We start from the raw sequence: 72,089 nt of genomic DNA, 5'->3' as shown, positions 1-72,089 counted from the left end.
GTCTGAACATGTTGAACACAACTAAACACATTATGAACACACACACGGTTGCAACTTTTTCACAAAACGTGTTACCATTGTGTCATTTTTAAACAGATTAGAAGAATATTTAGATATCAACATATCATAGGTGATGCTTCTACACATGTGATTTAAGAAGTAGATACAGTGTTCACCACATGTGACCGATGTGACATCCTGAACTTGTTTGTCTGATAAATGTATCTCGTCACATGACATGTTTAAAAAGTCATAAATCGATTTAGGAAATATTGAATGATTTGGAGCATTTCCAAAACTGTCAAAAAAACACCCAACTCTCTCCAATATATAAACTGCCAGCCAATGCTCTCCAGGCTGGTCAGAGGGGTGTGTGTTAATTATCATAGTACTAGGTCTTATTTGTAGAGGTTGCTGGGGCAGTTTAACACAAGCCAAAACACCTGGCTGTCAGTTCCACAGTATTCATGATGCTTAATAGTAATCAACTAAAACCTGTCTGCGATGGGACACTTCAATCATACTATCATATACCGCATAAATTATTAGATTGATGGTATTAGGCAGCGGGTTCCTGAAACGTGTCTCCAGGCGTATGTTACCACTCTTGATCAATGATAGATGCTGACTATTATCCTCGTCAGGTGTCAGATTAAATGCATAAAGAGTGTACCGTCTCAGGAAATCGTTTCGATCAATGGCCATAGCACTGTTCTTTAAATGTCTCCCTGTTGATAACACCAGTTGATAGAATTCACGAGTCACGCAACCATTAGGGAAGTCCGGTTGTAATGGTTTGGTGGGGAACTGGACACCGTCAACATATATTGCCAGATATTCTAGATTATAATTCTTAAAATTGAATGGGTTCTTGCCATAGTCGCCCGTAAAAGTGTCATTATCAACCATCGCTACCACCACAGACTATGTTATTGTTTGACTAAAACCCCTTGCTTGACTAAATAAAAATGATTGTAATGATACATGAACTCTGATAATTTATTTGACCAACATTTTATTGACTTGCACAATCTTACACAATTGTCTGAACATGTTGAACACAACTAAACACATTATGAACACACACACGGTTGCAACTTTTTCACAAAACGTGTTACCATTGTGTCATTTTTAAACAGATTAGAAGAATATTTAGATATCAACATATCATAGGTGATGCTTCTACACATGTGATTTAAGAAGTAGATACAGTGTTCACCACATGTGACCGATGTGACATCCTGAACTTGTTTGTCTGATAAATGTATCTCGTCACATGACATGTTTAAAAAGTCATAAATCGATTTAGGAAATATTGAATGATTTGGAGCATTTCCAAAACTGTCAAAAAAACACCCAACTCTCTCCAATATATAAACTGCCAGCCAATGCTCTCCAGGCTGGTCAGAGGGGTGTGTGTTAATTATCATAGCACTAGGTCTTATTTGTAGAGGTTGCTGGGGCAGTTTATCACAAGCCAAAACACCTGGCTGTCAGTTCCACAGTATTCATGATGCTTAATAGTAATCAACTAAAACCTGTCTGCGATGGGACACTTCAATCATACTATCATATACCGCATAAATTATTAGATTGATGGTATTAGGCAGCGGGTTCCTGAAACGTGTCTCCAGGCGTATGTTACCACTCTTGATCAATGATAGATGCTGACTATTATCCTCGTCAGGTGTCAGATTAAATGCATAAAGAGTGTACCGTCTCAGGAAATCGTTTCGATCAATGGCCATAGCACTGTTCTTTAAATGTCTCCCTGTTGATAACACCAGTTGATAGAATTCACGAGTCACGCAACCATTAGGGAAGTCCGGTTGTAATGGTTTGGTGGGGAACTGGACACCGTCAACATATATTGCCAGATATTCTAGATTATAATTCTTAAAATTGAATGGGTTCTTGCCATAGTCGCCCGTAAAAGTGTCATTATCAACCATCGCTACCACCACAGACTATGTTATTGTTTGACTAAAACCCCTTGCTTGACTAAATAAAAATGATTGTAATGATACATGAACTCTGATAATTTATTTGACCAACATTTTATTGACTTGCACAATCTTACACAATTGTCTGAACATGTTGAACACAACTAAACACATTATGAACACACACACGGTTGCAACTTTTTCACAAAACGTGTTACCATTGTGTCATTTTTAAACAGATTAGAAGAATATTTAGATATCAACATATCATAGGTGATGCTTCTACACATGTGATTTAAGAAGTAGATACAGTGTTCACCACATGTGACCGATGTGACATCCTGAACTTGTTTGTCTGATAAATGTATCTCGTCACATGACATGTTTAAAAAGTCATAAATCGATTTAGGAAATATTGAATGATTTGGAGCATTTCCAAAACTGTCAAAAAAACACCCAACTCTCTCCAATATATAAACTGCCAGCCAATGCTCTCCAGGCTGGTCAGAGGGGTGTGTGTTAATTATCATAGCACTAGGTCTTATTTGTAGAGGTTGCTGGGGCAGTTTATCACAAGCCAAAACACCTGGCTGTCAGTTCCACAGTATTCATGATGCTTAATAGTAATCAACTAAAACCTGTCTGCGATGGGACACTTCAATCATACTATCATATACCGCATAAATTATTAGATTGATGGTATTAGGCAGCGGGTTCCTGAAACGTGTCTCCAGGCGTATGTTACCACTCTTGATCAATGATAGATGCTGACTATTATCCTCGTCAGGTGTCAGATTAAATGCATAAAGAGTGTACCGTCTCAGGAAATCGTTTCGATCAATGGCCATAGCACTGTTCTTTAAATGTCTCCCTGTTGATAACACCAGTTGATAGAATTCACGAGTCACGCAACCATTAGGGAAGTCCGGTTGTAATGGTTTGGTGGGGAACTGGACACCGTCAACATATATTGCCAGATATTCTAGATTATAATTCTTAAAATTGAATGGGTTCTTGCCATAGTCGCCCGTAAAAGTGTCATTATCAACCATCGCTACCACCACAGACTATGTTATTGTTTGACTAAAACCCCTTGCTTGACTAAATAAAAATGATTGTAATGATACATGAACTCTGATAATTTATTTGACCAACATTTTATTGACTTGCACAATCTTACACAATTGTCTGAACATGTTGAACACAACTAAACACATTATGAACACACACACGGTTGCAACTTTTTCACAAAACGTGTTACCATTGTGTCATTTTTAAACAGATTAGAAGAATATTTAGATATCAACATATCATAGGTGATGCTTCTACACATGTGATTTAAGAAGTAGATACAGTGTTCACCACATGTGACCGATGTGACATCCTGAACTTGTTTGTCTGATAAATGTATCTCGTCACATGACATGTTTAAAAAGTCATAAATCGATTTAGGAAATATTGAATGATTTGGAGCATTTCCAAAACTGTCAAAAAAACACCCAACTCTCTCCAATATATAAACTGCCAGCCAATGCTCTCCAGGCTGGTCAGAGGGGTGTGTGTTAATTATCATAGCACTAGGTCTTATTTGTAGAGGTTGCTGGGGCAGTTTATCACAAGCCAAAACACCTGGCTGTCAGTTCCACAGTATTCATGATGCTTAATAGTAATCAACTAAAACCTGTCTGCGATGGGACACTTCAATCATACTATCATATACCGCATAAATTATTAGATTGATGGTATTAGGCAGCGGGTTCCTGAAACGTGTCTCCAGGCGTATGTTACCACTCTTGATCAATGATAGATGCTGACTATTATCCTCGTCAGGTGTCAGATTAAATGCATAAAGAGTGTACCGTCTCAGGAAATCGTTTCGATCAATGGCCATAGCACTGTTCTTTAAATGTCTCCCTGTTGATAACACCAGTTGATAGAATTCACGAGTCACGCAACCATTAGGGAAGTCCGGTTGTAATGGTTTGGTGGGGAACTGGACACCGTCAACATATATTGCCAGATATTCTAGATTATAATTCTTAAAATTGAATGGGTTCTTGCCATAGTCGCCCGTAAAAGTGTCATTATCAACCATCGCTACCACCACAGACTATGTTATTGTTTGACTAAAACCCCTTGCTTGACTAAATAAAAATGATTGTAATGATACATGAACTCTGATAATTTATTTGACCAACATTTTATTGACTTGCACAATCTTACACAATTGTCTGAACATGTTGAACACAACTAAACACATTATGAACACACACACGGTTGCAACTTTTTCACAAAACGTGTTACCATTGTGTCATTTTTAAACAGATTAGAAGAATATTTAGATATCAACATATCATAGGTGATGCTTCTACACATGTGATTTAAGAAGTAGATACAGTGTTCACCACATGTGACCGATGTGACATCCTGAACTTGTTTGTCTGATAAATGTATCTCGTCACATGACATGTTTAAAAAGTCATAAATCGATTTAGGAAATATTGAATGATTTGGAGCATTTCCAAAACTGTCAAAAAAACACCCAACTCTCTCCAATATATAAACTGCCAGCCAATGCTCTCCAGGCTGGTCAGAGGGGTGTGTGTTAATTATCATAGCACTAGGTCTTATTTGTAGAGGTTGCTGGGGCAGTTTATCACAAGCCAAAACACCTGGCTGTCAGTTCCACAGTATTCATGATGCTTAATAGTAATCAACTAAAACCTGTCTGCGATGGGACACTTCAATCATACTATCATATACCGCATAAATTATTAGATTGATGGTATTAGGCAGCGGGTTCCTGAAACGTGTCTCCAGGCGTATGTTACCACTCTTGATCAATGATAGATGCTGACTATTATCCTCGTCAGGTGTCAGATTAAATGCATAAAGAGTGTACCGTCTCAGGAAATCGTTTCGATCAATGGCCATAGCACTGTTCTTTAAATGTCTCCCTGTTGATAACACCAGTTGATAGAATTCACGAGTCACGCAACCATTAGGGAAGTCCGGTTGTAATGGTTTGGTGGGGAACTGGACACCGTCAACATATATTGCCAGATATTCTAGATTATAATTCTTAAAATTGAATGGGTTCTTGCCATAGTCGCCCGTAAAAGTGTCATTATCAACCATCGCTACCACCACAGACTATGTTATTGTTTGACTAAAACCCCTTGCTTGACTAAATAAAAATGATTGTAATGATACATGAACTCTGATAATTTATTTGACCAACATTTTATTGACTTGCACAATCTTACACAATTGTCTGAACATGTTGAACACAACTAAACACATTATGAACACACACACGGTTGCAACTTTTTCACAAAACGTGTTACCATTGTGTCATTTTTAAACAGATTAGAAGAATATTTAGATATCAACATATCATAGGTGATGCTTCTACACATGTGATTTAAGAAGTAGATACAGTGTTCACCACATGTGACCGATGTGACATCCTGAACTTGTTTGTCTGATAAATGTATCTCGTCACATGACATGTTTAAAAAGTCATAAATCGATTTAGGAAATATTGAATGATTTGGAGCATTTCCAAAACTGTCAAAAAAACACCCAACTCTCTCCAATATATAAACTGCCAGCCAATGCTCTCCAGGCTGGTCAGAGGGGTGTGTGTTAATTATCATAGCACTAGGTCTTATTTGTAGAGGTTGCTGGGGCAGTTTATCACAAGCCAAAACACCTGGCTGTCAGTTCCACAGTATTCATGATGCTTAATAGTAATCAACTAAAACCTGTCTGCGATGGGACACTTCAATCATACTATCATATACCGCATAAATTATTAGATTGATGGTATTAGGCAGCGGGTTCCTGAAACGTGTCTCCAGGCGTATGTTACCACTCTTGATCAATGATAGATGCTGACTATTATCCTCGTCAGGTGTCAGATTAAATGCATAAAGAGTGTACCGTCTCAGGAAATCGTTTCGATCAATGGCCATAGCACTGTTCTTTAAATGTCTCCCTGTTGATAACACCAGTTGATAGAATTCACGAGTCACGCAACCATTAGGGAAGTCCGGTTGTAATGGTTTGGTGGGGAACTGGACACCGTCAACATATATTGCCAGATATTCTAGATTATAATTCTTAAAATTGAATGGGTTCTTGCCATAGTCGCCCGTAAAAGTGTCATTATCAACCATCGCTACCACCACAGACTATGTTATTGTTTGACTAAAACCCCTTGCTTGACTAAATAAAAATGATTGTAATGATACATGAACTCTGATAATTTATTTGACCAACATTTTATTGACTTGCACAATCTTACACAATTGTCTGAACATGTTGAACACAACTAAACACATTATGAACACACACACGGTTGCAACTTTTTCACAAAACGTGTTACCATTGTGTCATTTTTAAACAGATTAGAAGAATATTTAGATATCAACATATCATAGGTGATGCTTCTACACATGTGATTTAAGAAGTAGATACAGTGTTCACCACATGTGACCGATGTGACATCCTGAACTTGTTTGTCTGATAAATGTATCTCGTCACATGACATGTTTAAAAAGTCATAAATCGATTTAGGAAATATTGAATGATTTGGAGCATTTCCAAAACTGTCAAAAAAACACCCAACTCTCTCCAATATATAAACTGCCAGCCAATGCTCTCCAGGCTGGTCAGAGGGGTGTGTGTTAATTATCATAGCACTAGGTCTTATTTGTAGAGGTTGCTGGGGCAGTTTATCACAAGCCAAAACACCTGGCTGTCAGTTCCACAGTATTCATGATGCTTAATAGTAATCAACTAAAACCTGTCTGCGATGGGACACTTCAATCATACTATCATATACCGCATAAATTATTAGATTGATGGTATTAGGCAGCGGGTTCCTGAAACGTGTCTCCAGGCGTATGTTACCACTCTTGATCAATGATAGATGCTGACTATTATCCTCGTCAGGTGTCAGATTAAATGCATAAAGAGTGTACCGTCTCAGGAAATCGTTTCGATCAATGGCCATAGCACTGTTCTTTAAATGTCTCCCTGTTGATAACACCAGTTGATAGAATTCACGAGTCACGCAACCATTAGGGAAGTCCGGTTGTAATGGTTTGGTGGGGAACTGGACACCGTCAACATATATTGCCAGATATTCTAGATTATAATTCTTAAAATTGAATGGGTTCTTGCCATAGTCGCCCGTAAAAGTGTCATTATCAACCATCGCTACCACCACAGACTATGTTATTGTTTGACTAAAACCCCTTGCTTGACTAAATAAAAATGATTGTAATGATACATGAACTCTGATAATTTATTTGACCAACATTTTATTGACTTGCACAATCTTACACAATTGTCTGAACATGTTGAACACAACTAAACACATTATGAACACACACACGGTTGCAACTTTTTCACAAAACGTGTTACCATTGTGTCATTTTTAAACAGATTAGAAGAATATTTAGATATCAACATATCATAGGTGATGCTTCTACACATGTGATTTAAGAAGTAGATACAGTGTTCACCACATGTGACCGATGTGACATCCTGAACTTGTTTGTCTGATAAATGTATCTCGTCACATGACATGTTTAAAAAGTCATAAATCGATTTAGGAAATATTGAATGATTTGGAGCATTTCCAAAACTGTCAAAAAAACACCCAACTCTCTCCAATATATAAACTGCCAGCCAATGCTCTCCAGGCTGGTCAGAGGGGTGTGTGTTAATTATCATAGCACTAGGTCTTATTTGTAGAGGTTGCTGGGGCAGTTTATCACAAGCCAAAACACCTGGCTGTCAGTTCCACAGTATTCATGATGCTTAATAGTAATCAACTAAAACCTGTCTGCGATGGGACACTTCAATCATACTATCATATACCGCATAAATTATTAGATTGATGGTATTAGGCAGCGGGTTCCTGAAACGTGTCTCCAGGCGTATGTTACCACTCTTGATCAATGATAGATGCTGACTATTATCCTCGTCAGGTGTCAGATTAAATGCATAAAGAGTGTACCGTCTCAGGAAATCGTTTCGATCAATGGCCATAGCACTGTTCTTTAAATGTCTCCCTGTTGATAACACCAGTTGATAGAATTCACGAGTCACGCAACCATTAGGGAAGTCCGGTTGTAATGGTTTGGTGGGGAACTGGACACCGTCAACATATATTGCCAGATATTCTAGATTATAATTCTTAAAATTGAATGGGTTCTTGCCATAGTCGCCCGTAAAAGTGTCATTATCAACCATCGCTACCACCACAGACTATGTTATTGTTTGACTAAAACCCCTTGCTTGACTAAATAAAAATGATTGTAATGATACATGAACTCTGATAATTTATTTGACCAACATTTTATTGACTTGCACAATCTTACACAATTGTCTGAACATGTTGAACACAACTAAACACATTATGAACACACACACGGTTGCAACTTTTTCACAAAACGTGTTACCATTGTGTCATTTTTAAACAGATTAGAAGAATATTTAGATATCAACATATCATAGGTGATGCTTCTACACATGTGATTTAAGAAGTAGATACAGTGTTCACCACATGTGACCGATGTGACATCCTGAACTTGTTTGTCTGATAAATGTATCTCGTCACATGACATGTTTAAAAAGTCATAAATCGATTTAGGAAATATTGAATGATTTGGAGCATTTCCAAAACTGTCAAAAAAACACCCAACTCTCTCCAATATATAAACTGCCAGCCAATGCTCTCCAGGCTGGTCAGAGGGGTGTGTGTTAATTATCATAGCACTAGGTCTTATTTGTAGAGGTTGCTGGGGCAGTTTATCACAAGCCAAAACACCTGGCTGTCAGTTCCACAGTATTCATGATGCTTAATAGTAATCAACTAAAACCTGTCTGCGATGGGACACTTCAATCATACTATCATATACCGCATAAATTATTAGATTGATGGTATTAGGCAGCGGGTTCCTGAAACGTGTCTCCAGGCGTATGTTACCACTCTTGATCAATGATAGATGCTGACTATTATCCTCGTCAGGTGTCAGATTAAATGCATAAAGAGTGTACCGTCTCAGGAAATCGTTTCGATCAATGGCCATAGCACTGTTCTTTAAATGTCTCCCTGTTGATAACACCAGTTGATAGAATTCACGAGTCACGCAACCATTAGGGAAGTCCGGTTGTAATGGTTTGGTGGGGAACTGGACACCGTCAACATATATTGCCAGATATTCTAGATTATAATTCTTAAAATTGAATGGGTTCTTGCCATAGTCGCCCGTAAAAGTGTCATTATCAACCATCGCTACCACCACAGACTATGTTATTGTTTGACTAAAACCCCTTGCTTGACTAAATAAAAATGATTGTAATGATACATGAACTCTGATAATTTATTTGACCAACATTTTATTGACTTGCACAATCTTACACAATTGTCTGAACATGTTGAACACAACTAAACACATTATGAACACACACACGGTTGCAACTTTTTCACAAAACGTGTTACCATTGTGTCATTTTTAAACAGATTAGAAGAATATTTAGATATCAACATATCATAGGTGATGCTTCTACACATGTGATTTAAGAAGTAGATACAGTGTTCACCACATGTGACCGATGTGACATCCTGAACTTGTTTGTCTGATAAATGTATCTCGTCACATGACATGTTTAAAAAGTCATAAATCGATTTAGGAAATATTGAATGATTTGGAGCATTTCCAAAACTGTCAAAAAAACACCCAACTCTCTCCAATATATAAACTGCCAGCCAATGCTCTCCAGGCTGGTCAGAGGGGTGTGTGTTAATTATCATAGCACTAGGTCTTATTTGTAGAGGTTGCTGGGGCAGTTTATCACAAGCCAAAACACCTGGCTGTCAGTTCCACAGTATTCATGATGCTTAATAGTAATCAACTAAAACCTGTCTGCGATGGGACACTTCAATCATACTATCATATACCGCATAAATTATTAGATTGATGGTATTAGGCAGCGGGTTCCTGAAACGTGTCTCCAGGCGTATGTTACCACTCTTGATCAATGATAGATGCTGACTATTATCCTCGTCAGGTGTCAGATTAAATGCATAAAGAGTGTACCGTCTCAGGAAATCGTTTCGATCAATGGCCATAGCACTGTTCTTTAAATGTCTCCCTGTTGATAACACCAGTTGATAGAATTCACGAGTCACGCAACCATTAGGGAAGTCCGGTTGTAATGGTTTGGTGGGGAACTGGACACCGTCAACATATATTGCCAGATATTCTAGATTATAATTCTTAAAATTGAATGGGTTCTTGCCATAGTCGCCCGTAAAAGTGTCATTATCAACCATCGCTACCACCACAGACTATGTTATTGTTTGACTAAAACCCCTTGCTTGACTAAATAAAAATGATTGTAATGATACATGAACTCTGATAATTTATTTGACCAACATTTTATTGACTTGCACAATCTTACACAATTGTCTGAACATGTTGAACACAACTAAACACATTATGAACACACACACGGTTGCAACTTTTTCACAAAACGTGTTACCATTGTGTCATTTTTAAACAGATTAGAAGAATATTTAGATATCAACATATCATAGGTGATGCTTCTACACATGTGATTTAAGAAGTAGATACAGTGTTCACCACATGTGACCGATGTGACATCCTGAACTTGTTTGTCTGATAAATGTATCTCGTCACATGACATGTTTAAAAAGTCATAAATCGATTTAGGAAATATTGAATGATTTGGAGCATTTCCAAAACTGTCAAAAAAACACCCAACTCTCTCCAATATATAAACTGCCAGCCAATGCTCTCCAGGCTGGTCAGAGGGGTGTGTGTTAATTATCATAGCACTAGGTCTTATTTGTAGAGGTTGCTGGGGCAGTTTATCACAAGCCAAAACACCTGGCTGTCAGTTCCACAGTATTCATGATGCTTAATAGTAATCAACTAAAACCTGTCTGCGATGGGACACTTCAATCATACTATCATATACCGCATAAATTATTAGATTGATGGTATTAGGCAGCGGGTTCCTGAAACGTGTCTCCAGGCGTATGTTACCACTCTTGATCAATGATAGATGCTGACTATTATCCTCGTCAGGTGTCAGATTAAATGCATAAAGAGTGTACCGTCTCAGGAAATCGTTTCGATCAATGGCCATAGCACTGTTCTTTAAATGTCTCCCTGTTGATAACACCAGTTGATAGAATTCACGAGTCACGCAACCATTAGGGAAGTCCGGTTGTAATGGTTTGGTGGGGAACTGGACACCGTCAACATATATTGCCAGATATTCTAGATTATAATTCTTAAAATTGAATGGGTTCTTGCCATAGTCGCCCGTAAAAGTGTCATTATCAACCATCGCTACCACCACAGACTATGTTATTGTTTGACTAAAACCCCTTGCTTGACTAAATAAAAATGATTGTAATGATACATGAACTCTGATAATTTATTTGACCAACATTTTATTGACTTGCACAATCTTACACAATTGTCTGAACATGTTGAACACAACTAAACACATTATGAACACACACACGGTTGCAACTTTTTCACAAAACGTGTTACCATTGTGTCATTTTTAAACAGATTAGAAGAATATTTAGATATCAACATATCATAGGTGATGCTTCTACACATGTGATTTAAGAAGTAGATACAGTGTTCACCACATGTGACCGATGTGACATCCTGAACTTGTTTGTCTGATAAATGTATCTCGTCACATGACATGTTTAAAAAGTCATAAATCGATTTAGGAAATATTGAATGATTTGGAGCATTTCCAAAACTGTCAAAAAAACACCCAACTCTCTCCAATATATAAACTGCCAGCCAATGCTCTCCAGGCTGGTCAGAGGGGTGTGTGTTAATTATCATAGCACTAGGTCTTATTTGTAGAGGTTGCTGGGGCAGTTTATCACAAGCCAAAACACCTGGCTGTCAGTTCCACAGTATTCATGATGCTTAATAGTAATCAACTAAAACCTGTCTGCGATGGGACACTTCAATCATACTATCATATACCGCATAAATTATTAGATTGATGGTATTAGGCAGCGGGTTCCTGAAACGTGTCTCCAGGCGTATGTTACCACTCTTGATCAATGATAGATGCTGACTATTATCCTCGTCAGGTGTCAGATTAAATGCATAAAGAGTGTACCGTCTCAGGAAATCGTTTCGATCAATGGCCATAGCACTGTTCTTTAAATGTCTCCCTGTTGATAACACCAGTTGATAGAATTCACGAGTCACGCAACCATTAGGGAAGTCCGGTTGTAATGGTTTGGTGGGGAACTGGACACCGTCAACATATATTGCCAGATATTCTAGATTATAATTCTTAAAATTGAATGGGTTCTTGCCATAGTCGCCCGTAAAAGTGTCATTATCAACCATCGCTACCACCACAGACTATGTTATTGTTTGACTAAAACCCCTTGCTTGACTAAATAAAAATGATTGTAATGATACATGAACTCTGATAATTTATTTGACCAACATTTTATTGACTTGCACAATCTTACACAATTGTCTGAACATGTTGAACACAACTAAACACATTATGAACACACACACGGTTGCAACTTTTTCACAAAACGTGTTACCATTGTGTCATTTTTAAACAGATTAGAAGAATATTTAGATATCAACATATCATAGGTGATGCTTCTACACATGTGATTTAAGAAGTAGATACAGTGTTCACCACATGTGACCGATGTGACATCCTGAACTTGTTTGTCTGATAAATGTATCTCGTCACATGACATGTTTAAAAAGTCATAAATCGATTTAGGAAATATTGAATGATTTGGAGCATTTCCAAAACTGTCAAAAAAACACCCAACTCTCTCCAATATATAAACTGCCAGCCAATGCTCTCCAGGCTGGTCAGAGGGGTGTGTGTTAATTATCATAGCACTAGGTCTTATTTGTAGAGGTTGCTGGGGCAGTTTATCACAAGCCAAAACACCTGGCTGTCAGTTCCACAGTATTCATGATGCTTAATAGTAATCAACTAAAACCTGTCTGCGATGGGACACTTCAATCATACTATCATATACCGCATAAATTATTAGATTGATGGTATTAGGCAGCGGGTTCCTGAAACGTGTCTCCAGGCGTATGTTACCACTCTTGATCAATGATAGATGCTGACTATTATCCTCGTCAGGTGTCAGATTAAATGCATAAAGAGTGTACCGTCTCAGGAAATCGTTTCGATCAATGGCCATAGCACTGTTCTTTAAATGTCTCCCTGTTGATAACACCAGTTGATAGAATTCACGAGTCACGCAACCATTAGGGAAGTCCGGTTGTAATGGTTTGGTGGGGAACTGGACACCGTCAACATATATTGCCAGATATTCTAGATTATAATTCTTAAAATTGAATGGGTTCTTGCCATAGTCGCCCGTAAAAGTGTCATTATCAACCATCGCTACCACCACAGACTATGTTATTGTTTGACTAAAACCCCTTGCTTGACTAAATAAAAATTATTGTAATGATACATGAACTCTGATAATTTATTTGACCAACATTTTATTGACTTGCACAATCTTACACAATTGTCTGAACATGTTGAACACAACTAAACACATTATGAACACACACACGGTTGCAACTTTTTCACAAAACGTGTTACCATTGTGTCATTTTTAAACAGATTAGAAGAATATTTAGATATCAACATATCATAGGTGATGCTTCTACACATGTGATTTAAGAAGTAGATACAGTGTTCACCACATGTGACCGATGTGACATCCTGAACTTGTTTGTCTGATAAATGTATCTCGTCACATGACATGTTTAAAAAGTCATAAATCGATTTAGGAAATATTGAATGATTTGGAGCATTTCCAAAACTGTCAAAAAAACACCCAACTCTCTCCAATATATAAACTGCCAGCCAATGCTCTCCAGGCTGGTCAGAGGGGTGTGTGTTAATTATCATAGCACTAGGTCTTATTTGTAGAGGTTGCTGGGGCAGTTTATCACAAGCCAAAACACCTGGCTGTCAGTTCCACAGTATTCATGATGCTTAATAGTAATCAACTAAAACCTGTCTGCGATGGGACACTTCAATCATACTATCATATACCGCATAAATTATTAGATTGATGGTATTAGGCAGCGGGTTCCTGAAACGTGTCTCCAGGCGTATGTTACCACTCTTGATCAATGATAGATGCTGACTATTATCCTCGTCAGGTGTCAGATTAAATGCATAAAGAGTGTACCGTCTCAGGAAATCGTTTCGATCAATGGCCATAGCACTGTTCTTTAAATGTCTCCCTGTTGATAACACCAGTTGATAGAATTCACGAGTCACGCAACCATTAGGGAAGTCCGGTTGTAATGGTTTGGTGGGGAACTGGACACCGTCAACATATATTGCCAGATATTCTAGATTATAATTCTTAAAATTGAATGGGTTCTTGCCATAGTCGCCCGTAAAAGTGTCATTATCAACCATCGCTACCACCACAGACTATGTTATTGTTTGACTAAAACCCCTTGCTTGACTAAATAAAAATGATTGTAATGATACATGAACTCTGATAATTTATTTGACCAACATTTTATTGACTTGCACAATCTTACACAATTGTCTGAACATGTTGAACACAACTAAACACATTATGAACACACACACGGTTGCAACTTTTTCACAAAACGTGTTACCATTGTGTCATTTTTAAACAGATTAGAAGAATATTTAGATATCAACATATCATAGGTGATGCTTCTACACATGTGATTTAAGAAGTAGATACAGTGTTCACCACATGTGACCGATGTGACATCCTGAACTTGTTTGTCTGATAAATGTATCTCGTCACATGACATGTTTAAAAAGTCATAAATCGATTTAGGAAATATTGAATGATTTGGAGCATTTCCAAAACTGTCAAAAAAACACCCAACTCTCTCCAATATATAAACTGCCAGCCAATGCTCTCCAGGCTGGTCAGAGGGGTGTGTGTTAATTATCATAGCACTAGGTCTTATTTGTAGAGGTTGCTGGGGCAGTTTATCACAAGCCAAAACACCTGGCTGTCAGTTCCACAGTATTCATGATGCTTAATAGTAATCAACTAAAACCTGTCTGCGATGGGACACTTCAATCATACTATCATATACCGCATAAATTATTAGATTGATGGTATTAGGCAGCGGGTTCCTGAAACGTGTCTCCAGGCGTATGTTACCACTCTTGATCAATGATAGATGCTGACTATTATCCTCGTCAGGTGTCAGATTAAATGCATAAAGAGTGTACCGTCTCAGGAAATCGTTTCGATCAATGGCCATAGCACTGTTCTTTAAATGTCTCCCTGTTGATAACACCAGTTGATAGAATTCACGAGTCACGCAACCATTAGGGAAGTCCGGTTGTAATGGTTTGGTGGGGAACTGGACACCGTCAACATATATTGCCAGATATTCTAGATTATAATTCTTAAAATTGAATGGGTTCTTGCCATAGTCGCCCGTAAAAGTGTCATTATCAACCATCGCTACCACCACAGACTATGTTATTGTTTGACTAAAACCCCTTGCTTGACTAAATAAAAATGATTGTAATGATACATGAACTCTGATAATTTATTTGACCAACATTTCATTGACTTGCACAATCTTACACAATTGTCTGAACATGTTGAACACAACTAAACACATTATGAACACACACACGGTTGCAACTTTTTCACAAAACGTGTTACCATTGTGTCATTTTTAAACAGATTAGAAGAATATTTAGATATCAACATATCATAGGTGATGCTTCTACACATGTGATTTAAGAAGTAGATACAGTGTTCACCACATGTGACCGATGTGACATCCTGAACTTGTTTGTCTGATAAATGTATCTCGTCACATGACATGTTTAAAAAGTCATAAATCGATTTAGGAAATATTGAATGATTTGGAGCATTTCCAAAACTGTCAAAAAAACACCCAACTCTCTCCAATATATAAACTGCCAGCCAATGCTCTCCAGGCTGGTCAGAGGGGTGTGTGTTAATTATCATAGCACTAGGTCTTATTTGTAGAGGTTGCTGGGGCAGTTTATCACAAGCCAAAACACCTGGCTGTCAGTTCCACAGTATTCATGATGCTTAATAGTAATCAACTAAAACCTGTCTGCGATGGGACACTTCAATCATACTATCATATACCGCATAAATTATTAGATTGATGGTATTAGGCAGCGGGTTCCTGAAACGTGTCTCCAGGCGTATGTTACCACTCTTGATCAATGATAGATGCTGACTATTATCCTCGTCAGGTGTCAGATTAAATGCATAAAGAGTGTACCGTCTCAGGAAATCGTTTCGATCAATGGCCATAGCACTGTTCTTTAAATGTCTCCCTGTTGATAACACCAGTTGATAGAATTCACGAGTCACGCAACCATTAGGGAAGTCCGGTTGTAATGGTTTGGTGGGGAACTGGACACCGTCAACATATATTGCCAGATATTCTAGATTATAATTCTTAAAATTGAATGGGTTCTTGCCATAGTCGCCCGTAAAAGTGTCATTATCAACCATCGCTACCACCACAGACTATGTTATTGTTTGACTAAAACCCCTTGCTTGACTAAATAAAAATGATTGTAATGATACATGAACTCTGATAATTTATTTGACCAACATTTTATTGACTTGCACAATCTTACACAATTGTCTGAACATGTTGAACACAACTAAACACATTATGAACACACACACGGTTGCAACTTTTTCACAAAACGTGTTACCATTGTGTCATTTTTAAACAGATTAGAAGAATATTTAGATATCAACATATCATAGGTGATGCTTCTACACATGTGATTTAAGAAGTAGATACAGTGTTCACCACATGTGACCGATGTGACATCCTGAACTTGTTTGTCTGATAAATGTATCTCGTCACATGACATGTTTAAAAAGTCATAAATCGATTTAGGAAATATTGAATGATTTGGAGCATTTCCAAAACTGTCAAAAAAACACCCAACTCTCTCCAATATATAAACTGCCAGCCAATGCTCTCCAGGCTGGTCAGAGGGGTGTGTGTTAATTATCATAGCACTAGGTCTTATTTGTAGAGGTTGCTGGGGCAGTTTATCACAAGCCAAAACACCTGGCTGTCAGTTCCACAGTATTCATGATGCTTAATAGTAATCAACTAAAACCTGTCTGCGATGGGACACTTCAATCATACTATCATATACCGCATAAATTATTAGATTGATGGTATTAGGCAGCGGGTTCCTGAAACGTGTCTCCAGGCGTATGTTACCACTCTTGATCAATGATAGATGCTGACTATTATCCTCGTCAGGTGTCAGATTAAATGCATAAAGAGTGTACCGTCTCAGGAAATCGTTTCGATCAATGGCCATAGCACTGTTCTTTAAATGTCTCCCTGTTGATAACACCAGTTGATAGAATTCACGAGTCACGCAACCATTAGGGAAGTCCGGTTGTAATGGTTTGGTGGGGAACTGGACACCGTCAACATATATTGCCAGATATTCTAGATTATAATTCTTAAAATTGAATGGGTTCTTGCCATAGTCGCCCGTAAAAGTGTCATTATCAACCATCGCTACCACCACAGACTATGTTATTGTTTGACTAAAACCCCTTGCTTGACTAAATAAAAATGATTGTAATGATACATGAACTCTGATAATTTATTTGACCAACATTTCATTGACTTGCACAATCTTACACAATTGTCTGAACATGTTGAACACAACTAAACACATTATGAACACACACACGGTTGCAACTTTTTCACAAAACGTGTTACCATTGTGTCATTTTTAAACAGATTAGAAGAATATTTAGATATCAACATATCATAGGTGATGCTTCTACACATGTGATTTAAGAAGTAGATACAGTGTTCACCACATGTGACCGATGTGACATCCTGAACTTGTTTGTCTGATAAATGTATCTCGTCACATGACATGTTTAAAAAGTCATAAATCGATTTAGGAAATATTGAATGATTTGGAGCATTTCCAAAACTGTCAAAAAAACACCCAACTCTCTCCAATATATAAACTGCCAGCCAATGCTCTCCAGGCTGGTCAGAGGGGTGTGTGTTAATTATCATAGCACTAGGTCTTATTTGTAGAGGTTGCTGGGGCAGTTTATCACAAGCCAAAACACCTGGCTGTCAGTTCCACAGTATTCATGATGCTTAATAGTAATCAACTAAAACCTGTCTGCGATGGGACACTTCAATCATACTATCATATACCGCATAAATTATTAGATTGATGGTATTAGGCAGCGGGTTCCTGAAACGTGTCTCCAGGCGTATGTTACCACTCTTGATCAATGATAGATGCTGACTATTATCCTCGTCAGGTGTCAGATTAAATGCATAAAGAGTGTACCGTCTCAGGAAATCGTTTCGATCAATGGCCATAGCACTGTTCTTTAAATGTCTCCCTGTTGATAACACCAGTTGATAGAATTCACGAGTCACGCAACCATTAGGGAAGTCCGGTTGTAATGGTTTGGTGGGGAACTGGACACCGTCAACATATATTGCCAGATATTCTAGATTATAATTCTTAAAATTGAATGGGTTCTTGCCATAGTCGCCCGTAAAAGTGTCATTATCAACCATCGCTACCACCACAGACTATGTTATTGTTTGACTAAAACCCCTTGCTTGACTAAATAAAAATGATTGTAATGATACATGAACTCTGATAATTTATTTGACCAACATTTTATTGACTTGCACAATCTTACACAATTGTCTGAACATGTTGAACACAACTAAACACATTATGAACACACACACGGTTGCAACTTTTTCACAAAACGTGTTACCATTGTGTCATTTTTAAACAGATTAGAAGAATATTTAGATATCAACATATCATAGGTGATGCTTCTACACATGTGATTTAAGAAGTAGATACAGTGTTCACCACATGTGACCGATGTGACATCCTGAACTTGTTTGTCTGATAAATGTATCTCGTCACATGACATGTTTAAAAAGTCATAAATCGATTTAGGAAATATTGAATGATTTGGAGCATTTCCAAAACTGTCAAAAAAACACCCAACTCTCTCCAATATATAAACTGCCAGCCAATGCTCTCCAGGCTGGTCAGAGGGGTGTGTGTTAATTATCATAGCACTAGGTCTTATTTGTAGAGGTTGCTGGGGCAGTTTATCACAAGCCAAAACACCTGGCTGTCAGTTCCACAGTATTCATGATGCTTAATAGTAATCAACTAAAACCTGTCTGCGATGGGACACTTCAATCATACTATCATATACCGCATAAATTATTAGATTGATGGTATTAGGCAGCGGGTTCCTGAAACGTGTCTCCAGGCGTATGTTACCACTCTTGATCAATGATAGATGCTGACTATTATCCTCGTCAGGTGTCAGATTAAATGCATAAAGAGTGTACCGTCTCAGGAAATCGTTTCGATCAATGGCCATAGCACTGTTCTTTAAATGTCTCCCTGTTGATAACACCAGTTGATAGAATTCACGAGTCACGCAACCATTAGGGAAGTCCGGTTGTAATGGTTTGGTGGGGAACTGGACACCGTCAACATATATTGCCAGATATTCTAGATTATAATTCTTAAAATTGAATGGGTTCTTGCCATAGTCGCCCGTAAAAGTGTCATTATCAACCATCGCTACCACCACAGACTATGTTATTGTTTGACTAAAACCCCTTGCTTGACTAAATAAAAATGATTGTAATGATACATGAACTCTGATAATTTATTTGACCAACATTTTATTGACTTGCACAATCTTACACAATTGTCTGAACATGTTGAACACAACTAAACACATTATGAACACACACACGGTTGCAACTTTTTCACAAAACGTGTTACCATTGTGTCATTTTTAAACAGATTAGAAGAATATTTAGATATCAACATATCATAGGTGATGCTTCTACACATGTGATTTAAGAAGTAGATACAGTGTTCACCACATGTGACCGATGTGACATCCTGAACTTGTTTGTCTGATAAATGTATCTCGTCACATGACATGTTTAAAAAGTCATAAATCGATTTAGGAAATATTGAATGATTTGGAGCATTTCCAAAACTGTCAAAAAAACACCCAACTCTCTCCAATATATAAACTGCCAGCCAATGCTCTCCAGGCTGGTCAGAGGGGTGTGTGTTAATTATCATAGCACTAGGTCTTATTTGTAGAGGTTGCTGGGGCAGTTTAACACAAGCCAAAACACCTGGCTGTCAGTTCCACAGTATTCATGATGCTTAATAGTAATCAACTAAAACCTGTCTGCGATGGGACACTTCAATCATACTATCATATACCGCATAAATTATTAGATTGATGGTATTAGGCAGCGGGTTCCTGAAACGTGTCTCCAGGCGTATGTTACCACTCTTGATCAATGATAGATGCTGACTATTATCCTCGTCAGGTGTCAGATTAAATGCATAAAGAGTGTACCGTCTCAGGAAATCGTTTCGATCAATGGCCATAGCACTGTTCTTTAAATGTCTCCCTGTTGATAACACCAGTTGATAGAATTCACGAGTCACGCAACCATTAGGGAAGTCCGGTTGTAATGGTTTGGTGGGGAACTGGACACCGTCAACATATATTGCCAGATATTCTAGATTATAATTCTTAAAATTGAATGGGTTCTTGCCATAGTCGCCCGTAAAAGTGTCATTATCAACCATCGCTACCACCACAGACTATGTTATTGTTTGACTAAAACCCCTTGCTTGACTAAATAAAAATGATTGTAATGATACATGAACTCTGATAATTTATTTGACCAACATTTTATTGACTTGCACAATCTTACACAATTGTCTGAACATGTTGAACACAACTAAACACATTATGAACACACACACGGTTGCAACTTTTTCACAAAACGTGTTACCATTGTGTCATTTTTAAACAGATTAGAAGAATATTTAGATATCAACATATCATAGGTGATGCTTCTACACATGTGATTTAAGAAGTAGATACAGTGTTCACCACATGTGACCGATGTGACATCCTGAACTTGTTTGTCTGATAAATGTATCTCGTCACATGACATGTTTAAAAAGTCATAAATCGATTTAGGAAATATTGAATGATTTGGAGCATTTCCAAAACTGTCAAAAAAACACCCAACTCTCTCCAATATATAAACTGCCAGCCAATGCTCTCCAGGCTGGTCAGAGGGGTGTGTGTTAATTATCATAGCACTAGGTCTTATTTGTAGAGGTTGCTGGGGCAGTTTATCACAAGCCAAAACACCTGGCTGTCAGTTCCACAGTATTCATGATGCTTAATAGTAATCAACTAAAACCTGTCTGCGATGGGACACTTCAATCATACTATCATATACCGCATAAATTATTAGATTGATGGTATTAGGCAGCGGGTTCCTGAAACGTGTCTCCAGGCGTATGTTACCACTCTTGATCAATGATAGATGCTGACTATTATCCTCGTCAGGTGTCAGATTAAATGCATAAAGAGTGTACCGTCTCAGGAAATCGTTTCGATCAATGGCCATAGCACTGTTCTTTAAATGTCTCCCTGTTGATAACACCAGTTGATAGAATTCACGAGTCACGCAACCATTAGGGAAGTCCGGTTGTAATGGTTTGGTGGGGAACTGGACACCGTCAACATATATTGCCAGATATTCTAGATTATAATTCTTAAAATTGAATGGGTTCTTGCCATAGTCGCCCGTAAAAGTGTCATTATCAACCATCGCTACCACCACAGACTATGTTATTGTTTGACTAAAACCCCTTGCTTGACTAAATAAAAATGATTGTAATGATACATGAACTCTGATAATTTATTTGACCAACATTTCATTGACTTGCACAATCTTACACAATTGTCTGAACATGTTGAACACAACTAAACACATTATGAACACACACACGGTTGCAACTTTTTCACAAAACGTGTTACCATTGTGTCATTTTTAAACAGATTAGAAGAATATTTAGATATCAACATATCATAGGTGATGCTTCTACACATGTGATTTAAGAAGTAGATACAGTGTTCACCACATGTGACCGATGTGACATCCTGAACTTGTTTGTCTGATAAATGTATCTCGTCACATGACATGTTTAAAAAGTCATAAATCGATTTAGGAAATATTGAATGATTTGGAGCATTTCCAAAACTGTCAAAAAAACACCCAACTCTCTCCAATATATAAACTGCCAGCCAATGCTCTCCAGGCTGGTCAGAGGGGTGTGTGTTAATTATCATAGCACTAGGTCTTATTTGTAGAGGTTGCTGGGGCAGTTTATCACAAGCCAAAACACCTGGCTGTCAGTTCCACAGTATTCATGATGCTTAATAGTAATCAACTAAAACCTGTCTGCGATGGGACACTTCAATCATACTATCATATACCGCATAAATTATTAGATTGATGGTATTAGGCAGCGGGTTCCTGAAACGTGTCTCCAGGCGTATGTTACCACTCTTGATCAATGATAGATGCTGACTATTATCCTCGTCAGGTGTCAGATTAAATGCATAAAGAGTGTACCGTCTCAGGAAATCGTTTCGATCAATGGCCATAGCACTGTTCTTTAAATGTCTCCCTGTTGATAACACCAGTTGATAGAATTCACGAGTCACGCAACCATTAGGGAAGTCCGGTTGTAATGGTTTGGTGGGGAACTGGACACCGTCAACATATATTGCCAGATATTCTAGATTATAATTCTTAAAATTGAATGGGTTCTTGCCATAGTCGCCCGTAAAAGTGTCATTATCAACCATCGCTACCACCACAGACTATGTTATTGTTTGACTAAAACCCCTTGCTTGACTAAATAAAAATGATTGTAATGATACATGAACTCTGATAATTTATTTGACCAACATTTTATTGACTTGCACAATCTTACACAATTGTCTGAACATGTTGAACACAACTAAACACATTATGAACACACACACGGTTGCAACTTTTTCACAAAACGTGTTACCATTGTGTCATTTTTAAACAGATTAGAAGAATATTTAGATATCAACATATCATAGGTGATGCTTCTACACATGTGATTTAAGAAGTAGATACAGTGTTCACCACATGTGACCGATGTGACATCCTGAACTTGTTTGTCTGATAAATGTATCTCGTCACATGACATGTTTAAAAAGTCATAAATCGATTTAGGAAATATTGAATGATTTGGAGCATTTCCAAAACTGTCAAAAAAACACCCAACTCTCTCCAATATATAAACTGCCAGCCAATGCTCTCCAGGCTGGTCAGAGGGGTGTGTGTTAATTATCATAGCACTAGGTCTTATTTGTAGAGGTTGCTGGGGCAGTTTATCACAAGCCAAAACACCTGGCTGTCAGTTCCACAGTATTCATGATGCTTAATAGTAATCAACTAAAACCTGTCTGCGATGGGACACTTCAATCATACTATCATATACCGCATAAATTATTAGATTGATGGTATTAGGCAGCGGGTTCCTGAAACGTGTCTCCAGGCGTATGTTACCACTCTTGATCAATGATAGATGCTGACTATTATCCTCGTCAGGTGTCAGATTAAATGCATAAAGAGTGTACCGTCTCAGGAAATCGTTTCGATCAATGGCCATAGCACTGTTCTTTAAATGTCTCCCTGTTGATAACACCAGTTGATAGAATTCACGAGTCACGCAACCATTAGGGAAGTCCGGTTGTAATGGTTTGGTGGGGAACTGGACACCGTCAACATATATTGCCAGATATTCTAGATTATAATTCTTAAAATTGAATGGGTTCTTGCCATAGTCGCCCGTAAAAGTGTCATTATCAACCATCGCTACCACCACAGACTATGTTATTGTTTGACTAAAACCCCTTGCTTGACTAAATAAAAATGATTGTAATGATACATGAACTCTGATAATTTATTTGACCAACATTTTATTGACTTGCACAATCTTACACAATTGTCTGAACATGTTGAACACAACTAAACACATTATGAACACACACACGGTTGCAACTTTTTCACAAAACGTGTTACCATTGTGTCATTTTTAAACAGATTAGAAGAATATTTAGATATCAACATATCATAGGTGATGCTTCTACACATGTGATTTAAGAAGTAGATACAGTGTTCACCACATGTGACCGATGTGACATCCTGAACTTGTTTGTCTGATAAATGTATCTCGTCACATGACATGTTTAAAAAGTCATAAATCGATTTAGGAAATATTGAATGATTTGGAGCATTTCCAAAACTGTCAAAAAAACACCCAACTCTCTCCAATATATAAACTGCCAGCCAATGCTCTCCAGGCTGGTCAGAGGGGTGTGTGTTAATTATCATAGCACTAGGTCTTATTTGTAGAGGTTGCTGGGGCAGTTTATCACAAGCCAAAACACCTGGCTGTCAGTTCCACAGTATTCATGATGCTTAATAGTAATCAACTAAAACCTGTCTGCGATGGGACACTTCAATCATACTATCATATACCGCATAAATTATTAGATTGATGGTATTAGGCAGCGGGTTCCTGAAACGTGTCTCCAGGCGTATGTTACCACTCTTGATCAATGATAGATGCTGACTATTATCCTCGTCAGGTGTCAGATTAAATGCATAAAGAGTGTACCGTCTCAGGAAATCGTTTCGATCAATGGCCATAGCACTGTTCTTTAAATGTCTCCCTGTTGATAACACCAGTTGATAGAATTCACGAGTCACGCAACCATTAGGGAAGTCCGGTTGTAATGGTTTGGTGGGGAACTGGACACCGTCAACATATATTGCCAGATATTCTAGATTATAATTCTTAAAATTGAATGGGTTCTTGCCATAGTCGCCCGTAAAAGTGTCATTATCAACCATCGCTACCACCACAGACTATGTTATTGTTTGACTAAAACCCCTTGCTTGACTAAATAAAAATGATTGTAATGATACATGAACTCTGATAATTTATTTGACCAACATTTCATTGACTTGCACAATCTTACACAATTGTCTGAACATGTTGAACACAACTAAACACATTATGAACACACACACGGTTGCAACTTTTTCACAAAACGTGTTACCATTGTGTCATTTTTAAACAGATTAGAAGAATATTTAGATATCAACATATCATAGGTGATGCTTCTACACATGTGATTTAAGAAGTAGATACAGTGTTCACCACATGTGACCGATGTGACATCCTGAACTTGTTTGTCTGATAAATGTATCTCGTCACATGACATGTTTAAAAAGTCATAAATCGATTTAGGAAATATTGAATGATTTGGAGCATTTCCAAAACTGTCAAAAAAACACCCAACTCTCTCCAATATATAAACTGCCAGCCAATGCTCTCCAGGCTGGTCAGAGGGGTGTGTGTTAATTATCATAGCACTAGGTCTTATTTGTAGAGGTTGCTGGGGCAGTTTATCACAAGCCAAAACACCTGGCTGTCAGTTCCACAGTATTCATGATGCTTAATAGTAATCAACTAAAACCTGTCTGCGATGGGACACTTCAATCATACTATCATATACCGCATAAATTATTAGATTGATGGTATTAGGCAGCGGGTTCCTGAAACGTGTCTCCAGGCGTATGTTACCACTCTTGATCAATGATAGATGCTGACTATTATCCTCGTCAGGTGTCAGATTAAATGCATAAAGAGTGTACCGTCTCAGGAAATCGTTTCGATCAATGGCCATAGCACTGTTCTTTAAATGTCTCCCTGTTGATAACACCAGTTGATAGAATTCACGAGTCACGCAACCATTAGGGAAGTCCGGTTGTAATGGTTTGGTGGGGAACTGGACACCGTCAACATATATTGCCAGATATTCTAGATTATAATTCTTAAAATTGAATGGGTTCTTGCCATAGTCGCCCGTAAAAGTGTCATTATCAACCATCGCTACCACCACAGACTATGTTATTGTTTGACTAAAACCCCTTGCTTGACTAAATAAAAATGATTGTAATGATACATGAACTCTGATAATTTATTTGACCAACATTTTATTGACTTGCACAATCTTACACAATTGTCTGAACATGTTGAACACAACTAAACACATTATGAACACACACACGGTTGCAACTTTTTCACAAAACGTGTTACCATTGTGTCATTTTTAAACAGATTAGAAGAATATTTAGATATCAACATATCATAGGTGATGCTTCTACACATGTGATTTAAGAAGTAGATACAGTGTTCACCACATGTGACCGATGTGACATCCTGAACTTGTTTGTCTGATAAATGTATCTCGTCACATGACATGTTTAAAAAGTCATAAATCGATTTAGGAAATATTGAATGATTTGGAGCATTTCCAAAACTGTCAAAAAAACACCCAACTCTCTCCAATATATAAACTGCCAGCCAATGCTCTCCAGGCTGGTCAGAGGGGTGTGTGTTAATTATCATAGCACTAGGTCTTATTTGTAGAGGTTGCTGGGGCAGTTTATCACAAGCCAAAACACCTGGCTGTCAGTTCCACAGTATTCATGATGCTTAATAGTAATCAACTAAAACCTGTCTGCGATGGGACACTTCAATCATACTATCATATACCGCATAAATTATTAGATTGATGGTATTAGGCAGCGGGTTCCTGAAACGTGTCTCCAGGCGTATGTTACCACTCTTGATCAATGATAGATGCTGACTATTATCCTCGTCAGGTGTCAGATTAAATGCATAAAGAGTGTACCGTCTCAGGAAATCGTTTCGATCAATGGCCATAGCACTGTTCTTTAAATGTCTCCCTGTTGATAACACCAGTTGATAGAATTCACGAGTCACGCAACCATTAGGGAAGTCCGGTTGTAATGGTTTGGTGGGGAACTGGACACCGTCAACATATATTGCCAGATATTCTAGATTATAATTCTTAAAATTGAATGGGTTCTTGCCATAGTCGCCCGTAAAAGTGTCATTATCAACCATCGCTACCACCACAGACTATGTTATTGTTTGACTAAAACCCCTTGCTTGACTAAATAAAAATGATTGTAATGATACATGAACTCTGATAATTTATTTGACCAACATTTCATTGACTTGCACAATCTTACACAATTGTCTGAACATGTTGAACACAACTAAACACATTATGAACACACACACGGTTGCAACTTTTTCACAAAACGTGTTACCATTGTGTCATTTTTAAACAGATTAGAAGAATATTTAGATATCAACATATCATAGGTGATGCTTCTACACATGTGATTTAAGAAGTAGATACAGTGTTCACCACATGTGACCGATGTGACATCCTGAACTTGTTTGTCTGATAAATGTATCTCGTCACATGACATGTTTAAAAAGTCATAAATCGATTTAGGAAATATTGAATGATTTGGAGCATTTCCAAAACTGTCAAAAAAACACCCAACTCTCTCCAATATATAAACTGCCAGCCAATGCTCTCCAGGCTGGTCAGAGGGGTGTGTGTTAATTATCATAGCACTAGGTCTTATTTGTAGAGGTTGCTGGGGCAGTTTATCACAAGCCAAAACACCTGGCTGTCAGTTCCACAGTATTCATGATGCTTAATAGTAATCAACTAAAACCTGTCTGCGATGGGACACTTCAATCATACTATCATATACCGCATAAATTATTAGATTGATGGTATTAGGCAGCGGGTTCCTGAAACGTGTCTCCAGGCGTATGTTACCACTCTTGATCAATGATAGATGCTGACTATTATCCTCGTCAGGTGTCAGATTAAATGCATAAAGAGTGTACCGTCTCAGGAAATCGTTTCGATCAATGGCCATAGCACTGTTCTTTAAATGTCTCCCTGTTGATAACACCAGTTGATAGAATTCACGAGTCACGCAACCATTAGGGAAGTCCGGTTGTAATGGTTTGGTGGGGAACTGGACACCGTCAACATATATTGCCAGATATTCTAGATTATAATTCTTAAAATTGAATGGGTTCTTGCCATAGTCGCCCGTAAAAGTGTCATTATCAACCATCGCTACCACCACAGACTATGTTATTGTTTGACTAAAACCCCTTGCTTGACTAAATAAAAATGATTGTAATGATACATGAACTCTGATAATTTATTTGACCAACATTTTATTGACTTGCACAATCTTACACAATTGTCTGAACATGTTGAACACAACTAAACACATTATGAACACACACACGGTTGCAACTTTTTCACAAAACGTGTTACCATTGTGTCATTTTTAAACAGATTAGAAGAATATTTAGATATCAACATATCATAGGTGATGCTTCTACACATGTGATTTAAGAAGTAGATACAGTGTTCACCACATGTGACCGATGTGACATCCTGAACTTGTTTGTCTGATAAATGTATCTCGTCACATGACATGTTTAAAAAGTCATAAATCGATTTAGGAAATATTGAATGATTTGGAGCATTTCCAAAACTGTCAAAAAAACACCCAACTCTCTCCAATATATAAACTGCCAGCCAATGCTCTCCAGGCTGGTCAGAGGGGTGTGTGTTAATTATCATAGCACTAGGTCTTATTTGTAGAGGTTGCTGGGGCAGTTTATCACAAGCCAAAACACCTGGCTGTCAGTTCCACAGTATTCATGATGCTTAATAGTAATCAACTAAAACCTGTCTGCGATGGGACACTTCAATCATACTATCATATACCGCATAAATTATTAGATTGATGGTATTAGGCAGCGGGTTCCTGAAACGTGTCTCCAGGCGTATGTTACCACTCTTGATCAATGATAGATGCTGACTATTATCCTCGTCAGGTGTCAGATTAAATGCATAAAGAGTGTACCGTCTCAGGAAATCGTTTCGATCAATGGCCATAGCACTGTTCTTTAAATGTCTCCCTGTTGATAACACCAGTTGATAGAATTCACGAGTCACGCAACCATTAGGGAAGTCCGGTTGTAATGGTTTGGTGGGGAACTGGACACCGTCAACATATATTGCCAGATATTCTAGATTATAATTCTTAAAATTGAATGGGTTCTTGCCATAGTCGCCCGTAAAAGTGTCATTATCAACCATCGCTACCACCACAGACTATGTTATTGTTTGACTAAAACCCCTTGCTTGACTAAATAAAAATGATTGTAATGATACATGAACTCTGATAATTTATTTGACCAACATTTCATTGACTTGCACAATCTTACACAATTGTCTGAACATGTTGAACACAACTAAACACATTATGAACACACACACGGTTGCAACTTTTTCACAAAACGTGTTACCATTGTGTCATTTTTAAACAGATTAGAAGAATATTTAGATATCAACATATCATAGGTGATGCTTCTACACATGTGATTTAAGAAGTAGATACAGTGTTCACCACATGTGACCGATGTGACATCCTGAACTTGTTTGTCTGATAAATGTATCTCGTCACATGACATGTTTAAAAAGTCATAAATCGATTTAGGAAATATTGAATGATTTGGAGCATTTCCAAAACTGTCAAAAAAACACCCAACTCTCTCCAATATATAAACTGCCAGCCAATGCTCTCCAGGCTGGTCAGAGGGGTGTGTGTTAATTATCATAGCACTAGGTCTTATTTGTAGAGGTTGCTGGGGCAGTTTATCACAAGCCAAAACACCTGGCTGTCAGTTCCACAGTATTCATGATGCTTAATAGTAATCAACTAAAACCTGTCTGCGATGGGACACTTCAATCATACTATCATATACCGCATAAATTATTAGATTGATGGTATTAGGCAGCGGGTTCCTGAAACGTGTCTCCAGGCGTATGTTACCACTCTTGATCAATGATAGATGCTGACTATTATCCTCGTCAGGTGTCAGATTAAATGCATAAAGAGTGTACCGTCTCAGGAAATCGTTTCGATCAATGGCCATAGCACTGTTCTTTAAATGTCTCCCTGTTGATAACACCAGTTGATAGAATTCACGAGTCACGCAACCATTAGGGAAGTCCGGTTGTAATGGTTTGGTGGGGAACTGGACACCGTCAACATATATTGCCAGATATTCTAGATTATAATTCTTAAAATTGAATGGGTTCTTGCCATAGTCGCCCGTAAAAGTGTCATTATCAACCATCGCTACCACCACAGACTATGTTATTGTTTGACTAAAACCCCTTGCTTGACTAAATAAAAATGATTGTAATGATACATGAACTCTGATAATTTATTTGACCAACATTTTATTGACTTGCACAATCTTACACAATTGTCTGAACATGTTGAACACAACTAAACACATTATGAACACACACACGGTTGCAACTTTTTCACAAAACGTGTTACCATTGTGTCATTTTTAAACAGATTAGAAGAATATTTAGATATCAACATATCATAGGTGATGCTTCTACACATGTGATTTAAGAAGTAGATACAGTGTTCACCACATGTGACCGATGTGACATCCTGAACTTGTTTGTCTGATAAATGTATCTCGTCACATGACATGTTTAAAAAGTCATAAATCGATTTAGGAAATATTGAATGATTTGGAGCATTTCCAAAACTGTCAAAAAAACACCCAACTCTCTCCAATATATAAACTGCCAGCCAATGCTCTCCAGGCTGGTCAGAGGGGTGTGTGTTAATTATCATAGCACTAGGTCTTATTTGTAGAGGTTGCTGGGGCAGTTTATCACAAGCCAAAACACCTGGCTGTCAGTTCCACAGTATTCATGATGCTTAATAGTAATCAACTAAAACCTGTCTGCGATGGGACACTTCAATCATACTATCATATACCGCATAAATTATTAGATTGATGGTATTAGGCAGCGGGTTCCTGAAACGTGTCTCCAGGCGTATGTTACCACTCTTGATCAATGATAGATGCTGACTATTATCCTCGTCAGGTGTCAGATTAAATGCATAAAGAGTGTACCGTCTCAGGAAATCGTTTCGATCAATGGCCATAGCACTGTTCTTTAAATGTCTCCCTGTTGATAACACCAGTTGATAGAATTCACGAGTCACGCAACCATTAGGGAAGTCCGGTTGTAATGGTTTGGTGGGGAACTGGACACCGTCAACATATATTGCCAGATATTCTAGATTATAATTCTTAAAATTGAATGGGTTCTTGCCATAGTCGCCCGTAAAAGTGTCATTATCAACCATCGCTACCACCACAGACTATGTTATTGTTTGACTAAAACCCCTTGCTTGACTAAATAAAAATGATTGTAATGATACATGAACTCTGATAATTTATTTGACCAACATTTTATTGACTTGCACAATCTTACACAATTGTCTGAACATGTTGAACACAACTAAACACATTATGAACACACACACGGTTGCAACTTTTTCACAAAACGTGTTACCATTGTGTCATTTTTAAACAGATTAGAAGAATATTTAGATATCAACATATCATAGGTGATGCTTCTACACATGTGATTTAAGAAGTAGATACAGTGTTCACCACATGTGACCGATGTGACATCCTGAACTTGTTTGTCTGATAAATGTATCTCGTCACATGACATGTTTAAAAAGTCATAAATCGATTTAGGAAATATTGAATGATTTGGAGCATTTCCAAAACTGTCAAAAAAACACCCAACTCTCTCCAATATATAAACTGCCAGCCAATGCTCTCCAGGCTGGTCAGAGGGGTGTGTGTTAATTATCATAGCACTAGGTCTTATTTGTAGAGGTTGCTGGGGCAGTTTAACACAAGCCAAAACACCTGGCTGTCAGTTCCACAGTATTCATGATGCTTAATAGTAATCAACTAAAACCTGTCTGCGATGGGACACTTCAATCATACTATCATATACCGCATAAATTATTAGATTGATGGTATTAGGCAGCGGGTTCCTGAAACGTGTCTCCAGGCGTATGTTACCACTCTTGATCAATGATAGATGCTGACTATTATCCTCGTCAGGTGTCAGATTAAATGCATAAAGAGTGTACCGTCTCAGGAAATCGTTTCGATCAATGGCCATAGCACTGTTCTTTAAATGTCTCCGTGTTGATAACACCAGTTGATAGAATTCACGAGTCACGCAACCATTAGGGAAGTCCGGTTGTAATGGTTTGGTGGGGAACTGGACACCGTCAACATATATTGCCAGATATTCTAGATTATAATTCTTAAAATTGAATGGGTTCTTGCCATAGTCGCCCGTAAAAGTGTCATTATCAACCATCGCTACCACCACAGACTATGTTATTGTTTGACTAAAACCCCTTGCTTGACTAAATAAAAATGATTGTAATGATACATGAACTCTGATAATTTATTTGACCAACATTTTATTGACTTGCACAATCTTACACAATTGTCTGAACATGTTGAACACAACTAAACACATTATGAACACACACACGGTTGCAACTTTTTCACAAAACGTGTTACCATTGTGTCATTTTTAAACAGATTAGAAGAATATTTAGATATCAACATATCATAGGTGATGCTTCTACACATGTGCTTTAAGAAGTAGATACAGTGTTCACCACATGTGACCGATGTGACATCCTGAACTTGTTTGTCTGATAAATGTATCTCGTCACATGACATGTTTAAAAAGTCATAAATCGATTTAGGAAATATTGAATGATTTGGAGCATTTCCAAAACTGTCAAAAAAACACCCAACTCTCTCCAATATATAAACTGCCAGCCAATGCTCTCCAGGCTGGTCAGAGGGGTGTGTGTTAATTATCATAGCACTAGGTCTTATTTGTAGAGGTTGCTGGGGCAGTTTATCACAAGCCAAAACACCTGGCTGTCAGTTCCACAGTATTCATGATGCTTAATAGTAATCAACTAAAACCTGTCTGCGATGGGACACTTCAATCATACTATCATATACCGCATAAATTATTAGATTGATGGTATTAGGCAGCGGGTTCCTGAAACGTGTCTCCAGGCGTATGTTACCACTCTTGATCAATGATAGATGCTGACTATTATCCTCGTCAGGTGTCAGATTAAATGCATAAAGAGTGTACCGTCTCAGGAAATCGTTTCGATCAATGGCCATAGCACTGTTCTTTAAATGTCTCCCTGTTGATAACACCAGTTGATAGAATTCACGAGTCACGCAACCATTAGGGAAGTCCGGTTGTAATGGTTTGGTGGGGAACTGGACACCGTCAACATATATTGCCAGATATTCTAGATTATAATTCTTAAAATTGAATGGGTTCTTGCCATAGTCGCCCGTAAAAGTGTCATTATCAACCATCGCTACCACCACAGACTATGTTATTGTTTGACTAAAACCCCTTGCTTGACTAAATAAAAATGATTGTAATGATACATGAACTCTGATAATTTATTTGACCAACATTTTATTGACTTGCACAATCTTACACAATTGTCTGAACATGTTGAACACAACTAAACACATTATGAACACACACACGGTTGCAACTTTTTCACAAAACGTGTTACCATTGTGTCATTTTTAAACAGATTAGAAGAATATTTAGATATCAACATATCATAGGTGATGCTTCTACACATGTGATTTAAGAAGTAGATACAGTGTTCACCACATGTGACCGATGTGACATCCTGAACTTGTTTGTCTGATAAATGTATCTCGTCACATGACATGTTTAAAAAGTCATAAATCGATTTAGGAAATATTGAATGATTTGGAGCATTTCCAAAACTGTCAAAAAAACACCCAACTCTCTCCAATATATAAACTGCCAGCCAATGCTCTCCAGGCTGGTCAGAGGGGTGTGTGTTAATTATCATAGCACTAGGTCTTATTTGTAGAGGTTGCTGGGGCAGTTTATCACAAGCCAAAACACCTGGCTGTCAGTTCCACAGTATTCATGATGCTTAATAGTAATCAACTAAAACCTGTCTGCGATGGGACACTTCAATCATACTATCATATACCGCATAAATTATTAGATTGATGGTATTAGGCAGCGGGTTCCTGAAACGTGTCTCCAGGCGTATGTTACCACTCTTGATCAATGATAGATGCTGACTATTATCCTCGTCAGGTGTCAGATTAAATGCATAAAGAGTGTACCGTCTCAGGAAATCGTTTCGATCAATGGCCATAGCACTGTTCTTTAAATGTCTCCCTGTTGATAACACCAGTTGATAGAATTCACGAGTCACGCAACCATTAGGGAAGTCCGGTTGTAATGGTTTGGTGGGGAACTGGACACCGTCAACATATATTGCCAGATATTCTAGATTATAATTCTTAAAATTGAATGGGTTCTTGCCATAGTCGCCCGTAAAAGTGTCATTATCAACCATCGCTACCACCACAGACTATGTTATTGTTTGACTAAAACCCCTTGCTTGACTAAATAAAAATGATTGTAATGATACATGAACTCTGATAATTTATTTGACCAACATTTTATTGACTTGCACAATCTTACACAATTGTCTGAACATGTTGAACACAACTAAACACATTATGAACACACACACGGTTGCAACTTTTTCACAAAACGTGTTACCATTGTGTCATTTTTAAACAGATTAGAAGAATATTTAGATATCAACATATCATAGGTGATGCTTCTACACATGTGATTTAAGAAGTAGATACAGTGTTCACCACATGTGACCGATGTGACATCCTGAACTTGTTTGTCTGATAAATGTATCTCGTCACATGACATGTTTAAAAAGTCATAAATCGATTTAGGAAATATTGAATGATTTGGAGCATTTCCAAAACTGTCAAAAAAACACCCAACTCTCTCCAATATATAAACTGCCAGCCAATGCTCTCCAGGCTGGTCAGAGGGGTGTGTGTTAATTATCATAGCACTAGGTCTTATTTGTAGAGGTTGCTGGGGCAGTTTATCACAAGCCAAAACACCTGGCTGTCAGTTCCACAGTATTCATGATGCTTAATAGTAATCAACTAAAACCTGTCTGCGATGGGACACTTCAATCATACTATCATATACCGCATAAATTATTAGATTGATGGTATTAGGCAGCGGGTTCCTGAAACGTGTCTCCAGGCGTATGTTACCACTCTTGATCAATGATAGATGCTGACTATTATCCTCGTCAGGTGTCAGATTAAATGCATAAAGAGTGTACCGTCTCAGGAAATCGTTTCGATCAATGGCCATAGCACTGTTCTTTAAATGTCTCCCTGTTGATAACACCAGTTGATAGAATTCACGAGTCACGCAACCATTAGGGAAGTCCGGTTGTAATGGTTTGGTGGGGAACTGGACACCGTCAACATATATTGCCAGATATTCTAGATTATAATTCTTAAAATTGAATGGGTTCTTGCCATAGTCGCCCGTAAAAGTGTCATTATCAACCATCGCTACCACCACAGACTATGTTATTGTTTGACTAAAACCCCTTGCTTGACTAAATAAAAATGATTGTAATGATACATGAACTCTGATAATTTATTTGACCAACATTTTATTGACTTGCACAATCTTACACAATTGTCTGAACATGTTGAACACAACTAAACACATTATGAACACACACACGGTTGCAACTTTTTCACAAAACGTGTTACCATTGTGTCATTTTTAAACAGATTAGAAGAATATTTAGATATCAACATATCATAGGTGATGCTTCTACACATGTGATTTAAGAAGTAGATACAGTGTTCACCACATGTGACCGATGTGACATCCTGAACTTGTTTGTCTGATAAATGTATCTCGTCACATGACATGTTTAAAAAGTCATAAATCGATTTAGGAAATATTGAATGATTTGGAGCATTTCCAAAACTGTCAAAAAAACACCCAACTCTCTCCAATATATAAACTGCCAGCCAATGCTCTCCAGGCTGGTCAGAGGGGTGTGTGTTAATTATCATAGCACTAGGTCTTATTTGTAGAGGTTGCTGGGGCAGTTTATCACAAGCCAAAACACCTGGCTGTCAGTTCCACAGTATTCATGATGCTTAATAGTAATCAACTAAAACCTGTCTGCGATGGGACACTTCAATCATACTATCATATACCGCATAAATTATTAGATTGATGGTATTAGGCAGCGGGTTCCTGAAACGTGTCTCCAGGCGTATGTTACCACTCTTGATCAATGATAGATGCTGACTATTATCCTCGTCAGGTGTCAGATTAAATGCATAAAGAGTGTACCGTCTCAGGAAATCGTTTCGATCAATGGCCATAGCACTGTTCTTTAAATGTCTCCCTGTTGATAACACCAGTTGATAGAATTCACGAGTCACGCAACCATTAGGGAAGTCCGGTTGTAATGGTTTGGTGGGGAACTGGACACCGTCAACATATATTGCCAGATATTCTAGATTATAATTCTTAAAATTGAATGGGTTCTTGCCATAGTCGCCCGTAAAAGTGTCATTATCAACCATCGCTACCACCACAGACTATGTTATTGTTTGACTAAAACCCCTTGCTTGACTAAATAAAAATGATTGTAATGATACATGAACTCTGATAATTTATTTGACCAACATTTTATTGACTTGCACAATCTTACACAATTGTCTGAACATGTTGAACACAACTAAACACATTATGAACACACACACGGTTGCAACTTTTTCACAAAACGTGTTACCATTGTGTCATTTTTAAACAGATTAGAAGAATATTTAGATATCAACATATCATAGGTGATGCTTCTACACATGTGATTTAAGAAGTAGATACAGTGTTCACCACATGTGACCGATGTGACATCCTGAACTTGTTTGTCTGATAAATGTATCTCGTCACATGACATGTTTAAAAAGTCATAAATCGATTTAGGAAATATTGAATGATTTGGAGCATTTCCAAAACTGTCAAAAAAACACCCAACTCTCTCCAATATATAAACTGCCAGCCAATGCTCTCCAGGCTGGTCAGAGGGGTGTGTGTTAATTATCATAGCACTAGGTCTTATTTGTAGAGGTTGCTGGGGCAGTTTATCACAAGCCAAAACACCTGGCTGTCAGTTCCACAGTATTCATGATGCTTAATAGTAATCAACTAAAACCTGTCTGCGATGGGACACTTCAATCATACTATCATATACCGCATAAATTATTAGATTGATGGTATTAGGCAGCGGGTTCCTGAAACGTGTCTCCAGGCGTATGTTACCACTCTTGATCAATGATAGATGCTGACTATTATCCTCGTCAGGTGTCAGATTAAATGCATAAAGAGTGTACCGTCTCAGGAAATCGTTTCGATCAATGGCCATAGCACTGTTCTTTAAATGTCTCCCTGTTGATAACACCAGTTGATAGAATTCACGAGTCACGCAACCATTAGGGAAGTCCGGTTGTAATGGTTTGGTGGGGAACTGGACACCGTCAACATATATTGCCAGATATTCTAGATTATAATTCTTAAAATTGAATGGGTTCTTGCCATAGTCGCCCGTAAAAGTGTCATTATCAACCATCGCTACCACCACAGACTATGTTATTGTTTGACTAAAACCCCTTGCTTGACTAAATAAAAATGATTGTAATGATACATGAACTCTGATAATTTATTTGACCAACATTTTATTGACTTGCACAATCTTACACAATTGTCTGAACATGTTGAACACAACTAAACACATTATGAACACACACACGGTTGCAACTTTTTCACAAAACGTGTTACCATTGTGTCATTTTTAAACAGATTAGAAGAATATTTAGATATCAACATATCATAGGTGATGCTTCTACACATGTGATTTAAGAAGTAGATACAGTGTTCACCACATGTGACCGATGTGACATCCTGAACTTGTTTGTCTGATAAATGTATCTCGTCACATGACATGTTTAAAAAGTCATAAATCGATTTAGGAAATATTGAATGATTTGGAGCATTTCCAAAACTGTCAAAAAAACACCCAACTCTCTCCAATATATAAACTGCCAGCCAATGCTCTCCAGGCTGGTCAGAGGGGTGTGTGTTAATTATCATAGCACTAGGTCTTATTTGTAGAGGTTGCTGGGGCAGTTTATCACAAGCCAAAACACCTGGCTGTCAGTTCCACAGTATTCATGATGCTTAATAGTAATCAACTAAAACCTGTCTGCGATGGGACACTTCAATCATACTATCATATACCGCATAAATTATTAGATTGATGGTATTAGGCAGCGGGTTCCTGAAACGTGTCTCCAGGCGTATGTTACCACTCTTGATCAATGATAGATGCTGACTATTATCCTCGTCAGGTGTCAGATTAAATGCATAAAGAGTGTACCGTCTCAGGAAATCGTTTCGATCAATGGCCATAGCACTGTTCTTTAAATGTCTCCCTGTTGATAACACCAGTTGATAGAATTCACGAGTCACGCAACCATTAGGGAAGTCCGGTTGTAATGGTTTGGTGGGGAACTGGACACCGTCAACATATATTGCCAGATATTCTAGATTATAATTCTTAAAATTGAATGGGTTCTTGCCATAGTCGCCCGTAAAAGTGTCATTATCAACCATCGCTACCACCACAGACTATGTTATTGTTTGACTAAAACCCCTTGCTTGACTAAATAAAAATGATTGTAATGATACATGAACTCTGATAATTTATTTGACCAACATTTTATTGACTTGCACAATCTTACACAATTGTCTGAACATGTTGAACACAACTAAACACATTATGAACACACACACGGTTGCAACTTTTTCACAAAACGTGTTACCATTGTGTCATTTTTAAACAGATTAGAAGAATATTTAGATATCAACATATCATAGGTGATGCTTCTACACATGTGATTTAAGAAGTAGATACAGTGTTCACCACATGTGACCGATGTGACATCCTGAACTTGTTTGTCTGATAAATGTATCTCGTCACATGACATGTTTAAAAAGTCATAAATCGATTTAGGAAATATTGAATGATTTGGAGCATTTCCAAAACTGTCAAAAAAACACCCAACTCTCTCCAATATATAAACTGCCAGCCAATGCTCTCCAGGCTGGTCAGAGGGGTGTGTGTTAATTATCATAGCACTAGGTCTTATTTGTAGAGGTTGCTGGGGCAGTTTATCACAAGCCAAAACACCTGGCTGTCAGTTCCACAGTATTCATGATGCTTAATAGTAATCAACTAAAACCTGTCTGCGATGGGACACTTCAATCATACTATCATATACCGCATAAATTATTAGATTGATGGTATTAGGCAGCGGGTTCCTGAAACGTGTCTCCAGGCGTATGTTACCACTCTTGATCAATGATAGATGCTGACTATTATCCTCGTCAGGTGTCAGATTAAATGCATAAAGAGTGTACCGTCTCAGGAAATCGTTTCGATCAATGGCCATAGCACTGTTCTTTAAATGTCTCCCTGTTGATAACACCAGTTGATAGAATTCACGAGTCACGCAACCATTAGGGAAGTCCGGTTGTAATGGTTTGGTGGGGAACTGGACACCGTCAACATATATTGCCAGATATTCTAGATTATAATTCTTAAAATTGAATGGGTTCTTGCCATAGTCGCCCGTAAAAGTGTCATTATCAACCATCGCTACCACCACAGACTATGTTATTGTTTGACTAAAACCCCTTGCTTGACTAAATAAAAATGATTGTAATGATACATGAACTCTGATAATTTATTTGACCAACATTTCATTGACTTGCACAATCTTACACAATTGTCTGAACATGTTGAACACAACTAAACACATTATGAACACACACACGGTTGCAACTTTTTCACAAAACGTGTTACCATTGTGTCATTTTTAAACAGATTAGAAGAATATTTAGATATCAACATATCATAGGTGATGCTTCTACACATGTGATTTAAGAAGTAGATACAGTGTTCACCACATGTGACCGATGTGACATCCTGAACTTGTTTGTCTGATAAATGTATCTCGTCACATGACATGTTTAAAAAGTCATAAATCGATTTAGGAAATATTGAATGATTTGGAGCATTTCCAAAACTGTCAAAAAAACACCCAACTCTCTCCAATATATAAACTGCCAGCCAATGCTCTCCAGGCTGGTCAGAGGGGTGTGTGTTAATTATCATAGCACTAGGTCTTATTTGTAGAGGTTGCTGGGGCAGTTTATCACAAGCCAAAACACCTGGCTGTCAGTTCCACAGTATTCATGATGCTTAATAGTAATCAACTAAAACCTGTCTGCGATGGGACACTTCAATCATACTATCATATACCGCATAAATTATTAGATTGATGGTATTAGGCAGCGGGTTCCTGAAACGTGTCTCCAGGCGTATGTTACCACTCTTGATCAATGATAGATGCTGACTATTATCCTCGTCAGGTGTCAGATTAAATGCATAAAGAGTGTACCGTCTCAGGAAATCGTTTCGATCAATGGCCATAGCACTGTTCTTTAAATGTCTCCCTGTTGATAACACCAGTTGATAGAATTCACGAGTCACGCAACCATTAGGGAAGTCCGGTTGTAATGGTTTGGTGGGGAACTGGACACCGTCAACATATATTGCCAGATATTCTAGATTATAATTCTTAAAATTGAATGGGTTCTTGCCATAGTCGCCCGTAAAAGTGTCATTATCAACCATCGCTACCACCACAGACTATGTTATTGTTTGACTAAAACACCTTGCTTGACTAAATAAAAATGATTGTAATGATACATGAACTCTGATAATTTATTTGACCAACATTTTATTGACTTGCACAATCTTACACAATTGTCTGAACATGTTGAACACAACTAAACACATTATGAACACACACACGGTTGCAACTTTTTCACAAAACGTGTTACCATTGTGTCATTTTTAAACAGATTAGAAGAATATTTAGATATCAACATATCATAGGTGATGCTTCTACACATGTGATTTAAGAAGTAGATACAGTGTTCACCACATGTGACCGATGTGACATCCTGAACTTGTTTGTCTGATAAATGTATCTCGTCACATGACATGTTTAAAAAGTCATAAATCGATTTAGGAAATATTGAATGATTTGGAGCATTTCCAAAACTGTCAAAAAAACACCCAACTCTCTCCAATATATAAACTGCCAGCCAATGCTCTCCAGGCTGGTCAGAGGGGTGTGTGTTAATTATCATAGCACTAGGTCTTATTTGTAGAGGTTGCTGGGGCAGTTTATCACAAGCCAAAACACCTGGCTGTCAGTTCCACAGTATTCATGATGCTTAATAGTAATCAACTAAAACCTGTCTGCGATGGGACACTTCAATCATACTATCATATACCGCATAAATTATTAGATTGATGGTATTAGGCAGCGGGTTCCTGAAACGTGTCTCCAGGCGTATGTTACCACTCTTGATCAATGATAGATGCTGACTATTATCCTCGTCAGGTGTCAGATTAAATGCATAAAGAGTGTACCGTCTCAGGAAATCGTTTCGATCAATGGCCATAGCACTGTTCTTTAAATGTCTCCCTGTTGATAACACCAGTTGATAGAATTCACGAGTCACGCAACCATTAGGGAAGTCCGGTTGTAATGGTTTGGTGGGGAACTGGACACCGTCAACATATATTGCCAGATATTCTAGATTATAATTCTTAAAATTGAATGGGTTCTTGCCATAGTCGCCCGTAAAAGTGTCATTATCAACCATCGCTACCACCACAGACTATGTTATTGTTTGACTAAAACCCCTTGCTTGACTAAATAAAAATGATTGTAATGATACATGAACTCTGATAATTTATTTGACCAACATTTTATTGACTTGCACAATCTTACACAATTGTCTGAACATGTTGAACACAACTAAACACATTATGAACACACACACGGTTGCAACTTTTTCACAAAACGTGTTACCATTGTGTCATTTTTAAACAGATTAGAAGAATATTTAGATATCAACATATCATAGGTGATGCTTCTACACATGTGATTTAAGAAGTAGATACAGTGTTCACCACATGTGACCGATGTGACATCCTGAACTTGTTTGTCTGATAAATGTATCTCGTCACATGACATGTTTAAAAAGTCATAAATCGATTTAGGAAATATTGAATGATTTGGAGCATTTCCAAAACTGTCAAAAAAACACCCAACTCTCTCCAATATATAAACTGCCAGCCAATGCTCTCCAGGCTGGTCAGAGGGGTGTGTGTTAATTATCATAGCACTAGGTCTTATTTGTAGAGGTTGCTGGGGCAGTTTAACACAAGCCAAAACACCTGGCTGTCAGTTCCACAGTATTCATGATGCTTAATAGTAATCAACTAAAACCTGTCTGCGATGGGACACTTCAATCATACTATCATATACCGCATAAATTATTAGATTGATGGTATTAGGCAGCGGGTTCCTGAAACGTGTCTCCAGGCGTATGTTACCACTCTTGATCAATGATAGATGCTGACTATTATCCTCGTCAGGTGTCAGATTAAATGCATAAAGAGTGTACCGTCTCAGGAAATCGTTTCGATCAATGGCCATAGCACTGTTCTTTAAATGTCTCCCTGTTGATAACACCAGTTGATAGAATTCACGAGTCACGCAACCATTAGGGAAGTCCGGTTGTAATGGTTTGGTGGGGAACTGGACACCGTCAACATATATTGCCAGATATTCTAGATTATAATTCTTAAAATTGAATGGGTTCTTGCCATAGTCGCCCGTAAAAGTGTCATTATCAACCATCGCTACCACCACAGACTATGTTATTGTTTGACTAAAACCCCTTGCTTGACTAAATAAAAATGATTGTAATGATACATGAACTCTGATAATTTATTTGACCAACATTTTATTGACTTGCACAATCTTACACAATTGTCTGAACATGTTGAACACAACTAAACACATTATGAACACACACACGGTTGCAACTTTTTCACAAAACGTGTTACCATTGTGTCATTTTTAAACAGATTAGAAGAATATTTAGATATCAACATATCATAGGTGATGCTTCTACACATGTGATTTAAGAAGTAGATACAGTGTTCACCACATGTGACCGATGTGACATCCTGAACTTGTTTGTCTGATAAATGTATCTCGTCACATGACATGTTTAAAAAGTCATAAATCGATTTAGGAAATATTGAATGATTTGGAGCATTTCCAAAACTGTCAAAAAAACACCCAACTCTCTCCAATATATAAACTGCCAGCCAATGCTCTCCAGGCTGGTCAGAGGGGTGTGTGTTAATTATCATAGCACTAGGTCTTATTTGTAGAGGTTGCTGGGGCAGTTTATCACAAGCCAAAACACCTGGCTGTCAGTTCCACAGTATTCATGATGCTTAATAGTAATCAACTAAAACCTGTCTGCGATGGGACACTTCAATCATACTATCATATACCGCATAAATTATTAGATTGATGGTATTAGGCAGCGGGTTCCTGAAACGTGTCTCCAGGCGTATGTTACCACTCTTGATCAATGATAGATGCTGACTATTATCCTCGTCAGGTGTCAGATTAAATGCATAAAGAGTGTACCGTCTCAGGAAATCGTTTCGATCAATGGCCATAGCACTGTTCTTTAAATGTCTCCCTGTTGATAACACCAGTTGATAGAATTCACGAGTCACGCAACCATTAGGGAAGTCCGGTTGTAATGGTTTGGTGGGGAACTGGACACCGTCAACATATATTGCCAGATATTCTAGATTATAATTCTTAAAATTGAATGGGTTCTTGCCATAGTCGCCCGTAAAAGTGTCATTATCAACCATCGCTACCACCACAGACTATGTTATTGTTTGACTAAAACCCCTTGCTTGACTAAATAAAAATGATTGTAATGATACATGAACTCTGATAATTTATTTGACCAACATTTTATTGACTTGCACAATCTTACACAATTGTCTGAACATGTTGAACACAACTAAACACATTATGAACACACACACGGTTGCAACTTTTTCACAAAACGTGTTACCATTGTGTCATTTTTAAACAGATTAGAAGAATATTTAGATATCAACATATCATAGGTGATGCTTCTACACATGTGATTTAAGAAGTAGATACAGTGTTCACCACATGTGACCGATGTGACATCCTGAACTTGTTTGTCTGATAAATGTATCTCGTCACATGACATGTTTAAAAAGTCATAAATCGATTTAGGAAATATTGAATGATTTGGAGCATTTCCAAAACTGTCAAAAAAACACCCAACTCTCTCCAATATATAAACTGCCAGCCAATGCTCTCCAGGCTGGTCAGAGGGGTGTGTGTTAATTATCATAGCACTAGGTCTTATTTGTAGAGGTTGCTGGGGCAGTTTATCACAAGCCAAAACACCTGGCTGTCAGTTCCACAGTATTCATGATGCTTAATAGTAATCAACTAAAACCTGTCTGCGATGGGACACTTCAATCATACTATCATATACCGCATAAATTATTAGATTGATGGTATTAGGCAGCGGGTTCCTGAAACGTGTCTCCAGGCGTATGTTACCACTCTTGATCAATGATAGATGCTGACTATTATCCTCGTCAGGTGTCAGATTAAATGCATAAAGAGTGTACCGTCTCAGGAAATCGTTTCGATCAATGGCCATAGCACTGTTCTTTAAATGTCTCCCTGTTGATAACACCAGTTGATAGAATTCACGAGTCACGCAACCATTAGGGAAGTCCGGTTGTAATGGTTTGGTGGGGAACTGGACACCGTCAACATATATTGCCAGATATTCTAGATTATAATTCTTAAAATTGAATGGGTTCTTGCCATAGTCGCCCGTAAAAGTGTCATTATCAACCATCGCTACCACCACAGACTATGTTATTGTTTGACTAAAACCCCTTGCTTGACTAAATAAAAATGATTGTAATGATACATGAACTCTGATAATTTATTTGACCAACATTTTATTGACTTGCACAATCTTACACAATTGTCTGAACATGTTGAACACAACTAAACACATTATGAACACACACACGGTTGCAACTTTTTCACAAAACGTGTTACCATTGTGTCATTTTTAAACAGATTAGAAGAATATTTAGATATCAACATATCATAGGTGATGCTTCTACACATGTGATTTAAGAAGTAGATACAGTGTTCACCACATGTGACCGATGTGACATCCTGAACTTGTTTGTCTGATAAATGTATCTCGTCACATGACATGTTTAAAAAGTCATAAATCGATTTAGGAAATATTGAATGATTTGGAGCATTTCCAAAACTGTCAAAAAAACACCCAACTCTCTCCAATATATAAACTGCCAGCCAATGCTCTCCAGGCTGGTCAGAGGGGTGTGTGTTAATTATCATAGCACTAGGTCTTATTTGTAGAGGTTGCTGGGGCAGTTTATCACAAGCCAAAACACCTGGCTGTCAGTTCCACAGTATTCATGATGCTTAATAGTAATCAACTAAAACCTGTCTGCGATGGGACACTTCAATCATACTATCATATACCGCATAAATTATTAGATTGATGGTATTAGGCAGCGGGTTCCTGAAACGTGTCTCCAGGCGTATGTTACCACTCTTGATCAATGATAGATGCTGACTATTATCCTCGTCAGGTGTCAGATTAAATGCATAAAGAGTGTACCGTCTCAGGAAATCGTTTCGATCAATGGCCATAGCACTGTTCTTTAAATGTCTCCCTGTTGATAACACCAGTTGATAGAATTCACGAGTCACGCAACCATTAGGGAAGTCCGGTTGTAATGGTTTGGTGGGGAACTGGACACCGTCAACATATATTGCCAGATATTCTAGATTATAATTCTTAAAATTGAATGGGTTCTTGCCATAGTCGCCCGTAAAAGTGTCATTATCAACCATCGCTACCACCACAGACTATGTTATTGTTTGACTAAAACCCCTTGCTTGACTAAATAAAAATGATTGTAATGATACATGAACTCTGATAATTTATTTGACCAACATTTTATTGACTTGCACAATCTTACACAATTGTCTGAACATGTTGAACACAACTAAACACATTATGAACACACACACGGTTGCAACTTTTTCACAAAACGTGTTACCATTGTGTCATTTTTAAACAGATTAGAAGAATATTTAGATATCAACATATCATAGGTGATGCTTCTACACATGTGATTTAAGAAGTAGATACAGTGTTCACCACATGTGACCGATGTGACATCCTGAACTTGTTTGTCTGATAAATGTATCTCGTCACATGACATGTTTAAAAAGTCATAAATCGATTTAGGAAATATTGAATGATTTGGAGCATTTCCAAAACTGTCAAAAAAACACCCAACTCTCTCCAATATATAAACTGCCAGCCAATGCTCTCCAGGCTGGTCAGAGGGGTGTGTGTTAATTATCATAGCACTAGGTCTTATTTGTAGAGGTTGCTGGGGCAGTTTATCACAAGCCAAAACACCTGGCTGTCAGTTCCACAGTATTCATGATGCTTAATAGTAATCAACTAAAACCTGTCTGCGATGGGACACTTCAATCATACTATCATATACCGCATAAATTATTAGATTGATGGTATTAGGCAGCGGGTTCCTGAAACGTGTCTCCAGGCGTATGTTACCACTCTTGATCAATGATAGATGCTGACTATTATCCTCGTCAGGTGTCAGATTAAATGCATAAAGAGTGTACCGTCTCAGGAAATCGTTTCGATCAATGGCCATAGCACTGTTCTTTAAATGTCTCCCTGTTGATAACACCAGTTGATAGAATTCACGAGTCACGCAACCATTAGGGAAGTCCGGTTGTAATGGTTTGGTGGGGAACTGGACACCGTCAACATATATTGCCAGATATTCTAGATTATAATTCTTAAAATTGAATGGGTTCTTGCCATAGTCGCCCGTAAAAGTGTCATTATCAACCATCGCTACCACCACAGACTATGTTATTGTTTGACTAAAACCCCTTGCTTGACTAAATAAAAATGATTGTAATGATACATGAACTCTGATAATTTATTTGACCAACATTTTATTGACTTGCACAATCTTACACAATTGTCTGAACATGTTGAACACAACTAAACACATTATGAACACACACACGGTTGCAACTTTTTCACAAAACGTGTTACCATTGTGTCATTTTTAAACAGATTAGAAGAATATTTAGATATCAACATATCATAGGTGATGCTTCTACACATGTGATTTAAGAAGTAGATACAGTGTTCACCACATGTGACCGATGTGACATCCTGAACTTGTTTGTCTGATAAATGTATCTCGTCACATGACATGTTTAAAAAGTCATAAATCGATTTAGGAAATATTGAATGATTTGGAGCATTTCCAAAACTGTCAAAAAAACACCCAACTCTCTCCAATATATAAACTGCCAGCCAATGCTCTCCAGGCTGGTCAGAGGGGTGTGTGTTAATTATCATAGCACTAGGTCTTATTTGTAGAGGTTGCTGGGGCAGTTTATCACAAGCCAAAACACCTGGCTGTCAGTTCCACAGTATTCATGATGCTTAATAGTAATCAACTAAAACCTGTCTGCGATGGGACACTTCAATCATACTATCATATACCGCATAAATTATTAGATTGATGGTATTAGGCAGCGGGTTCCTGAAACGTGTCTCCAGGCGTATGTTACCACTCTTGATCAATGATAGATGCTGACTATTATCCTCGTCAGGTGTCAGATTAAATGCATAAAGAGTGTACCGTCTCAGGAAATCGTTTCGATCAATGGCCATAGCACTGTTCTTTAAATGTCTCCCTGTTGATAACACCAGTTGATAGAATTCACGAGTCACGCAACCATTAGGGAAGTCCGGTTGTAATGGTTTGGTGGGGAACTGGACACCGTCAACATATATTGCCAGATATTCTAGATTATAATTCTTAAAATTGAATGGGTTCTTGCCATAGTCGCCCGTAAAAGTGTCATTATCAACCATCGCTACCACCACAGACTATGTTATTGTTTGACTAAAACCCCTTGCTTGACTAAATAAAAATGATTGTAATGATACATGAACTCTGATAATTTATTTGACCAACATTTTATTGACTTGCACAATCTTACACAATTGTCTGAACATGTTGAACACAACTAAACACATTATGAACACACACACGGTTGCAACTTTTTCACAAAACGTGTTACCATTGTGTCATTTTTAAACAGATTAGAAGAATATTTAGATATCAACATATCATAGGTGATGCTTCTACACATGTGATTTAAGAAGTAGATACAGTGTTCACCACATGTGACCGATGTGACATCCTGAACTTGTTTGTCTGATAAATGTATCTCGTCACATGACATGTTTAAAAAGTCATAAATCGATTTAGGAAATATTGAATGATTTGGAGCATTTCCAAAACTGTCAAAAAAACACCCAACTCTCTCCAATATATAAACTGCCAGCCAATGCTCTCCAGGCTGGTCAGAGGGGTGTGTGTTAATTATCATAGCACTAGGTCTTATTTGTAGAGGTTGCTGGGGCAGTTTATCACAAGCCAAAACACCTGGCTGTCAGTTCCACAGTATTCATGATGCTTAATAGTAATCAACTAAAACCTGTCTGCGATGGGACACTTCAATCATACTATCATATACCGCATAAATTATTAGATTGATGGTATTAGGCAGCGGGTTCCTGAAACGTGTCTCCAGGCGTATGTTACCACTCTTGATCAATGATAGATGCTGACTATTATCCTCGTCAGGTGTCAGATTAAATGCATAAAGAGTGTACCGTCTCAGGAAATCGTTTCGATCAATGGCCATAGCACTGTTCTTTAAATGTCTCCCTGTTGATAACACCAGTTGATAGAATTCACGAGTCACGCAACCATTAGGGAAGTCCGGTTGTAATGGTTTGGTGGGGAACTGGACACCGTCAACATATATTGCCAGATATTCTAGATTATAATTCTTAAAATTGAATGGGTTCTTGCCATAGTCGCCCGTAAAAGTGTCATTATCAACCATCGCTACCACCACAGACTATGTTATTGTTTGACTAAAACCCCTTGCTTGACTAAATAAAAATGATTGTAATGATACATGAACTCTGATAATTTATTTGACCAACATTTTATTGACTTGCACAATCTTACACAATTGTCTGAACATGTTGAACACAACTAAACACATTATGAACACACACACGGTTGCAACTTTTTCACAAAACGTGTTACCATTGTGTCATTTTTAAACAGATTAGAAGAATATTTAGATATCAACATATCATAGGTGATGCTTCTACACATGTGATTTAAGAAGTAGATACAGTGTTCACCACATGTGACCGATGTGACATCCTGAACTTGTTTGTCTGATAAATGTATCTCGTCACATGACATGTTTAAAAAGTCATAAATCGATTTAGGAAATATTGAATGATTTGGAGCATTTCCAAAACTGTCAAAAAAACACCCAACTCTCTCCAATATATAAACTGCCAGCCAATGCTCTCCAGGCTGGTCAGAGGGGTGTGTGTTAATTATCATAGCACTAGGTCTTATTTGTAGAGGTTGCTGGGGCAGTTTATCACAAGCCAAAACACCTGGCTGTCAGTTCCACAGTATTCATGATGCTTAATAGTAATCAACTAAAACCTGTCTGCGATGGGACACTTCAATCATACTATCATATACCGCATAAATTATTAGATTGATGGTATTAGGCAGCGGGTTCCTGAAACGTGTCTCCAGGCGTATGTTACCACTCTTGATCAATGATAGATGCTGACTATTATCCTCGTCAGGTGTCAGATTAAATGCATAAAGAGTGTACCGTCTCAGGAAATCGTTTCGATCAATGGCCATAGCACTGTTCTTTAAATGTCTCCCTGTTGATAACACCAGTTGATAGAATTCACGAGTCACGCAACCATTAGGGAAGTCCGGTTGTAATGGTTTGGTGGGGAACTGGACACCGTCAACATATATTGCCAGATATTCTAGATTATAATTCTTAAAATTGAATGGGTTCTTGCCATAGTCGCCCGTAAAAGTGTCATTATCAACCATCGCTACCACCACAGACTATGTTATTGTTTGACTAAAACCCCTTGCTTGACTAAATAAAAATGATTGTAATGATACATGAACTCTGATAATTTATTTGACCAACATTTTATTGACTTGCACAATCTTACACAATTGTCTGAACATGTTGAACACAACTAAACACATTATGAACACACACACGGTTGCAACTTTTTCACAAAACGTGTTACCATTGTGTCATTTTTAAACAGATTAGAAGAATATTTAGATATCAACATATCATAGGTGATGCTTCTACACATGTGATTTAAGAAGTAGATACAGTGTTCACCACATGTGACCGATGTGACATCCTGAACTTGTTTGTCTGATAAATGTATCTCGTCACATGACATGTTTAAAAAGTCATAAATCGATTTAGGAAATATTGAATGATTTGGAGCATTTCCAAAACTGTCAAAAAAACACCCAACTCTCTCCAATATATAAACTGCCAGCCAATGCTCTCCAGGCTGGTCAGAGGGGTGTGTGTTAATTATCATAGCACTAGGTCTTATTTGTAGAGGTTGCTGGGGCAGTTTATCACAAGCCAAAACACCTGGCTGTCAGTTCCACAGTATTCATGATGCTTAATAGTAATCAACTAAAACCTGTCTGCGATGGGACACTTCAATCATACTATCATATACCGCATAAATTATTAGATTGATGGTATTAGGCAGCGGGTTCCTGAAACGTGTCTCCAGGCGTATGTTACCACTCTTGATCAATGATAGATGCTGACTATTATCCTCGTCAGGTGTCAGATTAAATGCATAAAGAGTGTACCGTCTCAGGAAATCGTTTCGATCAATGGCCATAGCACTGTTCTTTAAATGTCTCCCTGTTGATAACACCAGTTGATAGAATTCACGAGTCACGCAACCATTAGGGAAGTCCGGTTGTAATGGTTTGGTGGGGAACTGGACACCGTCAACATATATTGCCAGATATTCTAGATTATAATTCTTAAAATTGAATGGGTTCTTGCCATAGTCGCCCGTAAAAGTGTCATTATCAACCATCGCTACCACCACAGACTATGTTATTGTTTGACTAAAACCCCTTGCTTGACTAAATAAAAATGATTGTAATGATACATGAACTCTGATAATTTATTTGACCAACATTTTATTGACTTGCACAATCTTACACAATTGTCTGAACATGTTGAACACAACTAAACACATTATGAACACACACACGGTTGCAACTTTTTCACAAAACGTGTTACCATTGTGTCATTTTTAAACAGATTAGAAGAATATTTAGATATCAACATATCATAGGTGATGCTTCTACACATGTGATTTAAGAAGTAGATACAGTGTTCACCACATGTGACCGATGTGACATCCTGAACTTGTTTGTCTGATAAATGTATCTCGTCACATGACATGTTTAAAAAGTCATAAATCGATTTAGGAAATATTGAATGATTTGGAGCATTTCCAAAACTGTCAAAAAAACACCCAACTCTCTCCAATATATAAACTGCCAGCCAATGCTCTCCAGGCTGGTCAGAGGGGTGTGTGTTAATTATCATAGCACTAGGTCTTATTTGTAGAGGTTGCTGGGGCAGTTTATCACAAGCCAAAACACCTGGCTGTCAGTTCCACAGTATTCATGATGCTTAATAGTAATCAACTAAAACCTGTCTGCGATGGGACACTTCAATCATACTATCATATACCGCATAAATTATTAGATTGATGGTATTAGGCAGCGGGTTCCTGAAACGTGTCTCCAGGCGTATGTTACCACTCTTGATCAATGATAGATGCTGACTATTATCCTCGTCAGGTGTCAGATTAAATGCATAAAGAGTGTACCGTCTCAGGAAATCGTTTCGATCAATGGCCATAGCACTGTTCTTTAAATGTCTCCCTGTTGATAACACCAGTTGATAGAATTCACGAGTCACGCAACCATTAGGGAAGTCCGGTTGTAATGGTTTGGTGGGGAACTGGACACCGTCAACATATATTGCCAGATATTCTAGATTATAATTCTTAAAATTGAATGGGTTCTTGCCATAGTCGCCCGTAAAAGTGTCATTATCAACCATCGCTACCACCACAGACTATGTTATTGTTTGACTAAAACCCCTTGCTTGACTAAATAAAAATGATTGTAATGATACATGAACTCTGATAATTTATTTGACCAACATTTTATTGACTTGCACAATCTTACACAATTGTCTGAACATGTTGAACACAACTAAACACATTATGAACACACACACGGTTGCAACTTTTTCACAAAACGTGTTACCATTGTGTCATTTTTAAACAGATTAGAAGAATATTTAGATATCAACATATCATAGGTGATGCTTCTACACATGTGATTTAAGAAGTAGATACAGTGTTCACCACATGTGACCGATGTGACATCCTGAACTTGTTTGTCTGATAAATGTATCTCGTCACATGACATGTTTAAAAAGTCATAAATCGATTTAGGAAATATTGAATGATTTGGAGCATTTCCAAAACTGTCAAAAAAACACCCAACTCTCTCCAATATATAAACTGCCAGCCAATGCTCTCCAGGCTGGTCAGAGGGGTGTGTGTTAATTATCATAGCACTAGGTCTTATTTGTAGAGGTTGCTGGGGCAGTTTATCACAAGCCAAAACACCTGGCTGTCAGTTCCACAGTATTCATGATGCTTAATAGTAATCAACTAAAACCTGTCTGCGATGGGACACTTCAATCATACTATCATATACCGCATAAATTATTAGATTGATGGTATTAGGCAGCGGGTTCCTGAAACGTGTCTCCAGGCGTATGTTACCACTCTTGATCAATGATAGATGCTGACTATTATCCTCGTCAGGTGTCAGATTAAATGCATAAAGAGTGTACCGTCTCAGGAAATCGTTTCGATCAATGGCCATAGCACTGTTCTTTAAATGTCTCCCTGTTGATAACACCAGTTGATAGAATTCACGAGTCACGCAACCATTAGGGAAGTCCGGTTGTAATGGTTTGGTGGGGAACTGGACACCGTCAACATATATTGCCAGATATTCTAGATTATAATTCTTAAAATTGAATGGGTTCTTGCCATAGTCGCCCGTAAAAGTGTCATTATCAACCATCGCTACCACCACAGACTATGTTATTGTTTGACTAAAACCCCTTGCTTGACTAAATAAAAATGATTGTAATGATACATGAACTCTGATAATTTATTTGACCAACATTTTATTGACTTGCACAATCTTACACAATTGTCTGAACATGTTGAACACAACTAAACACATTATGAACACACACACGGTTGCAACTTTTTCACAAAACGTGTTACCATTGTGTCATTTTTAAACAGATTAGAAGAATATTTAGATATCAACATATCATAGGTGATGCTTCTACACATGTGATTTAAGAAGTAGATACAGTGTTCACCACATGTGACCGATGTGACATCCTGAACTTGTTTGTCTGATAAATGTATCTCGTCACATGACATGTTTAAAAAGTCATAAATCGATTTAGGAAATATTGAATGATTTGGAGCATTTCCAAAACTGTCAAAAAAACACCCAACTCTCTCCAATATATAAACTGCCAGCCAATGCTCTCCAGGCTGGTCAGAGGGGTGTGTGTTAATTATCATAGCACTAGGTCTTATTTGTAGAGGTTGCTGGGGCAGTTTATCACAAGCCAAAACACCTGGCTGTCAGTTCCACAGTATTCATGATGCTTAATAGTAATCAACTAAAACCTGTCTGCGATGGGACACTTCAATCATACTATCATATACCGCATAAATTATTAGATTGATGGTATTAGGCAGCGGGTTCCTGAAACGTGTCTCCAGGCGTATGTTACCACTCTTGATCAATGATAGATGCTGACTATTATCCTCGTCAGGTGTCAGATTAAATGCATAAAGAGTGTACCGTCTCAGGAAATCGTTTCGATCAATGGCCATAGCACTGTTCTTTAAATGTCTCCCTGTTGATAACACCAGTTGATAGAATTCACGAGTCACGCAACCATTAGGGAAGTCCGGTTGTAATGGTTTGGTGGGGAACTGGACACCGTCAACATATATTGCCAGATATTCTAGATTATAATTCTTAAAATTGAATGGGTTCTTGCCATAGTCGCCCGTAAAAGTGTCATTATCAACCATCGCTACCACCACAGACTATGTTATTGTTTGACTAAAACCCCTTGCTTGACTAAATAAAAATGATTGTAATGATACATGAACTCTGATAATTTATTTGACCAACATTTTATTGACTTGCACAATCTTACACAATTGTCTGAACATGTTGAACACAACTAAACACATTATGAACACACACACGGTTGCAACTTTTTCACAAAACGTGTTACCATTGTGTCATTTTTAAACAGATTAGAAGAATATTTAGATATCAACATATCATAGGTGATGCTTCTACACATGTGATTTAAGAAGTAGATACAGTGTTCACCACATGTGACCGATGTGACATCCTGAACTTGTTTGTCTGATAAATGTATCTCGTCACATGACATGTTTAAAAAGTCATAAATCGATTTAGGAAATATTGAATGATTTGGAGCATTTCCAAAACTGTCAAAAAAACACCCAACTCTCTCCAATATATAAACTGCCAGCCAATGCTCTCCAGGCTGGTCAGAGGGGTGTGTGTTAATTATCATAGCACTAGGTCTTATTTGTAGAGGTTGCTGGGGCAGTTTATCACAAGCCAAAACACCTGGCTGTCAGTTCCACAGTATTCATGATGCTTAATAGTAATCAACTAAAACCTGTCTGCGATGGGACACTTCAATCATACTATCATATACCGCATAAATTATTAGATTGATGGTATTAGGCAGCGGGTTCCTGAAACGTGTCTCCAGGCGTATGTTACCACTCTTGATCAATGATAGATGCTGACTATTATCCTCGTCAGGTGTCAGATTAAATGCATAAAGAGTGTACCGTCTCAGGAAATCGTTTCGATCAATGGCCATAGCACTGTTCTTTAAATGTCTCCCTGTTGATAACACCAGTTGATAGAATTCACGAGTCACGCAACCATTAGGGAAGTCCGGTTGTAATGGTTTGGTGGGGAACTGGACACCGTCAACATATATTGCCAGATATTCTAGATTATAATTCTTAAAATTGAATGGGTTCTTGCCATAGTCGCCCGTAAAAGTGTCATTATCAACCATCGCTACCACCACAGACTATGTTATTGTTTGACTAAAACCCCTTGCTTGACTAAATAAAAATGATTGTAATGATACATGAACTCTGATAATTTATTTGACCAACATTTCATTGACTTGCACAATCTTACACAATTGTCTGAACATGTTGAACACAACTAAACACATTATGAACACACACACGGTTGCAACTTTTTCACAAAACGTGTTACCATTGTGTCATTTTTAAACAGATTAGAAGAATATTTAGATATCAACATATCATAGGTGATGCTTCTACACATGTGATTTAAGAAGTAGATACAGTGTTCACCACATGTGACCGATGTGACATCCTGAACTTGTTTGTCTGATAAATGTATCTCGTCACATGACATGTTTAAAAAGTCATAAATCGATTTAGGAAATATTGAATGATTTGGAGCATTTCCAAAACTGTCAAAAAAACACCCAACTCTCTCCAATATATAAACTGCCAGCCAATGCTCTCCAGGCTGGTCAGAGGGGTGTGTGTTAATTATCATAGCACTAGGTCTTATTTGTAGAGGTTGCTGGGGCAGTTTATCACAAGCCAAAACACCTGGCTGTCAGTTCCACAGTATTCATGATGCTTAATAGTAATCAACTAAAACCTGTCTGCGATGGGACACTTCAATCATACTATCATATACCGCATAAATTATTAGATTGATGGTATTAGGCAGCGGGTTCCTGAAACGTGTCTCCAGGCGTATGTTACCACTCTTGATCAATGATAGATGCTGACTATTATCCTCGTCAGGTGTCAGATTAAATGCATAAAGAGTGTACCGTCTCAGGAAATCGTTTCGATCAATGGCCATAGCACTGTTCTTTAAATGTCTCCCTGTTGATAACACCAGTTGATAGAATTCACGAGTCACGCAACCATTAGGGAAGTCCGGTTGTAATGGTTTGGTGGGGAACTGGACACCGTCAACATATATTGCCAGATATTCTAGATTATAATTCTTAAAATTGAATGGGTTCTTGCCATAGTCGCCCGTAAAAGTGTCATTATCAACCATCGCTACCACCACAGACTATGTTATTGTTTGACTAAAACCCCTTGCTTGACTAAATAAAAATGATTGTAATGATACATGAACTCTGATAATTTATTTGACCAACATTTTATTGACTTGCACAATCTTACACAATTGTCTGAACATGTTGAACACAACTAAACACATTATGAACACACACACGGTTGCAACTTTTTCACAAAACGTGTTACCATTGTGTCATTTTTAAACAGATTAGAAGAATATTTAGATATCAACATATCATAGGTGATGCTTCTACACATGTGATTTAAGAAGTAGATACAGTGTTCACCACATGTGACCGATGTGACATCCTGAACTTGTTTGTCTGATAAATGTATCTCGTCACATGACATGTTTAAAAAGTCATAAATCGATTTAGGAAATATTGAATGATTTGGAGCATTTCCAAAACTGTCAAAAAAACACCCAACTCTCTCCAATATATAAACTGCCAGCCAATGCTCTCCAGGCTGGTCAGAGGGGTGTGTGTTAATTATCATAGCACTAGGTCTTATTTGTAGAGGTTGCTGGGGCAGTTTATCACAAGCCAAAACACCTGGCTGTCAGTTCCACAGTATTCATGATGCTTAATAGTAATCAACTAAAACCTGTCTGCGATGGGACACTTCAATCATACTATCATATACCGCATAAATTATTAGATTGATGGTATTAGGCAGCGGGTTCCTGAAACGTGTCTCCAGGCGTATGTTACCACTCTTGATCAATGATAGATGCTGACTATTATCCTCGTCAGGTGTCAGATTAAATGCATAAAGAGTGTACCGTCTCAGGAAATCGTTTCGATCAATGGCCATAGCACTGTTCTTTAAATGTCTCCCTGTTGATAACACCAGTTGATAGAATTCACGAGTCACGCAACCATTAGGGAAGTCCGGTTGTAATGGTTTGGTGGGGAACTGGACACCGTCAACATATATTGCCAGATATTCTAGATTATAATTCTTAAAATTGAATGGGTTCTTGCCATAGTCGCCCGTAAAAGTGTCATTATCAACCATCGCTACCACCACAGACTATGTTATTGTTTGACTAAAACCCCTTGCTTGACTAAATAAAAATGATTGTAATGATACATGAACTCTGATAATTTATTTGACCAACATTTCATTGACTTGCACAATCTTACACAATTGTCTGAACATGTTGAACACAACTAAACACATTATGAACACACACACGGTTGCAACTTTTTCACAAAACGTGTTACCATTGTGTCATTTTTAAACAGATTAGAAGAATATTTAGATATCAACATATCATAGGTGATGCTTCTACACATGTGATTTAAGAAGTAGATACAGTGTTCACCACATGTGACCGATGTGACATCCTGAACTTGTTTGTCTGATAAATGTATCTCGTCACATGACATGTTTAAAAAGTCATAAATCGATTTAGGAAATATTGAATGATTTGGAGCATTTCCAAAACTGTCAAAAAAACACCCAACTCTCTCCAATATATAAACTGCCAGCCAATGCTCTCCAGGCTGGTCAGAGGGGTGTGTGTTAATTATCATAGCACTAGGTCTTATTTGTAGAGGTTGCTGGGGCAGTTTATCACAAGCCAAAACACCTGGCTGTCAGTTCCACAGTATTCATGATGCTTAATAGTAATCAACTAAAACCTGTCTGCGATGGGACACTTCAATCATACTATCATATACCGCATAAATTATTAGATTGATGGTATTAGGCAGCGGGTTCCTGAAACGTGTCTCCAGGCGTATGTTACCACTCTTGATCAATGATAGATGCTGACTATTATCCTCGTCAGGTGTCAGATTAAATGCATAAAGAGTGTACCGTCTCAGGAAATCGTTTCGATCAATGGCCATAGCACTGTTCTTTAAATGTCTCCCTGTTGATAACACCAGTTGATAGAATTCACGAGTCACGCAACCATTAGGGAAGTCCGGTTGTAATGGTTTGGTGGGGAACTGGACACCGTCAACATATATTGCCAGATATTCTAGATTATAATTCTTAAAATTGAATGGGTTCTTGCCATAGTCGCCCGTAAAAGTGTCATTATCAACCATCGCTACCACCACAGACTATGTTATTGTTTGACTAAAACCCCTTGCTTGACTAAATAAAAATGATTGTAATGATACATGAACTCTGATAATTTATTTGACCAACATTTTATTGACTTGCACAATCTTACACAATTGTCTGAACATGTTGAACACAACTAAACACATTATGAACACACACACGGTTGCAACTTTTTCACAAAACGTGTTACCATTGTGTCATTTTTAAACAGATTAGAAGAATATTTAGATATCAACATATCATAGGTGATGCTTCTACACATGTGATTTAAGAAGTAGATACAGTGTTCACCACATGTGACCGATGTGACATCCTGAACTTGTTTGTCTGATAAATGTATCTCGTCACATGACATGTTTAAAAAGTCATAAATCGATTTAGGAAATATTGAATGATTTGGAGCATTTCCAAAACTGTCAAAAAAACACCCAACTCTCTCCAATATATAAACTGCCAGCCAATGCTCTCCAGGCTGGTCAGAGGGGTGTGTGTTAATTATCATAGCACTAGGTCTTATTTGTAGAGGTTGCTGGGGCAGTTTATCACAAGCCAAAACACCTGGCTGTCAGTTCCACAGTATTCATGATGCTTAATAGTAATCAACTAAAACCTGTCTGCGATGGGACACTTCAATCATACTATCATATACCGCATAAATTATTAGATTGATGGTATTAGGCAGCGGGTTCCTGAAACGTGTCTCCAGGCGTATGTTACCACTCTTGATCAATGATAGATGCTGACTATTATCCTCGTCAGGTGTCAGATTAAATGCATAAAGAGTGTACCGTCTCAGGAAATCGTTTCGATCAATGGCCATAGCACTGTTCTTTAAATGTCTCCCTGTTGATAACACCAGTTGATAGAATTCACGAGTCACGCAACCATTAGGGAAGTCCGGTTGTAATGGTTTGGTGGGGAACTGGACACCGTCAACATATATTGCCAGATATTCTAGATTATAATTCTTAAAATTGAATGGGTTCTTGCCATAGTCGCCCGTAAAAGTGTCATTATCAACCATCGCTACCACCACAGACTATGTTATTGTTTGACTAAAACCCCTTGCTTGACTAAATAAAAATGATTGTAATGATACATGAACTCTGATAATTTATTTGACCAACATTTTATTGACTTGCACAATCTTACACAATTGTCTGAACATGTTGAACACAACTAAACACATTATGAACACACACACGGTTGCAACTTTTTCACAAAACGTGTTACCATTGTGTCATTTTTAAACAGATTAGAAGAATATTTAGATATCAACATATCATAGGTGATGCTTCTACACATGTGATTTAAGAAGTAGATACAGTGTTCACCACATGTGACCGATGTGACATCCTGAACTTGTTTGTCTGATAAATGTATCTCGTCACATGACATGTTTAAAAAGTCATAAATCGATTTAGGAAATATTGAATGATTTGGAGCATTTCCAAAACTGTCAAAAAAACACCCAACTCTCTCCAATATATAAACTGCCAGCCAATGCTCTCCAGGCTGGTCAGAGGGGTGTGTGTTAATTATCATAGCACTAGGTCTTATTTGTAGAGGTTGCTGGGGCAGTTTAACACAAGCCAAAACACCTGGCTGTCAGTTCCACAGTATTCATGATGCTTAATAGTAATCAACTAAAACCTGTCTGCGATGGGACACTTCAATCATACTATCATATACCGCATAAATTATTAGATTGATGGTATTAGGCAGCGGGTTCCTGAAACGTGTCTCCAGGCGTATGTTACCACTCTTGATCAATGATAGATGCTGACTATTATCCTCGTCAGGTGTCAGATTAAATGCATAAAGAGTGTACCGTCTCAGGAAATCGTTTCGATCAATGGCCATAGCACTGTTCTTTAAATGTCTCCCTGTTGATAACACCAGTTGATAGAATTCACGAGTCACGCAACCATTAGGGAAGTCCGGTTGTAATGGTTTGGTGGGGAACTGGACACCGTCAACATATATTGCCAGATATTCTAGATTATAATTCTTAAAATTGAATGGGTTCTTGCCATAGTCGCCCGTAAAAGTGTCATTATCAACCATCGCTACCACCACAGACTATGTTATTGTTTGACTAAAACCCCTTGCTTGACTAAATAAAAATGATTGTAATGATACATGAACTCTGATAATTTATTTGACCAACATTTTATTGACTTGCACAATCTTACACAATTGTCTGAACATGTTGAACACAACTAAACACATTATGAACACACACACGGTTGCAACTTTTTCACAAAACGTGTTACCATTGTGTCATTTTTAAACAGATTAGAAGAATATTTAGATATCAACATATCATAGGTGATGCTTCTACACATGTGATTTAAGAAGTAGATACAGTGTTCACCACATGTGACCGATGTGACATCCTGAACTTGTTTGTCTGATAAATGTATCTCGTCACATGACATGTTTAAAAAGTCATAAATCGATTTAGGAAATATTGAATGATTTGGAGCATTTCCAAAACTGTCAAAAAAACACCCAACTCTCTCCAATATATAAACTGCCAGCCAATGCTCTCCAGGCTGGTCAGAGGGGTGTGTGTTAATTATCATAGCACTAGGTCTTATTTGTAGAGGTTGCTGGGGCAGTTTATCACAAGCCAAAACACCTGGCTGTCAGTTCCACAGTATTCATGATGCTTAATAGTAATCAACTAAAACCTGTCTGCGATGGGACACTTCAATCATACTATCATATACCGCATAAATTATTAGATTGATGGTATTAGGCAGCGGGTTCCTGAAACGTGTCTCCAGGCGTATGTTACCACTCTTGATCAATGATAGATGCTGACTATTATCCTCGTCAGGTGTCAGATTAAATGCATAAAGAGTGTACCGTCTCAGGAAATCGTTTCGATCAATGGCCATAGCACTGTTCTTTAAATGTCTCCCTGTTGATAACACCAGTTGATAGAATTCACGAGTCACGCAACCATTAGGGAAGTCCGGTTGTAATGGTTTGGTGGGGAACTGGACACCGTCAACATATATTGCCAGATATTCTAGATTATAATTCTTAAAATTGAATGGGTTCTTGCCATAGTCGCCCGTAAAAGTGTCATTATCAACCATCGCTACCACCACAGACTATGTTATTGTTTGACTAAAACCCCTTGCTTGACTAAATAAAAATGATTGTAATGATACATGAACTCTGATAATTTATTTGACCAACATTTTATTGACTTGCACAATCTTACACAATTGTCTGAACATGTTGAACACAACTAAACACATTATGAACACACACACGGTTGCAACTTTTTCACAAAACGTGTTACCATTGTGTCATTTTTAAACAGATTAGAAGAATATTTAGATATCAACATATCATAGGTGATGCTTCTACACATGTGATTTAAGAAGTAGATACAGTGTTCACCACATGTGACCGATGTGACATCCTGAACTTGTTTGTCTGATAAATGTATCTCGTCACATGACATGTTTAAAAAGTCATAAATCGATTTAGGAAATATTGAATGATTTGGAGCATTTCCAAAACTGTCAAAAAAACACCCAACTCTCTCCAATATATAAACTGCCAGCCAATGCTCTCCAGGCTGGTCAGAGGGGTGTGTGTTAATTATCATAGCACTAGGTCTTATTTGTAGAGGTTGCTGGGGCAGTTTATCACAAGCCAAAACACCTGGCTGTCAGTTCCACAGTATTCATGATGCTTAATAGTAATCAACTAAAACCTGTCTGCGATGGGACACTTCAATCATACTATCATATACCGCATAAATTATTAGATTGATGGTATTAGGCAGCGGGTTCCTGAAACGTGTCTCCAGGCGTATGTTACCACTCTTGATCAATGATAGATGCTGACTATTATCCTCGTCAGGTGTCAGATTAAATGCATAAAGAGTGTACCGTCTCAGGAAATCGTTTCGATCAATGGCCATAGCACTGTTCTTTAAATGTCTCCCTGTTGATAACACCAGTTGATAGAATTCACGAGTCACGCAACCATTAGGGAAGTCCGGTTGTAATGGTTTGGTGGGGAACTGGACACCGTCAACATATATTGCCAGATATTCTAGATTATAATTCTTAAAATTGAATGGGTTCTTGCCATAGTCGCCCGTAAAAGTGTCATTATCAACCATCGCTACCACCACAGACTATGTTATTGTTTGACTAAAACCCCTTGCTTGACTAAATAAAAATGATTGTAATGATACATGAACTCTGATAATTTATTTGACCAACATTTTATTGACTTGCACAATCTTACACAATTGTCTGAACATGTTGAACACAACTAAACACATTATGAACACACACACGGTTGCAACTTTTTCACAAAACGTGTTACCATTGTGTCATTTTTAAACAGATTAGAAGAATATTTAGATATCAACATATCATAGGTGATGCTTCTACACATGTGATTTAAGAAGTAGATACAGTGTTCACCACATGTGACCGATGTGACATCCTGAACTTGTTTGTCTGATAAATGTATCTCGTCACATGACATGTTTAAAAAGTCATAAATCGATTTAGGAAATATTGAATGATTTGGAGCATTTCCAAAACTGTCAAAAAAACACCCAACTCTCTCCAATATATAAACTGCCAGCCAATGCTCTCCAGGCTGGTCAGAGGGGTGTGTGTTAATTATCATAGCACTAGGTCTTATTTGTAGAGGTTGCTGGGGCAGTTTATCACAAGCCAAAACACCTGGCTGTCAGTTCCACAGTATTCATGATGCTTAATAGTAATCAACTAAAACCTGTCTGCGATGGGACACTTCAATCATACTATCATATACCGCATAAATTATTAGATTGATGGTATTAGGCAGCGGGTTCCTGAAACGTGTCTCCAGGCGTATGTTACCACTCTTGATCAATGATAGATGCTGACTATTATCCTCGTCAGGTGTCAGATTAAATGCATAAAGAGTGTACCGTCTCAGGAAATCGTTTCGATCAATGGCCATAGCACTGTTCTTTAAATGTCTCCCTGTTGATAACACCAGTTGATAGAATTCACGAGTCACGCAACCATTAGGGAAGTCCGGTTGTAATGGTTTGGTGGGGAACTGGACACCGTCAACATATATTGCCAGATATTCTAGATTATAATTCTTAAAATTGAATGGGTTCTTGCCATAGTCGCCCGTAAAAGTGTCATTATCAACCATCGCTACCACCACAGACTATGTTATTGTTTGACTAAAACCCCTTGCTTGACTAAATAAAAATGATTGTAATGATACATGAACTCTGATAATTTATTTGACCAACATTTTATTGACTTGCACAATCTTACACAATTGTCTGAACATGTTGAACACAACTAAACACATTATGAACACACACACGGTTGCAACTTTTTCACAAAACGTGTTACCATTGTGTCATTTTTAAACAGATTAGAAGAATATTTAGATATCAACATATCATAGGTGATGCTTCTACACATGTGATTTAAGAAGTAGATACAGTGTTCACCACATGTGACCGATGTGACATCCTGAACTTGTTTGTCTGATAAATGTATCTCGTCACATGACATGTTTAAAAAGTCATAAATCGATTTAGGAAATATTGAATGATTTGGAGCATTTCCAAAACTGTCAAAAAAACACCCAACTCTCTCCAATATATAAACTGCCAGCCAATGCTCTCCAGGCTGGTCAGAGGGGTGTGTGTTAATTATCATAGCACTAGGTCTTATTTGTAGAGGTTGCTGGGGCAGTTTATCACAAGCCAAAACACCTGGCTGTCAGTTCCACAGTATTCATGATGCTTAATAGTAATCAACTAAAACCTGTCTGCGATGGGACACTTCAATCATACTATCATATACCGCATAAATTATTAGATTGATGGTATTAGGCAGCGGGTTCCTGAAACGTGTCTCCAGGCGTATGTTACCACTCTTGATCAATGATAGATGCTGACTATTATCCTCGTCAGGTGTCAGATTAAATGCATAAAGAGTGTACCGTCTCAGGAAATCGTTTCGATCAATGGCCATAGCACTGTTCTTTAAATGTCTCCCTGTTGATAACACCAGTTGATAGAATTCACGAGTCACGCAACCATTAGGGAAGTCCGGTTGTAATGGTTTGGTGGGGAACTGGACACCGTCAACATATATTGCCAGATATTCTAGATTATAATTCTTAAAATTGAATGGGTTCTTGCCATAGTCGCCCGTAAAAGTGTCATTATCAACCATCGCTACCACCACAGACTATGTTATTGTTTGACTAAAACCCCTTGCTTGACTAAATAAAAATGATTGTAATGATACATGAACTCTGATAATTTATTTGACCAACATTTCATTGACTTGCACAATCTTACACAATTGTCTGAACATGTTGAACACAACTAAACACATTATGAACACACACACGGTTGCAACTTTTTCACAAAACGTGTTACCATTGTGTCATTTTTAAACAGATTAGAAGAATATTTAGATATCAACATATCATAGGTGATGCTTCTACACATGTGATTTAAGAAGTAGATACAGTGTTCACCACATGTGACCGATGTGACATCCTGAACTTGTTTGTCTGATAAATGTATCTCGTCACATGACATGTTTAAAAAGTCATAAATCGATTTAGGAAATATTGAATGATTTGGAGCATTTCCAAAACTGTCAAAAAAACACCCAACTCTCTCCAATATATAAACTGCCAGCCAATGCTCTCCAGGCTGGTCAGAGGGGTGTGTGTTAATTATCATAGCACTAGGTCTTATTTGTAGAGGTTGCTGGGGCAGTTTATCACAAGCCAAAACACCTGGCTGTCAGTTCCACAGTATTCATGATGCTTAATAGTAATCAACTAAAACCTGTCTGCGATGGGACACTTCAATCATACTATCATATACCGCATAAATTATTAGATTGATGGTATTAGGCAGCGGGTTCCTGAAACGTGTCTCCAGGCGTATGTTACCACTCTTGATCAATGATAGATGCTGACTATTATCCTCGTCAGGTGTCAGATTAAATGCATAAAGAGTGTACCGTCTCAGGAAATCGTTTCGATCAATGGCCATAGCACTGTTCTTTAAATGTCTCCCTGTTGATAACACCAGTTGATAGAATTCACGAGTCACGCAACCATTAGGGAAGTCCGGTTGTAATGGTTTGGTGGGGAACTGGACACCGTCAACATATATTGCCAGATATTCTAGATTATAATTCTTAAAATTGAATGGGTTCTTGCCATAGTCGCCCGTAAAAGTGTCATTATCAACCATCGCTACCACCACAGACTATGTTATTGTTTGACTAAAACCCCTTGCTTGACTAAATAAAAATGATTGTAATGATACATGAACTCTGATAATTTATTTGACCAACATTTTATTGACTTGCACAATCTTACACAATTGTCTGAACATGTTGAACACAACTAAACACATTATGAACACACACACGGTTGCAACTTTTTCACAAAACGTGTTACCATTGTGTCATTTTTAAACAGATTAGAAGAATATTTAGATATCAACATATCATAGGTGATGCTTCTACACATGTGATTTAAGAAGTAGATACAGTGTTCACCACATGTGACCGATGTGACATCCTGAACTTGTTTGTCTGATAAATGTATCTCGTCACATGACATGTTTAAAAAGTCATAAATCGATTTAGGAAATATTGAATGATTTGGAGCATTTCCAAAACTGTCAAAAAAACACCCAACTCTCTCCAATATATAAACTGCCAGCCAATGCTCTCCAGGCTGGTCAGAGGGGTGTGTGTTAATTATCATAGCACTAGGTCTTATTTGTAGAGGTTGCTGGGGCAGTTTATCACAAGCCAAAACACCTGGCTGTCAGTTCCACAGTATTCATGATGCTTAATAGTAATCAACTAAAACCTGTCTGCGATGGGACACTTCAATCATACTATCATATACCGCATAAATTATTAGATTGATGGTATTAGGCAGCGGGTTCCTGAAACGTGTCTCCAGGCGTATGTTACCACTCTTGATCAATGATAGATGCTGACTATTATCCTCGTCAGGTGTCAGATTAAATGCATAAAGAGTGTACCGTCTCAGGAAATCGTTTCGATCAATGGCCATAGCACTGTTCTTTAAATGTCTCCCTGTTGATAACACCAGTTGATAGAATTCACGAGTCACGCAACCATTAGGGAAGTCCGGTTGTAATGGTTTGGTGGGGAACTGGACACCGTCAACATATATTGCCAGATATTCTAGATTATAATTCTTAAAATTGAATGGGTTCTTGCCATAGTCGCCCGTAAAAGTGTCATTATCAACCATCGCTACCACCACAGACTATGTTATTGTTTGACTAAAACCCCTTGCTTGACTAAATAAAAATGATTGTAATGATACATGAACTCTGATAATTTATTTGACCAACATTTCATTGACTTGCACAATCTTACACAATTGTCTGAACATGTTGAACACAACTAAACACATTATGAACACACACACGGTTGCAACTTTTTCACAAAACGTGTTACCATTGTGTCATTTTTAAACAGATTAGAAGAATATTTAGATATCAACATATCATAGGTGATGCTTCTACACATGTGATTTAAGAAGTAGATACAGTGTTCACCACATGTGACCGATGTGACATCCTGAACTTGTTTGTCTGATAAATGTATCTCGTCACATGACATGTTTAAAAAGTCATAAATCGATTTAGGAAATATTGAATGATTTGGAGCATTTCCAAAACTGTCAAAAAAACACCCAACTCTCTCCAATATATAAACTGCCAGCCAATGCTCTCCAGGCTGGTCAGAGGGGTGTGTGTTAATTATCATAGCACTAGGTCTTATTTGTAGAGGTTGCTGGGGCAGTTTATCACAAGCCAAAACACCTGGCTGTCAGTTCCACAGTATTCATGATGCTTAATAGTAATCAACTAAAACCTGTCTGCGATGGGACACTTCAATCATACTATCATATACCGCATAAATTATTAGATTGATGGTATTAGGCAGCGGGTTCCTGAAACGTGTCTCCAGGCGTATGTTACCACTCTTGATCAATGATAGATGCTGACTATTATCCTCGTCAGGTGTCAGATTAAATGCATAAAGAGTGTACCGTCTCAGGAAATCGTTTCGATCAATGGCCATAGCACTGTTCTTTAAATGTCTCCCTGTTGATAACACCAGTTGATAGAATTCACGAGTCACGCAACCATTAGGGAAGTCCGGTTGTAATGGTTTGGTGGGGAACTGGACACCGTCAACATATATTGCCAGATATTCTAGATTATAATTCTTAAAATTGAATGGGTTCTTGCCATAGTCGCCCGTAAAAGTGTCATTATCAACCATCGCTACCACCACAGACTATGTTATTGTTTGACTAAAACCCCTTGCTTGACTAAATAAAAATGATTGTAATGATACATGAACTCTGATAATTTATTTGACCAACATTTTATTGACTTGCACAATCTTACACAATTGTCTGAACATGTTGAACACAACTAAACACATTATGAACACACACACGGTTGCAACTTTTTCACAAAACGTGTTACCATTGTGTCATTTTTAAACAGATTAGAAGAATATTTAGATATCAACATATCATAGGTGATGCTTCTACACATGTGATTTAAGAAGTAGATACAGTGTTCACCACATGTGACCGATGTGACATCCTGAACTTGTTTGTCTGATAAATGTATCTCGTCACATGACATGTTTAAAAAGTCATAAATCGATTTAGGAAATATTGAATGATTTGGAGCATTTCCAAAACTGTCAAAAAAACACCCAACTCTCTCCAATATATAAACTGCCAGCCAATGCTCTCCAGGCTGGTCAGAGGGGTGTGTGTTAATTATCATAGCACTAGGTCTTATTTGTAGAGGTTGCTGGGGCAGTTTATCACAAGCCAAAACACCTGGCTGTCAGTTCCACAGTATTCATGATGCTTAATAGTAATCAACTAAAACCTGTCTGCGATGGGACACTTCAATCATACTATCATATACCGCATAAATTATTAGATTGATGGTATTAGGCAGCGGGTTCCTGAAACGTGTCTCCAGGCGTATGTTACCACTCTTGATCAATGATAGATGCTGACTATTATCCTCGTCAGGTGTCAGATTAAATGCATAAAGAGTGTACCGTCTCAGGAAATCGTTTCGATCAATGGCCATAGCACTGTTCTTTAAATGTCTCCCTGTTGATAACACCAGTTGATAGAATTCACGAGTCACGCAACCATTAGGGAAGTCCGGTTGTAATGGTTTGGTGGGGAACTGGACACCGTCAACATATATTGCCAGATATTCTAGATTATAATTCTTAAAATTGAATGGGTTCTTGCCATAGTCGCCCGTAAAAGTGTCATTATCAACCATCGCTACCACCACAGACTATGTTATTGTTTGACTAAAACCCCTTGCTTGACTAAATAAAAATGATTGTAATGATACATGAACTCTGATAATTTATTTGACCAACATTTTATTGACTTGCACAATCTTACACAATTGTCTGAACATGTTGAACACAACTAAACACATTATGAACACACACACGGTTGCAACTTTTTCACAAAACGTGTTACCATTGTGTCATTTTTAAACAGATTAGAAGAATATTTAGATATCAACATATCATAGGTGATGCTTCTACACATGTGATTTAAGAAGTAGATACAGTGTTCACCACATGTGACCGATGTGACATCCTGAACTTGTTTGTCTGATAAATGTATCTCGTCACATGACATGTTTAAAAAGTCATAAATCGATTTAGGAAATATTGAATGATTTGGAGCATTTCCAAAACTGTCAAAAAAACACCCAACTCTCTCCAATATATAAACTGCCAGCCAATGCTCTCCAGGCTGGTCAGAGGGGTGTGTGTTAATTATCATAGCACTAGGTCTTATTTGTAGAGGTTGCTGGGGCAGTTTATCACAAGCCAAAACACCTGGCTGTCAGTTCCACAGTATTCATGATGCTTAATAGTAATCAACTAAAACCTGTCTGCGATGGGACACTTCAATCATACTATCATATACCGCATAAATTATTAGATTGATGGTATTAGGCAGCGGGTTCCTGAAACGTGTCTCCAGGCGTATGTTACCACTCTTGATCAATGATAGATGCTGACTATTATCCTCGTCAGGTGTCAGATTAAATGCATAAAGAGTGTACCGTCTCAGGAAATCGTTTCGATCAATGGCCATAGCACTGTTCTTTAAATGTCTCCCTGTTGATAACACCAGTTGATAGAATTCACGAGTCACGCAACCATTAGGGAAGTCCGGTTGTAATGGTTTGGTGGGGAACTGGACACCGTCAACATATATTGCCAGATATTCTAGATTATAATTCTTAAAATTGAATGGGTTCTTGCCATAGTCGCCCGTAAAAGTGTCATTATCAACCATCGCTACCACCACAGACTATGTTATTGTTTGACTAAAACCCCTTGCTTGACTAAATAAAAATGATTGTAATGATACATGAACTCTGATAATTTATTTGACCAACATTTTATTGACTTGCACAATCTTACACAATTGTCTGAACATGTTGAACACAACTAAACACATTATGAACACACACACGGTTGCAACTTTTTCACAAAACGTGTTACCATTGTGTCATTTTTAAACAGATTAGAAGAATATTTAGATATCAACATATCATAGGTGATGCTTCTACACATGTGATTTAAGAAGTAGATACAGTGTTCACCACATGTGACCGATGTGACATCCTGAACTTGTTTGTCTGATAAATGTATCTCGTCACATGACATGTTTAAAAAGTCATAAATCGATTTAGGAAATATTGAATGATTTGGAGCATTTCCAAAACTGTCAAAAAAACACCCAACTCTCTCCAATATATAAACTGCCAGCCAATGCTCTCCAGGCTGGTCAGAGGGGTGTGTGTTAATTATCATAGCACTAGGTCTTATTTGTAGAGGTTGCTGGGGCAGTTTATCACAAGCCAAAACACCTGGCTGTCAGTTCCACAGTATTCATGATGCTTAATAGTAATCAACTAAAACCTGTCTGCGATGGGACACTTCAATCATACTATCATATACCGCATAAATTATTAGATTGATGGTATTAGGCAGCGGGTTCCTGAAACGTGTCTCCAGGCGTATGTTACCACTCTTGATCAATGATAGATGCTGACTATTATCCTCGTCAGGTGTCAGATTAAATGCATAAAGAGTGTACCGTCTCAGGAAATCGTTTCGATCAATGGCCATAGCACTGTTCTTTAAATGTCTCCCTGTTGATAACACCAGTTGATAGAATTCACGAGTCACGCAACCATTAGGGAAGTCCGGTTGTAATGGTTTGGTGGGGAACTGGACACCGTCAACATATATTGCCAGATATTCTAGATTATAATTCTTAAAATTGAATGGGTTCTTGCCATAGTCGCCCGTAAAAGTGTCATTATCAACCATCGCTACCACCACAGACTATGTTATTGTTTGACTAAAACCCCTTGCTTGACTAAATAAAAATGATTGTAATGATACATGAACTCTGATAATTTATTTGACCAACATTTTATTGACTTGCACAATCTTACACAATTGTCTGAACATGTTGAACACAACTAAACACATTATGAACACACACACGGTTGCAACTTTTTCACAAAACGTGTTACCATTGTGTCATTTTTAAACAGATTAGAAGAATATTTAGATATCAACATATCATAGGTGATGCTTCTACACATGTGATTTAAGAAGTAGATACAGTGTTCACCACATGTGACCGATGTGACATCCTGAACTTGTTTGTCTGATAAATGTATCTCGTCACATGACATGTTTAAAAAGTCATAAATCGATTTAGGAAATATTGAATGATTTGGAGCATTTCCAAAACTGTCAAAAAAACACCCAACTCTCTCCAATATATAAACTGCCAGCCAATGCTCTCCAGGCTGGTCAGAGGGGTGTGTGTTAATTATCATAGCACTAGGTCTTATTTGTAGAGGTTGCTGGGGCAGTTTATCACAAGCCAAAACACCTGGCTGTCAGTTCCACAGTATTCATGATGCTTAATAGTAATCAACTAAAACCTGTCTGCGATGGGACACTTCAATCATACTATCATATACCGCATAAATTATTAGATTGATGGTATTAGGCAGCGGGTTCCTGAAACGTGTCTCCAGGCGTATGTTACCACTCTTGATCAATGATAGATGCTGACTATTATCCTCGTCAGGTGTCAGATTAAATGCATAAAGAGTGTACCGTCTCAGGAAATCGTTTCGATCAATGGCCATAGCACTGTTCTTTAAATGTCTCCCTGTTGATAACACCAGTTGATAGAATTCACGAGTCACGCAACCATTAGGGAAGTCCGGTTGTAATGGTTTGGTGGGGAACTGGACACCGTCAACATATATTGCCAGATATTCTAGATTATAATTCTTAAAATTGAATGGGTTCTTGCCATAGTCGCCCGTAAAAGTGTCATTATCAACCATCGCTACCACCACAGACTATGTTATTGTTTGACTAAAACCCCTTGCTTGACTAAATAAAAATGATTGTAATGATACATGAACTCTGATAATTTATTTGACCAACATTTTATTGACTTGCACAATCTTACACAATTGTCTGAACATGTTGAACACAACTAAACACATTATGAACACACACACGGTTGCAACTTTTTCACAAAACGTGTTACCATTGTGTCATTTTTAAACAGATTAGAAGAATATTTAGATATCAACA

The sequence above is a fragment of the Nansenia antarctica genome (assembly GCF_963989245.1).
Source record: "Nansenia antarctica genome assembly, chromosome: 1".
Classification (NCBI taxonomy): Eukaryota; Metazoa; Chordata; class Actinopteri; order Argentiniformes; family Microstomatidae; genus Nansenia; species Nansenia antarctica.
This window is presented reverse-complemented; position numbering follows the sequence as displayed.